Raw genomic sequence first — 72,089 nt, forward strand, 5'->3', positions numbered from 1 at the left:
TATATATAATAATACATTGTCTAATGATGGCACTGGGTTGGTTTTTTATTATTAAATAACTTGCATCAAGAGTGAAATTAAAAAATATCTGGATATAAATGAAAATGAAAACACATCATACCAAAACTTATGGGATGCAGTGAATGCAGCCCTCCAAGGAAAGTTTATAGCAATAAATGTTTACATTGAAAAAGGAGGATGATCACAAACATAATTTAACTCTACGGCTTGAGGAACTAGAAAAAGAAGGGCAAGCTAAACCTAAAATTACCAGAAAAAATGAAATAATAAAGAGGAGAGCAGAAATAAATGAAAGAGATAACAGGAAAACAGTAGACAGAATCAACAAATCCAGAAGTTGGTTCTTTGAAAAGTTAAATAAAATTGACAAACCACTTGTTAAACTGACAAAGAAAAAAAGAAGAGACACAAATAACCAAAATAAGAAATGAAAGTGGAGACATTACGACTGACTCAAATAAAGTAAAAAGGATCATAACAGAATACTATGAAAAAATGTATTCCAAAAATAATTCATAAGTTTGATGAAATGAACAAATTCCTAGAGGCACATAACCTACCTAAACTGACTCAAAAGGTGGTAGGAAACCTCATCTTGCCTATAACAAGCAAAGAGATTGAATTGGTAATAAAAAGCCTCCAAAGAAAAGTTCAGGGCCAGATTGCTTCACTGGGGAATTCTATCAAACATTTAGAGAATTGGCACCAACACTATTCAAACTCAACCAAAAAATAGAGGAAGGAAAAATATTCCCTAACACTCCCTGTGAAGCCTATATTATCCTGGTACCAAAACCAGGCAAAGATACCACAAGCAAAGAAGACTACAGACCAATATCCCTTATGAACATAGATTCTAAATTTTTCAACAAAATTCTAGCAAACAGAATCCAACAGAATTTTAAAAGAAGTATACATCATGATCAAGTGGGATTTACTGCAGAAATGTAAGGTTGGTTCAACATTAGAAAATCAGTGTAATACACCCATTAATAGGACAAAGGAAAAGAACCACAAGATCATCTCATTTGATGCAGAAAAGGCATTTGGTAAAATACAGTACCCTTTCTTGATCAAAAGACTTAAGATAGAAATAAAAGGAAAGTTCTTCAACATAATTAAGAGCATTTATGAAAAACCAACAGTCAGTATCATACTCAGTGAAGAAAGATTGAGAGCTTTCTCCTTAAAAATGGGAACTAAGCAAGGATACCCACTCTTACGACTCCTGTTCAGTATTCTAACAGAAGTTCTAGCCAATACAAAAAGGCAAGAAAAAGAAATAAAATGTATCCGAACTGGAAAGAGAGAGGTAAAACTATACCTATCAGTAGACGAAATGGTCCTGTATATAGAAAATCCCAAAGAACCTACTAAAAAACTTCTAGAACTAATAAAGGAATTTAGTAAAATTGTAGCATACAAGGTCAAAACCCAAAAAACAAAGAACTAAAAGAAATAAGGCAAACAATTCAAGAAATATATGAGGATCTAAAAAATGATATTGCAACTGAAAGGGACAATAACTGAAATAAACACAATATAAACACCAACAGATTTAGTCAGTAAGAAGGAAAAATCAGTGAATCAGAGCATAAAATAGTTAAAATTACACTGAAGAGCAACAAGAACAGAGACTCAAGAAGGCTGAGAACAGTTTAATGGGATTATGGAGAACAAGAAGAAAACTAATATACACCTCATGGGAATTCCAGAAGGACATGAAAGAGAGAATGGGACAGAAAGAGAGAAAGGGATAGAGAGAAAGGGACAGAAAGAATATTTGAAGAAATAATGACAGAAAATTTCTCCAATCTAATGACGGACATGAATCTATAAATCAAAGAAGCTCAAAGAACCCCAAGCAAAATAAACCCAAAGAGATCTACACCAAGACGCATCATAGTTCAGTACTCAAAAAGTAAAGATAAAGAGAGAATCCTGAAAGCAGTGAAAGACAAGCAAACAGTCACATACAAAGGATCCCCAATTAAGATCAAGAAATATTAAGATCAGAAATATTGGAGGCCAGAAGGCAATGGAATGATATATTTGAAGTGCTGGAAAAAAAAAAAAAGTCAACCAAGAATACTATACCCACAGAAACTGTCATTCAAGAATGAGGGTGAAATTCAAATTCCCCAGACAAACACACAGAAGCTGAGAGAGTTCATATCTACCAGACCGACCCTAAAAAAAATACTAATGGAAGATGGAAGGGAAAAGACACTAGAAAATAAATAAAAGCAATGTATTCTACTCTGTCCTACAGGGTCGCTATGAGTCAGAATGGACTCGACGGCAGTGGGTTTGATTTTTGGTTTTTTATACAAACAAATATCCCTAATGAAGGGAACGGCATGGACAAGTATAAGGGCTATTAATAAGGTATCCATGCTTGATAATTCTAATTGGCTTGTCCTTCATGTTTTTTTTTTAATAACAAATATATAAAAACAAGGTAGAAGAGGGGGGGCCAAGATGGCGGACTAGGTGGACGCTCCCGCGGATACCTCTTGCAACAAAGACTCGGAAAAACAAGGGAATCGATCACATACATAACAATCTATGAACTCTGAACAACAAGCACAGACTTAGAGACGGAGGACGAACAAATACGGGCAGACAGCGACTGTTTTCAGAACTAGGAGCCAGCGCACCAGGCAGGTGACCTTCGGAGCTCGATCTGGGGCAGAGCCCAGGGGGGCAGACGGCACAGAAAGGGGGCCCACCCCTTCCCCCCCGAACCCATCCCGGGAGGAAGCCTAGTAGGTTGGCGCGGGCGGCGTAGGGGCGCAGCCGGAGGGAGAAACACCCGGGAGGCAGTGACTGATCTGAGAGGGGGGAGAACAGCCTCCCAGCTGGGGTGCCGTCCCGCCGGGAGTTAGGCGAGAAGCCGACGGGGCGCGCGGGGGGGGGGTCAGCTGTGTTTCCCTGGAGTGACCCCAGGGCGGGGCCCACGCGTTCGTGCGGGAGGACGCGCACCCAGTCCGCGCGTGTGGCACGGCACACCAGAGGGAGAAATCCCCGGAGGTGTCTGGTCTCAAAACAGGGAAAGCAGCATCCCAGACGGGGAGTAATTCCGCTGCGATCTGGGCATGCGCGCGCGCGCGCGCGGGCGGGGCATGAGCGCGGGGTCCATTTTTATTACCCTGCATTGACCCAGGGGGCGGGACCACCTGGTCGTGCGAGTGACGCCCTCCCAGTTTGCGCGAGAGGTGTGGCACACCGGAAGGAGAAGTCCCCGGGAGGAACTAATTGGTCCCGAAGCGCAGAAAGTAGCGTCCCAGACAGGGTGCCGCCTTGCCGGGGCTTGGGCGTGCGCACGAGCGGGGCGTGAGCGCGGAGTCCATTTTTATTGCCCTGAATTGACCCAGGGGGCGGGCCCACCTGGCCGTGCAGGTGACGCCAACCCAGTTCGCACGAGAGGTGTGGTGCTCCAGAAGGAGAAGTCCCGGGGAGGAAGTGACAGGTTCCCGAACAGGGAAAGCAGCGTCTCAACCCGGAAGTCATCCCGCTGGGATTTGGGTGCGCGCACAGGCGGGGCGTGACCGCGGGATCTAATTATAATCGCCTGAATAGACCCTGGGGGCGGGCCCACCCGTTCGTGCGGGAAACGCCCACCCAGTGCCCACGAGCGGTGCCGCGCACCGGAGGAAGTCCCCAGGAGGAAGGGACTGGTTTCCGAGCAAGGAAAGCAGTGTCCTAGCCAGGGACCCGTCCAGCCCGGATTTTGGCGAACGGGGGCGGAGCGTGAACGTGGTGTTCAGCTCTATATTCTGTGGTGCTACACTCCTAGCTCTCAGATCCCTCCCCCACCCTCCCCAGGCGACCCCATTAACATCCGAATACCCGGAGCCAGAGAGAGAATTCAGATAGGGATCTGACTGCATTTTTTTTTAGCTGACTACTTGGAAAATCTAGTTTCCCAGTGATGGCTCGGAGACAGCAGTCCATATCAAACCACATAAAGAAACAGACCATGACAGCTTCTCCAACCCCCCAAACAAAAGAATCAAAATCTTTCCCAAATGAAGATACAATCCTGGAATTATCAGATACAGAATATAAAAAACTAATTTACAGAATGCTTAAAGATATCACAAATGAAATTAGGATAAATGCAGAAAAAGCCAAGGAACACACTGATAAAACTGTTGAAGAACTCAAAAAGATTATTCAAGAACATAGTGGAAAAATTAACAAGTTGCAAGAATCCATAGAGAGACAGCATGTAGAAATCCAAAAGATTAACAATAAAATTACAGAATTTGACAATGCAATAGAAAGTCAGAGGAGCAGACTCGAGCAATTAGAATGTAGACTGGGACTTCTGGAGGACCAGGGAAACAACACCAACATAGCTGGAAAAAAATCAGATAAAAGAATTAAAAAAAATGAAGAAACCCTAAGAATCATGTGGGACTCTATCAAGAAGGATAACTTACGAGTAATTGGAGTCCCAGAACAGGGAGGGGGGACAGAAAACACAGAGAAAATAGTTGAAGAACTCCTGACACAAAACTTCCCTGACATCATGAAAGAAGAAAGGATATCTATCCAAGATGCTCATCGAACCCCATTTAAGATTGATCCAAAAAGAAAAACACCAAGACATATCATCATCAAACTTGCCAAAACCAAAGACAAACAGAAAATTTTAAAAGCAGCCAGGGAGAAAAGAAAGGTTTCCTTCAAGGGAGAATCAATAAGAATAAGTTCAGACTACTCAGCAGAAACCATGCAGGCAAGAAGGGAATGGGATGACATATACAGAGCACTAAACGAGAAAAACTGCCAACCAAGGATCATATATCCAGCAAAACTCTCTCTGAAATATGAAGGAGAAATTAAGATATTTACAGATAAACACAAGTTTAGAGAATTTGCAAAAACTAAACCAAGACTGCAAGAAATGCTAAAGGAGATTGTTTGGCCTGATGACCAATAATATCAGGTACCAGCACAATACAATGTCACAAAACAGAACGTCCTGATATCAACGCAACTCAAACAGGGAAAGCACAAAAACAAACAAATTAAGACTAATTCTAAAAAATAAATAAATAAACAAAATAATACACACAACAGGAAAACATGGAAATCAATAGATAAACGATCACAATAATCAAAAAGAGGGACTAAATATAGGAGGCATTGAACTGCCAGATGGAGAGTGATACAAGGCGAAATAGAAGGATACAAGTTAGGTTTTTACTTAGAAAAATAGGGGTAAATAAAAAGGTAACCACAAAAAGGAATATCAATTCCATAACTCAAGAAAAACGTAACGACTCAATAAACACAAAGTTAAACATTATGAAAATGAGGATCTCACAAGCTACTAAGAAAAACGTCTCAGCACAAAAAAGCATGGGGAAAAATGAAATGGCCAACAACACACATGAAAAGGCATCAAAATGACAGCACTAAAAACTTACTTATCTATAATTACGCTGAATGTAAATGGACTAAATGCACCAATAAAGAGACAGAGAGTCACGGACTGGATAAAAAAACACGATCCATCTATATGCTGCCTACAAGAGACACACCTTAGACTTAGAGACACAAACAAACTAAAACTCAAAGGATGGAAAAAAATATATCAAGCAAACAATAAGCAAAAAAGAAGAGGAGTAGCAATATTAATTTCTGACAAAATAGACTTTAGACTTAAATCCGCCACAAAGGATAAAGAAGGACACTATATAATGATAAAAGGGACAATTGATCAGGAAGACATAACCATATTAAATATTTACGCACCTAATGACAGGGCTGCAAGATACATAAATCAAATTTTAACAGAATTGAAAAGTGAGATAGACACCTCCACATATATAGTAGGAGACTTCAACACACCACTTTCGGAGAAGGACAGGACATCCAGTAAGAAGCTCAATAGAGACACGGAAGACCTACTTACAACAATCAACCAACTTGACCTCATTGACTTATACAGAACACTCCACCCAACTGCTGCAAAATATCTTTTTTTTTCTAGCGCACATGGAACATTCTCTAGAATAGACCACATATTAGGGCATAAAACAAATCTTTCCAGAATCCAAAACATCGAAATATTACAAAGCATCTTCTCAGACCACAAGGCAATGAAGCTAGAAATCAATAACAGAAAAACTAGGGAAAAGAAATCAAATACTTGGAAAATGAACAATACCCTCCTGAAAAAAGACTGGGTTATAGAAGACATCAAGGAGGGAATAAGGAAATTCTTAGAAAGCAACGAGAATGAAAATACTTCCTATCAAAACCTCTGGGACACAGCAAAAGCAGTGCTCAGAGGCCAATTTATATCAATAAATGCACACATACAAAAAGAAGAAAGAGCCAAAATCAGAGAACTGTCCCGACAACTTGAGCAAATAGAAAGTGAGCAACAAAAGAATCCATCAGGCACCCGAAGAAAACAAATAATAAAAATTAGAGCTGAACTAAATGAATTAGAGAACAGAAAAACAATTGAAAGAATTAACAAAGCCAAAAGCTGGTTCTTTGAAAAAATTAACAAAATTGATAAACCATTGGCTAGACTGACTAAAGAAAAACAGGAAAGGAAACAAATAACCCGAATAAGAAACGAGAAGGACCACATCACAACAGAACCAAATGAAATCAAAAGAATCATATCAGATTACTACATAAAATTGTACTCTAACAAATTTGAAAACCTAGAAGAAATGGATAAATTCTTGGAACAACACTACTTACCTAAACTAACACATTCAGAAGTAGAACAACTAAATAGACCCATAACAAAAAAAGAGATTGAAACGGTAATCAAAAAACTCCCAACAAAAAAAAGTCCTGGCCCAGATGGCTTCACTGCAGAGTTCTACCAAACCTTCAGAGAAGACTTAACACCATTACTATTGAAGGTATTTCAAAGTATAGAAAAAGACGGAATACTACCCAACTCATTCTATGAAGCTACCATCTCCCTGATACCAAAACCAGGTAAAGACATTACAAAAAAAGAAAATTTTAGACCTATATCCCTCATGAACATAGATGCAAAAATCCTTAATAAAATTCTAGCCAATAGAATCCAACAACACATCAAAAAAATAATTCACCCTGATCAAGTGGGATTTATACCAGGTATGCAAGGCTGGTTTAATATCAGAAAAACCATTAATGTAATCCATCACATAAATAAAACAAAAGACAAAAACCACATGATCTTATCAATTGATGCAGAAAAGGCATTTGACAAAGTCCAACACCCATTTATGATAAAAACTCTCATCAAAATAGGAATTGAAGGAAAATTCCTCAACATAATAAAGGGCATATATGCAAAGCCAACGGCCAATATCACTCTAAATGGAGAGAACCTGAAAGCATTTCCCTTGAGAACGGGAACCAGACAAGGATGCCCTTTATCACCGCTCTTATTCAACATCGTACTTGAAGTCCTAGCCAGGGCAATTAGGCTAGACAAAGAAATAAAGGGTATCCAGATTGGTAAGGAGGAAGTAAAGCTATCACTATTTGCAGATGACATGATCGTATACATGGAAAACCCTAAGAAATCCTCCAGAAAACTACTGAAACTAATAGAAGAGTTTGGAAGAGTCTCAGGATATAAAATAAACATACAAAAATCACTTGGATTCCTCTACATCAACAAAAAGAACACCGAAGAGGAAATAACCAAATCAATACCATTCACAGTAGCCCCCAAGAAGATAAAATACTTAGGAATAAATCTTACCAAGGATGTAAAAGACCTATACAAAGAAAACTATAAAACTCTGCTACAAGAAATTCAAAAGGACATGCTTAAATGGAAAAACATACCCTGCTCATGGATAGGAAGACTCAACATAGTAAAAATGTCTATTCTACCAAAAGCCATTTATACATACAACGCACTTCCAATCCAAATACCAATGTCATACTTTAAGGGAATAGAGAAACAAATCACTAATTTCATATGGAAAGGAAAGAACCCCCGGATAAGCAAAACATTACTGAAAAAGAAGAAGAAAGTGGGAGGCCTCACCCTACCTGATTTCAGAACCTATTATATAGCTACAGTAGTCAAAACAGCCTGGTACTGGTACAACAACAGGCACATAGACCAATGGAACAGAATTGAGAATCCAGATATAAATCCATCCACGTATGAGCAGCTGATATTTGACAAAGGACCAGTGTCAGTCAATTGGGGAAATAATAGTCTTTTTAACAAATGGTGCTGGCATACCTGGATATCCATTTGCAAAAGAATGAAACAGGACCCATACCTCACACCATGCACAAAAACTAACTCCAAGTGGATCAAAGACCTAAACATAAAGACTAAAACGATAAAAATCTTGGAAGAAAAAATAGGATCTACCCTAGGAGCCCTAATACAGGGCATAAACAGAATACAAAACATTACCAAAAATGATGAAGAGAAACCCGATAACTGGGAGCTCCTAAAAATCAAACACCTATGCTCATCTAAAGACTTCACCAAAAGAGTAAAAAGACCACCTACAGACTGGGAAAGAATATTCAGCTATGACATCTCAGACCAGCGCCTGATCTCTAAAATCTACATGATTCTGTCAAAACTCAACCACAAAAAGACAAACAACCCAATCAAGAATTGGGCAAAGGATATGAACACACATTTCACTAAGGAAGATATTCAGGCAGCCAACAGATACATGAGAAAATGCTCTCGATCATTAGCCATTAGAGAAATGCAAATTAAAACTACGATGAGATTCCATCTGACACCAACTAGACTGGCATTAATTCAAAAATCACAAAATAATAAATGTTGGAGAGGCTGCGGAGAGACTGGAACTCTCATACACTGCTGGTGGGATTGTAAAATGGTACAACCACTTTGGAAATCCATCTGGCGTTATCTTAAACAGTTAGAAATAGAACTACCATACAACCCAGAAATCCCACTCCTCGGAATATACCCTAAAAATACAAGACCCTTCACACAAACAGATATATGCACACCCATGTTTATTGCAGCTCTGTTTACAATAGCAAAAAGCTGGAAGCAACCAAGATGTCCAGCAACGGACGAATGGGTAAATAAATTGTGGTATATTCACACAATGGAATACTACGCATCCATAAAGAACAGTGACGAATCTCTGAAACATTTCATAACATGGAGGAATCTGGAAGGCATTATGCTGAGCAAAATGAGTCAGTTGCAAAAGGACAAATATTGTATAAGACCACTATTATAAGATCTTGAGAAATAGAAAAAACGGAAAAGAACACATACTTTTGTGGTTACAAAGGGGGGAGGGAGGGAGGGAGGGAGGGAGGGAGGGAGAGGGCTTTTTATTGATCAATCTGTAGATGGGAACTGCTTTGGGTGAAGGGAAAGACAACACTCAAAACAAGGAAGGTCAGCCTAATTGGACAGGATTAAAAGTAAAGAGGTTTCCGAGATAAAATGAAAGCTTCAAAGGATAGCGAAGCAGGGGCTGGGGTCTGGGGAACTTGGTTTGAGAGGACTTCTAAATCAATGGGCAAAACAATTCTATTATGAAAACACTCTGCATCCCACTTTGAATTGTGGCACCTGGGGTCCTAAATGCCAACAAGCAGCCATCTAAAATACATTAATTGGTCTCAACCCACCGGGAGCAAAGGCAAAGGAAGAACACCAAGGTCACACGACAACTAAGAACCCAAGAGACAGAAAGGGCCACTTGAACCAGAGACCTACAATATCCTGAGACCAGAAGAACAAGTTGGTGCCCGGCCACAATCGATGTCTGCCCTGTCAGGGAACACAACAGACAACTCCTGAGGGAGCGGGAGACCAATGGGATGCAGACCCCAAATTCTCATTAAAAGACCACACCTAATGGTATGATTGCGACTAGAGGAATCCCAGAGACAATGCTCCCCAGAACTTCTGATGGCACAGGACAGGAACCATCCCCGAAGACAAATCATCAGGCATGAAAAGGACTGGTCAGTGGGGGGGAGAGAGATACTGATGAAGAGTGAGCTAATGAAATCAGGTGGACACGGGAGAGTGTGTTGGCAACTCTTGACTGGAGGGGGGATGGGAAGATAGAGAGAGATGGAAGAAGGTAAAATTGGCACGAAACGAGAGACTGTAAGGGCTGACTCAATAGGGGGAGAGCAAGTGGGAGAAGGGAGTAAGATGTATGTAAACCTACATGTGACAGACTGATTGGAATGGTAAATGTTCACTTGAAGCTTAATAAAAATTAAAAAAAAAAAAAAATCAGCCAATGAGGGGGAAAAAAAAAAAGTGTCTATTGCACAGGATTGCGGTGAGGATTAAATGGTTTCTCGTGCATAATAAACGATAGACAAGTAAAAAAAAAAAAAAAACAAGGTAGAGAGGTGGGGCAAGATGGCAGAGTAGCAGTCATTTCCATTTATCCTCCAGCAATTAACCCACTGCACAACAAATAAGAATAAGCACCGGCTGAGTTCTCAGAATTCTGGATGACAGTTGAAGTGTTGGAGAGCCAAGGTGAGTCCAGAAACAGGGGTAAGGAGGAATGGGGGCAGCACAGAAGCTGGGAGATCCTAGCTGCTGGCACCCGGAGGACTTGTCTCATTGCAGCCATTTTGGGTCAATGATGGGCAACACCCTGAAAAAAGAACATAAGATGTGAGGTAAACAGAGGAAGCTGTAACCTGATTTTTAAGGTGGCACAGATTTGCTGTAGGAGTTTGCAGGCCAGGCACTTGGGAGGAGACAAAGAGAGACTGAGGTGCTGTGAGTGTTGTTGAATCTCGCCAATACGCTAGTTGGACAGGCTCTAAAACCTAGACATACTGAAAAGCTGCACAATCCAGCCTTCAGCCAGGGTGAGAAAAATACTTCTAAGAGGCAACACAGAGGGAAACAGCTGACTCCCTGCCCACAGCAGGACACCGTGAGAGAACTGGTATGGGGTGCCCATCAGGAAACTGCATAAAGGGCTCCCCCCCCTTCACCTTGGGAAAACCAAGCCACATTGTTTAAGTCCGTGTCTGCAGCCAGCACAAAACCCCCATGCAAGTGCATTGAGCTGGAGAGCCCAGACCTTTCCAAACTCCACATAAGGGGTTAAAAAGACAACTCCAGGGATCACTCAAGGCTACAGTTAAAACCTCAAAAAAAGAGGGAGTTAAACACCCGCAAAGTCAGCCATCTCAGGGAGAACCAGCCGCAGTAAGCACCCAGAGACTGAAGCACCCACATAAAACCACACACAGAACTCCAGACTCAGCACTGAAAAACCTGTGGAAGAGTGCCCTCTAGTGGTTTGAAAAAATAAAAAAGCCTGTTGCCATCCAGTCAATTTTGACTCACTTTAACTCTATAGGACAGAGTATAGCTGCCTGATAGGGTTTCCAAGGCAGTAATCTTTAGGAGAGCAGACTGCCACATCTTCCTCCCATGGATCAGCTGGTAGTTTCAAACTGCTGACCTTTCAGTTACCAGCCCAGCACTTATCGACTGTGCCTCCAGGACCGCTTTAGGATAAGATAGTGGAACAAAATAAAACAAGTGTAATTCCCTTGAAAATCAGGAAAATTAGAATTTAAAATATAAAAAATATCAAAATGTCACAAGCTCAACAAAAGTTAATAAAACTCACAAAATCCAAGAAAAGAGGAACCAATCAAAAGGAAAACATGGAAAAGAGGAAATTTCTTCTATGAAGACAATGTTAATGGAAAAAATAGAAAATCTTCATACAATGGTGCTAAATATGTTTAATGAAAGCCAAAAGCACACATAAGATAAAGTAATATAGATCAGGAAACAAATTGGGAAACAAAATGAAAAACTCAATAAGGAAATTGAAAATATATATTAAAAAAAGGAGGGAGAGAGAGTTACTGGAACTGAAGAGTAAAGCAAATGAATTAGAAAATGCAAGAGAAACACTGAACAATAGAGCTGAATGGACAGTGACAGATTAAGTGAACTAGAAGATGAAGTAACTGAACATATCAAGTGTTGAGTAGAACAAGAAAAAAGAACAAAGAAAAGTGAACAAAGCCAAATGCAGATATGGAATTCAATTAAGAAATCTAACATTAGAATTATTGGAATTTTACATTATCATGACAATAATAAAGGCATACAAAGAATTTTCCAAAAGATAATCAGAGAGAATTTCCCAGACCTGCACAGAGAACCAAGGCTGCAAATATAGGAAGCTACATGAAATTTTAATTAGAAGAGACACAAAAAGATCAACCCCATTCCCCATTCTAATAAAATTCATGAAAACCAAAGACAAGGAGAGACTTCTGAAAGCAGCAAAAGAAAAACACCATTAACATACCATTAACATAAGAATCAGTGAAGATTTCTCCCTAGAAACTCAGAAGTCCAGAAGACAATGAAGCAACATATATAAAAATAAGGAATAAAAACAATTGCCAACCAAGAATCCTTTACTCAGAAGAAGGCAGAGTAGTCAGAAGCTTCCAGTGGTCCCTCTTACAACAAAGACCCAAAAAACAAGTGAAATGACTATTTATATAGGAGACCTGAACATCAAAGGCAAAGTTAAGAAACTGGACTGAGTGGCAGAGGGAGGGAGAGATGGTTCAGAAGCAACGAGGAGTTGTAGGACCTGACTCAGCAGGAACTGGCATCCCGCAGGCCCAATTTCCTGGCGCGACTGTGGTGGGGCTGAAGGTAGCATTCAGGGTAAAGTTTCTTTAGCGAGGGAGACCAAGCATCACAGAGCCTACTCATGCCTCCGGAATCAGTGAAGAACAGCACTTTCAGCAAAAGATAAGTACTTGCGTCTAATTTGGGCCAAAAAGCACCCCTTTCGAAAGAACTCTCTCCCATTCATCTGATCCCGCCTCCCTCTGCTTCAGCCCCTGAGTGGCTTCAGTGGTGGTCCCCTTCCCTGGGCCTGAGATAGGTCCTGCAGTGGGCCCTGAGCCATCCTCCCAGCCTTGGAGAAGGAACAAATTAACTAATGGGGAAAATATAATCTGCTGGCTCCACTAAGCTGGGAACTAAGGGCAGAGGTGGTTACTTTGCCTGGAAACAAAGACAAGTGGTCCACGAACTCTGAATGTCTTTCACCCCTGAATGGACCAGTGTGGGCCCATTTCAGCAGCTTAGACCCTCGTTGGAATGGTGCAAGGGTATATGTGCCTGAGGTCTCACTTCTGACTGTTTCACCTGTGTGGTGGAGAGGCGAGTTTTTGATGTTTGACACTGCTCTACCTATTAAGCAGGGTCCTCATCTACCCACATTAGGGGCGTGAGGACTCATGGCTCCACACACACCACCTAGGCACCTGCGACAGCGGTCCAAGAATAAGTGATGCCTCCCAGTCCTTACAACCAAATGCATCGGGTGCCCATGGTCTGGCTGCAGAGCCCACCTACCTGTGTGCTATAGGGAACAGGGATGTGCTTTCTTCACAGACACTTGGGGGACAGTTGTCAGCCCCTTGCCTTGCTCAGAGCATGACCCCCTGCTGAAGCCAGATACTTGTGCCTACAACAATCACTCCTCCTCCTCTAAGGCTGTAAGTGAGAGCCTGCACCACACACTTAGAGACCAACTACCTGGACACCTGAGCTGAATCAATACAAGAAAAAACTGAATGCACTCCGAGGCCCATATACCTGGTAACACCTATAGCCATCTGGTGACAGGACATTAGAGTTTCAAAGGCACCAATAATCAAACTAGTTCACTCGAGCAACCTATTTGAACATATCAAAACAAAACAAAGCAAGAAGCTAGGACACAGTAAGCAAACAAAATAAATTAATACAATAACTTTCAGATGGCTCGGACACATCAGTCAATATCAAATCATGAAAAGATGCAGACCATGATCGCTTCAAAAAGCTCCCAAAACAATCAAGAAATCTTCTGAATGAAGATATTTTCCTGGAATTACCAGAGTTAGAATACGAAAGATTAATATAAAGACCTCTTCAAAAGATCAAGAAGTAGATCAGGGAAAATGCAGAACAAGCCCAGGAACATACAGATAAAGCAGTTGAGGAAATTAAGAAGGTTATTCAACAGCATAATGACAAATTTAATAGGCTGCAAGAACCCATGGAGAGGTAGCAATCAGAAATTCAGAAGATTAACAATAAATTTCAAAATTGGACAATTCAATAGAAAGTCAGAGGAGCATAACTGAAGAAATGGAAGTCAGAATTAGGGAGACTGAAGAAAAAACACTTGAGACCAATATATTCAAAGAAAAACAGACAAAATAAAAAAATGGATAAACCCTAAGAATCATGTGAGACTCTAACAAGAGAAATAACCTGAGTGATTGGAGTACCAGAACAGGGAGGTAGAATGGAAAATACATAGTGAATGGTTGAAGATTTGTTGGGAGAAAAATTCCCTGATATTGTGAAACATGAGAAAGTATCTATCCAAGATGCTCATTGAACCCCACACAAAGTAGATCCCAAAAGAAAGTCACCAAGACATATTATAATCAAACTTGCCAAAACCGAAGATAAAGAGAGAATGTTAAAAGAGTTAGGGATAAAGGGAAAATCACCTACAAAAGAGAATCAATAAGAATAAGCTCGGACTACTCAACCATGAGGGAAGAAGGCAATGCGATGACATGTATAAAGTCTTGAAGGAAAAAAAATTGCCAGCTAAGAATCATATAGCCATCAAAACTGTCTCTCAAAAATTAAGACAAAATTAGGACATTTCCAGATAAAAAGTTTAGGGAATTTGCAAAAATCAAACCAAAACTACAAGAAATACTAAAGGGAGTCCTCTGGTTAGATAATTAATAACATCAGATAAGAACCCAAGACTAGAACACAGGACAGAGCAACCAGATATCAACCCAGATACAAAAATCACAAAAATAAATCAAGATTAAAGAAACGCTCAAAACAGGGAAACAGCAAAGTCATTATGTAAAAGATGACAGCATTAAATCAATAAAGAGGGACTCAAAATGTAGCCTTAGGTATTTCATATGAAGAGGAAGTCAAGGCGATATAAAGAGATAAAAGTTTGGTTTAAACTTAAACTTAGAAAAGTAGAGGTAAATATTAAGGTAACCAAAAAGGAGACTAACAATCCTACACATCAAAATAAAATACAAGAAAAACATAAAGACTGAGCAAAAACAACAATGAAAAAGAGGAAAAGATAACATATAAAGAAAAATTACTCAGCACAAAAAATGAAGTGGAAGAAAGAAACTGTCAACAACACACAAAAAAAAACATCAAAATGACTGCACTAAACTCATATCTATCCATAATTATGTTGAATGTAAATGGACTAAATGAACCAATAAGATAGAGAGTTGCAGAATGGGTTAGAAAAATATATGATCCACCTATATGGTGCCAACAAGAAACACATCTTAGATTTAGAGACACAAACTAAAACTCAAAGAATAGAAAAAAATATATATCAAGCAAACAACAATCAAAAAGAGCAGGAGGGCAATATTAATTTCTGACAAAATAGGCTAAAGTTAAATTCACCACAAAGGATAAGGAGGGACACTATATAATGATTAAAGGGACAATATACCACGAGGATATAACCATATAAAATATTTATGCACCCAATGACAGGGCTTTAAGATACATAAAACAAAATCTAACCACATTGAAAAGCGAGAGAGAAAGCTCCACAATAATAGTAGGAGACTTCAACACAGCACATTCGGTGAAAGACAGAACACCCAGAAAGAAGCTCAATAAAGACATGGAAGATCTAAATGCCACAATCAAACAACTTGACCTCATAGACATATACAGAACACTCCACCCAACAGCAGCCAAGTATACTTTCTTTTCCAAAGTACATGGAACATTCTCCAGAATAGACCACATATTAGGTCATAAAGCAAGCCTTAACAGAATCCAAAACATCAAAATATTAAAAAGCAACTTCGTTGAGCATAAAGCTATAAAAGTAGAAATCAATGACAGAAAAAGCAGGGTAAAGAAATCAAACATGTGGAAACTAAACAACACCTTACTCAAAAACCACTGGGTTATAGAAAAAACTAAGGTTGGAATAAAGAAATGCCTAGGATCCAGTGAAAATGAAAACACTTCCTAGGAACTTTGGGACACAGGTAAAGGAATGCTCAGAGGTCACTTCATAGCAATAAATGCACACATACAAAAAGAAGAAAGGGCTAAAATCAAAGAATTACCCCTACAACTTGAATAAATAAAAAGAGAGCAACAAAAGAAAACCTTGGGCACCAGAAGGAAGCAAATAATAAAAGTTAGAGCAGAATAAAATGGAATAGAGAACAGAAAAACAATTGAAACTGTTAATAGGACCAAAAGCTGGTACATTGAAAATATCAACAAAATTGATAAACCATTGGCCAAACTGACAAAAGAAAAACAGGAGAGGAAGCAAGTAACCTGAATAAGAAATGAGATGGAAAATATAACAAGAGATCCAAATGAAATTAAAAGAATCATATCAGATTACTATGAAAAATTGTACTCTAATAAATTTGAAAACCTAGAAGAAATGGACAAATTTCTAGAAACGCACTACCTACCTAAACTAACACAGAGGTAGAACAACTAAACAAATCTATAAAAAAAGAAGGGATTGAAAAGGTAATTAAAAAACTCCCAACAACAAAAAAAAAGCCCTGGCCCTGATGTCTTCGCTGGAGAATTCTACCAAGCTTTCAGAGAAGAGTTAACACTAGTACTGCTAAAGGTATTTCAGAGCATAGAAAGGGATGAAATACTCCCAAATTTATTCTATGAAGCCAGCATATCCCTGATACTGAAACCAGGTAAAGACACCACAAAAAAAGAAAATTACAGATGATATTCCCCATGAACTTAGATGCAAAAATCCTCAACAAAATTCTAACCAATAGAATTCAACAACATATCAAAAAAAGAACTCTCCATGACCATGTGGGATTCATACCAGGGATGCAGGAATGGTTTAATATTAGAAAAACAATCAAGGTAACCCATCACATAAATAAAACAAAAGACAAGAACCATGTAATCTTATCAATTGATGCACAAAAGGCATTTGACAAAGTCCAACACACATTCATGATAAAACTCTCAGCAAAATAGGAATAGAAGGAAATTCCTCAACATAACAAGGGGCATTTATACAAAGCCAAAAGCCAATGTCATCCTAAATGGAGAGAGACTGAAAGCAATCCCTTTGAGAATGGGAACCACGGAAGGATGCCCTTTATCACCACTCTTATTCAACATTGTGTTGCAGGTCCTAGCCAGAGCAGTTAGGCTAGATAAAGAAATAAGGGACATCCAAATTGGCAAGGAAGAAGTAAAGTATCTCGTTTTGCACGTGACATGATCTTATACACAGAAAACCCTAAAGAATCCAAAAAAAAAAACTACCGAAACTAATAGAACAGCTCAGCAAATTATCAGGATACAAGATAAACATACACAAATCAGTTGGATTCCTCTACACCAATAAAAGATCATCAAAGAGGAAATGACCAAATCAATACCATTTACAATAGTCCCAAAGAAGATAAAATACTTAGGAATAAATTTAACTGGAGACATAAAAGACCTATATAAAGAACACCAGAAGACACTACTGCAAGGAACCAAAAGAGACCTACATAAGTGGAAAAACATACCTTGTTCATGGATAGGAAGACTCCACATTGTAAAATGTCTATTCTACCAAAAGCCATATATAGATACAACGCGATTCCGATTCAAATTTGAATGACATCTGTAATGAGACAGAGAAACAAATCAGCAACTTCATATGGAAGGGGAAGAGGTCCATGATAAATAAAGTATTACTGAAAAAAGAAGAACAAAGTGGGAGGCCTCACTCTACCTGATTTTAGAACCTATTATACTGCCAGAGTAGTCAAAACAACCTGGTACTGGTACGACAGCAGATACATAGACCAATGGAACAGAATTGGGAATCCAGACATAAATCCATCCACATTTGAGCACCTGGCATTTGACAAAGGCCCAAAGTCTATTAAATGGGGAAAAGACAGTCTGTTTAACAAATGGTGCTGGCATAACTGGATATCCATCTGCAAAAAAATGAAACAAGACCCACACATCACACCATGCACAAAAGCTAACTCAAAATGGATCAAAGACCTAAATATAAAATCTAAAATGATAAAGATCATGGAAGAAAAATAGGGACAATGCTAGGAGCCCTAGTACATGGCATAAACAGTGTACGAACCATAAGAATGCACAAACACTAGAAGAGAAACTAGATAATTGGGAGCTCCTAAAAAATGAATACTTAATACTCGTCCAAAGGCTTCACCGAAAGAGTAAAAAGACTACCTAGAGACTGTGAAAAAGTTTTGGCTATGACAAATCTGATCAGTGTCTGAACTGTAAAATCTACATGATACTGCAAAAACCCAACAACAAAAAATGAATAACCCAATTAAAAATGGGCAAAGGATATGAACAGACACTTCACCAAAGAAGACATTCAGACAGCTATCAGATCAATGAGGTAATGCTCATGATCATTAGCCATAGGAGAAATTGAAATCAAACTACAAAAGGATGCCATCTCACTCCTGGAACCCTGGCATTAATCAAAAAAACACAAAATAATAAATGTTGGAGAGGTTGTGGAGAGACTGGAACACTTATACACTGCTGGTGGGGAGGTAAAATGATAAAACCAGTTTGGAAATCAATTTGGCTATTCCTTAAAAACCTGGAGATGAAACTATCATACGATCCAGCAATCCCACTCCTTGGAATATATCCTAGAGAAATAAGATCCTTGACATGAATAGATATATGCACACCCATGTTCTTTAAAGCACTGTTTACAATAAAAAAGACGGAAACAACCAAGGTGCCCATCGACTGATGAATGGATAAACAAATTATGGTGTACTCACATAATGGAATACTAAGCAATGATTAAGAACCATGGTAAATCAGTGAAACATCTCATAATATGGAGGAATCTGGAAGGCATTATGCTGAGTGAAATTAGTCAGTCGCAAAAGGACATATATTGTATGAGACCACTATTATAAGAACTCAAGAAAAAGGTTAAAACACAGAAGAAAATATTCTTTGACGGTTATGAGGGTGGGGAGGGAGGGAGGGAGGGAGATGGGTATTCTCTAATTAGATAGGAGACAAGAACTATTGTAAGTGAAGGGAAAGACAACACACAATACAGGGGAGGTCAATACAACTGGGCTAAACCAAAAGCAAAGAAATTTCCTGAATACAACCAAACACTTCAAAGTCCAGAGTAGCAGGGATGGGAATCTGGGGACCATGGTTTCAGGGGACATCTAGGTCACCTGGCATAACAAAATGTATTAAGAAAATGTCCTGCATACTACTTTGGCGAGCAGCATCTGGGGTCTTAAAAGCTGGCAAGCGGCCATCTAAAATGCATTAATTGTTGTCAACCTACCTGCAGCAAAGGAGTATGAGGAACACCAAAGACACAAGGTAACTATAAGCCTAAGAGACAGAAAGGGTCACATAACTCAGAGTCTACAACAGCCTAAGACTGGAAGAAGTAGTTGGTGACTAGCTACCATTGATGACTGCCCTGACAGGAAACACAACAGAGAATCCCTGACGAAGCAGGAGAACAGTGGGATGCAGACCTCAAATTCTCATAAAAAGACCAGACTTAATGGTCTGACTGAGATTATAGGGACCTCAGAGGTCATGGCCCCTGGATCCTCTGTTAGCCCAAGACTGGAACCATTCCCGAAGCCAACTCTTTGGACTGGAATTGGACTGGAGTATAAGACAGAAAATGATACTGATGAGAATTGAGCTTGTTGGCTCAAGTAGACACACGAGACTATGTGGGCCACTCCTGTGTGGATGCGAGATGAGAAGGCAGAAGGGGACAGGAATTGGTTGAATGGACACGGATAATCAGGGTGGAGAGGAGGAGTGTGCTGTCACATTAGGGCAAGAGCAGCTACAGTTACACAGCAAGGTGTGTATAAGTTTTTGTATGAGACACTAACTTGATTTGTAAATTTCACTTAAAGCACAATAAAAAAGAAAACCCTTTACTCAGCAAAGCTGCCATTCAAAAACCAGGGAGAAACAAGGCATTCCCAAATCAAAAGATGCTCTGGGAATTTGCCACTACCAAACCAACTCTGCAAGTATTATTCAAGGAAGTTCTTCAAATGGGAAGGCAAGAGCATTAAATACTTGAATCTGTGCATGGGAATAAAAAATGAGAGAGAATGAGATCTCAAAATAAATAAATAGAACAACATTGGAAAATTAAGGACCAAGTACATGATATTTTTCAGGGAATAAACTCAATAATTTAATTCCACAAGAAATACAACACTGAGTTTGCAAGAAATAAGCATGAAGTAAACTACTGGATATAGAGTGTATAATGATGCTAATGGGTATTCACTAAAAGAAATAGTAGAGAGAGGAAGAAATCAGAAATAGATTTAATACATTAATGTTGTATGTTACCTGTTGTTCACACATTAAATGTTGCCACAATTGCAAGTTGTGTAATGTAGTATGTGAGGTAACCACTAAGAAATAACCTAGAAAAATGTATAGAAGAAACGAAGAAATAAAAACACTCACCCAAAGAAAGCAGCCAAACACAAATAGTAAAAGAAAAATGAGAATAAAACAACAAAGAAGATACGAGACACTCAAACATCCAATGGCAAAATGAATGGGGTAATAATCTTAAATACAAATGGTCTAAACTCCCCAAGCAAAATCAGAGAGTGGCAGAATGGATAAGAAATCATGATCCATCATTCCGCTGTCTACAAGAAACACACCATAGACATAGGGACATGGACAGACTGAAAGTAAATGATGAGAAAAAACTATTGCACACAACCGGTAAACAAAAAAGTAGCAGGGGTGGCCATACTGATATCAGATAAAATCGACTTTCAATCAAAATCTGTAATAGAAGTAAAGAAATTCATTACATAATAATAAAAGGATAAACCTAGAAAGAAGACATAACAATTATAAATATATATGCACCTAACATCAATGCTCCAAGATACCTGAAATACTGACTAAGATGAAAGGCAAACCCACAATGATAGTTGAGGAATTGAACACACCACTTTCAATTCTATACAGAATATGTAAAAAGAAGATCACTAATGACATTGAGATCTTAAATAAACCATAAGCCAATTTGACCTAACAGACATGTATAGAACACTCCACCCTTCATCAGAACAATACACATTTTTCTCCAGCACACATGGATCCTTCTGCAGAATAGGCTATATGCTAGGACACAAAACAAACCTCAACAAAACAAAAAAAGATTGAAATAATAAAAAGCATCTTCTCTGATCATAATGGTATGAATATAGAAATCAACAACAGGAAAAATAAGGAAAAACGTATGAAAACTAACAAAAAAATAGTACACTACTTAAAAACCATTGGTTCATTGAAGAAATCAAATGTGAAATTTGAAAATTCCTAGAATCAAATGAAAATGCAAACACAACATATCAAAATCTTTGGGACTCAGCAAAAGCAGTACTCAGAGGGAAATTCATGGCAATAAATGCCTACATTAAAAAAAAAAAAAAAGAAAATCCAAAATAAACAACTTAAACCAAAAACTTGAAGAAATAGAAAAGGAAGAGCAAAAGAAGTCTAAAGCTACCAGAAAAAAGGAAATAAAGACAAACCACTGGCTCAACTGACAAAAGAAAACAAAAAAATCAAGAAGAGGCAAATAACCAAAATAAGAAATGAAACTGGAGACATTACAACAGATTCAACTGAAATAAAGAGGATCATAAAAGATTACTATGAAAAATTGTGCTCCAACAAATATCAAAACCTAGATGAAATGGATAAATTCCTGGAAACACACTACCTACCTAAACTAACACAAACAGAGGTAGAAAATCTAAAGATACTCATTATAAAATAAGAGGTTGACGATGTCATAAAAAAAAATTGCCAAAAAAGAAAAAAAAAAAACCCAGGACCAGATGGCTTCACTGGGGAATTTTACCAAACATTCAGAGAAGAGCTGACACCAATTCTAATCAAGCTCTTTAAAAACATAGAAGAGGAAAGAATACTTCCAAACTCATTCTATAAAGCCAGCATCCCCCTGATACCAAAACCAGGAAAAGACATGAAAAAAAAAAAAGAAAGAAAATTGAAGACCAATATACCTTATGAATATAGATTTAAAATTTTCAACAAAATTCTAGCCAACAGAATTCTACAACGCTCAAAACAATCACACACTGGCTGGGATTAACCAATAAGCAAAGTATTCACCAGTTTACTTCTGCTTACTTACTACTCTGTGGTGCACAATTTCACCTGTTTTTCACCCCATCTTTGATGTGGTGAAACCCATGTGAAATTGTGTACTACAGACTAGTAAATAAATACAAATAAACCAGTGTGTACCTTTATTAACATAAGCCCATGCATACCTTGCTTACTGGTTAATCCACCCCTATTCATACACCATCATCAAGTGGAATTCATATCAGGAATGCCAGGATGGATCAACATTAGAAAATCAATCAGTGTAATTCCCCACATAAATAAAACAAAAGAAACAAATCTTTATATCAACTGATGCAGAAAGGGCATTGGATTAAAAAATCAACACACTTTCCTGATAAAAACTCTCAGCAAAATAGAAACAGAAGGGAACTTTCTGAACATAATTAAGGGCATATATGCAAAACCGACAGCCAACATTATACTCAATGGAGAAAGACTGAGAGCCTTCCCCTTCAGAACAGCAGCAAGGCAAAGATGCCCATTTTCACCACTCTTATTCAATATTGTACTGGAAGTCCTAGACAGAGCAATAAGGCAAGAAAGAGAAATAAAAGGTATCCAAATTGGAAAGGAAGAAGTAAAACTTCTCTATTTGCAAATGACATTATCCTACATGTAGAAGACCCTAAAGATTCCACAAGAAAACTGTTGGGACTAATGAAAGAATTCGGCAACTTTGCAGGGTACAAGATCAACATATAAAAATTAGTTGGGTTCTTTACATTAACAAGGAGTATTCCGAAAAAGAACTCAAGAAAACATTATTATTTACAGTGGCCCCCAAAACAATAAAATACCTAGAAATTAACTTAACCAGGAACATGAAAGGCTTATACAATGAAAACTATAAAACACTACTACAAGAGACTAAAAGAGATCTACATAAATGAAAGCACATTCTGTGCTCATGGATTAGAAGATTTAATACAGTGAAAATGTCAATTCTATTTAAAGCAATCTATAGATATATTGTTATCCTGGTACAAATCCCAACAACATTCTTTATGGAAATAGAATAACTAATGATCAATTTGATATGGAAAGGGCAGAAACCCTGAATACCCAAAGTAATATTGAGGAAGAACAAAGTAGGAGGCCTCACACTCCCCAATATCAAAGCAAACTATACAGCCACTGTAATCAAAACAGACTGGTGGCTGTTCAACAATACACACATAGACCAGTGAAATACAACTGAGAACCCAGAAATAAATCCAGCTATCTATGGACAACTGATTTTACCAGGGGTCAGAGTCCATTCAATGGGCAGAAACAGCCTCTTTCATAAATGGTGCTGGCAAAACTGGATATCCCCTTGCAGAAAACTGAAACAGGATCCATACTTCACACTACACAGAAAAAATAACTCAAAACTGATCAAAGACCTAAATGTCTAGCCTAAAACTCTAAAATTCCTGGAAGAAAACATAGGGAGAAAACTATGGGACCTAATCTTTTGTAAAAATAGCATAAAAAAGTATAACAACAAAAGCACAAATGGAAAAAAACAAAATAGATAAATGGGACCTCATAAAAGTTGAAAACTTATGCCCATCAAAAGACTTTCTCAAAAGTGTAATAAAAACAACCTACAGACTGGGAAAAAAATCTTTGGAAATGACTTATCCGATAAGGCTCTAACCCCTAATATTTATAGAAAATTGCAACAGCTCAAACACAAAAAGACACAGAACCCAATTATAAAATGGGGAAAGGACATGAACAGAACCTTCACCAAAGAGGACATCCAAGCAGCCAACAAAAATGTGACAAGATGCTCACAATCATTAGCCATTAGAGAGAGGCAAATGAAAAGTGCAATGAGATATCATCTCACCCTGGCTAAAACTGCACTGATATAAATAAATAACAACAAATGTTAACAAGAATATGGGAAGATTGGAACTCTTATCCATTGCTGGTTTGACTACAAAATGGTACAACCACTATGGAAAATAATTTGGCACTTTCTCAAAAAGCTAGAAATATAACTACCCTATGATCCAGGTGCTCCTTGGAAACTTCTGTGAGGCAGCTCTACTCTGTCCTATAGGGTTGCTACGAGTCAGAATAGAATCGACGGCACTGGGTTTTTTTTTTTTTTTTATGATCCAGCAGTCCCACTCCTAAGTATATACCCTAAAGACCTAAAAGAAGTGACACGAGCAGACATATGCATACATATGTTCATTGCAGCTTTATTAACAATAACAAAAATATGGAAACAACCAAAGTACCCATCAACAGATGAATGGATAAGCAAAATTTTGTATATACACGTAATGGAATACTACACAACCATAAAGAATGATGAGTCTGTGAAACATAACATGGATGGACCTGGAGGGCATAATGTTACATGAAATAAGTCAAACACTTAAGGACGAATATTGTATGATCCCTCTTTTATAAGAAGCCAAGACTAGATATATAAAGAGACCAATGTTCATTGGTGGTTGCTAGAGAGAGGAGGGGGGAAGGGGAAACATGCTTTAAATCATAGATACTTTCTATTTTTTGGTGATGGGAAAAGTGGCACTGAATGTGAATGCAGTGAGAACAGCATGACCAACGTAAATGACGTCACTGAAAAGCATACAAGAGAAAAGGATGCCTGTACTGAAGAATTTGACATATATAAGATGGAAACAATGAGGCCTGTTTGGGCAGTGGTTAAGGGCTTGGCTGCTAACCAAAAGGTTGAACCCACCAGCCACTCTGCAGGAGAAAGATGTGGCAGTCTACTTCTGTAAAGGTTTACAGCCTTGAAAACCTATGGCGAAGTTCTAAAATGTCCTATAGGGTTGATATATGTAGGAATTGACTCAACAGCAATGTTTTTTTTTTTTTTTTTTTTTAAGATGGTCACAACTCCAACAAAGACAACAAAAGGAATGTATTGTCACATATGGATGAGTATGGGCATGCAGCTATAACGGTAGGTACAGGTGTATATATATGTGAGAACAGATATGTGTGTGCAGGCACATGTATTCAGTGAAGACACAACTACAGATACTCTTCAGACATAACCAAATACCTTCTGAGACTGGTTTTCTAGGTTTGCAGGCTTAGGACCATAGTCTCATGATATAACTCAGTCAATTGACATAGTTCACAAAGTTGATGTTCTTCATCCTAGTGAAGTGAGTAGTGTCTGGGATCTTAAAATCTTGGGAGTGGCCAACTAAGATACAACTATTGGTCTCTACCTATCAGGAGCAAATGTACAAGAAAGTAACCAAAATCCCAAAGAAACCTGTCTACAAGGCTGATAGCTTACACAAGCCATGGCCTCATCAACCCTGAGACCAGAAAACTAGATGGTGCCTGGCCCCCATCACTGACCATACTGACCTGGCTCACGATTAATGGTCCTGGATAGAATGGGAGAAAAATGCAGAACAAAATTCAATTTCTTAAAAAAGTCTAGACTAACTGGACCAGTTGTGACCAGAGAATTCCCTGAGATTATTGCTTTGAGGCACTCTTTAAATCTTGAAACAAAATTATTACCAGGGACCACTTTTTTTTTTTGAATGCAAAAACCATATATTTATTAAACATCTGATTAACTTAAAAACACCAGATTAGTTTGTTTTAAAGTGCTCCTCATCCAAGACTGAAAAAAACCATCATCCCAAAGTGAATTAAAAAACAATTTACAAAGCAAACACTGACAACAGATAAGGGCAGGCACTAATCAAAAAATACTATTTGTTTTTTAGCTAAATAATACCATTCTAAAGTGATGTAGAGCAATCACCTTGACAGAATTCCTTTTTTGTATAAATATTCATAAGTAAAAAATACCTCTAGGTATTCTAAAGAGCTGCAGTCATTAATACCTTACAACAGCAGCTTAATGTCTATTTTAGGGAAAAAAAACACTAAAACCTTTTTCCATTGAAAGTCATTTATCTCTCTGGTGTAAGTGAGCAAAGTCACTACCATATTAAGCTTCTTTTCTAGAACAACATAAATAACAATGTGTACACACATTAAATTTGGTAGGTCACAGAAGTTAGAATTCATTTTCTGATGCAACAGAAAAATAAATAAAAATTAAATAGTTTAATTCAACATTTGGTATTGACAAATCAGTAATGTCAGCTTCACATATGAAGGACAACAAAGGCCGCTTTTAAAAAATCTTCAATGTATTATAGTATTTGAGCTAAAAATATTTAGAATATTAAGTGTTCCCTTTTTGCTTAAAGGAATACAATACAATCACCATCAAGATGCTGTCGGAACTCGTTTTTAGCTGGGGTAAAGTGGCCATTTGGTCCATGGCACAAGTTACATATATCACACTTCTGTCAAACTTAAATCTTATGTTTATAAAATTTCATCTTTATAAGTTACAATGCATGCTGACTAAGCTATCAGTCCCTCACAGTGTTTTAGAAAAATATCTACTCTATATTTGTTCTTATGGATACCAAAATGTTACATCATCATTTGTTTTTTTTTTAAAAAAAGAAGATGCACATTCATACTGTGAAGTTATTAGAAAATTATTCTTGCAAATAAACTATATAAAGATAAAATGCACTTCAAATGTATGTGTTTTTTTTTTTCTTACAATATTTTATAAAGTCAGAGAAATCCTAAGGGAAAAAACTACTCCCTGTAACAATAGTTGGAAACCCTGGTGGGTAGTGGATAAGAGCTACAGCTGCTAACCGGCAGTTGGAACATGCCAGGTGCTCCTTGGAAACCCTATGGGGCAGTTCTACTCTGTCCTATAGGGTCACTATGAGTCCGAATTGGCTCCACGGCAACAGATTTTTGGTTTTATAGCAATAGTTAATTACAGCAGCTTTTGCATATCAATACTTAGAGGATGCTGGACACTTCAATTTTTTTCAGGAAGAGGAGGATGGAAGAGGATCTTCCGATTCAGATTTTTTTGGCTATAAATTTGTTTTCTTCAGGAATGGCTACTGATGCCAAATCTCCATTAAGTGTATTTCTTGAACAGTGAACAAGGCTCTCTGGGTCTTCAAGGGGAATATCATTACAAGAGTCTGTATCCGAGTATGTTCTTTGGCTTTGCTGGGAGAGTCAGTGAAGTGTAGGCACTGGTTCTTTTACAGAGTGGCTACTCCGAACTGCAAGTACCAGGGTGGCTGACAGAGCTCTTCATCTCTACACTGGGAGTGAGTCTCATCATGGTGAACAAATTCCTGGATGGTGTGAACTTGCCGCATTAGGAGGTCACAGTAGAGTCGAAGTTCAGACATTTTGGCTTTAAGAGATTCACTGGTTTCATTTATTTCTTTTTCTTTTTAAGTCCTAGTATCAGTCAAAGAGGCTTTGGAGCTCCCCAGAGCAATTAGCCACCTTTGCCTTTCAGCTGCATTCACTGCTTTCATGTAGAAATGCTGTTGTCCTGGAATGATTAATTCCATTCTTTTGTTATCTGCTTAATGGACTTTAATTTCACAAACAGCCACCTTTATACTTCCTTTACTCCTTTGGCAAACATCATCCTGTGGATCAATGTAGGACAAGATTCCACCACCTAAAACAAACCTACGAGTCTGCCAACTTGCGAGATAATTGGTCCACTTGTGCAGAACTCCCTCCGTCCTTTAAAGTTCCTCGCTGTGTGTCCTCCTGGCCTGGCACCAGCTGCAGAGATGTGGAAGGTGCAGAGCATGGGACAGGTCCTCCCGAGAGCTCCCCCCGCCAGCACCAAGCTGCCCTCAGTTGGAGCGTGGTCAGAATATGGCGGCCCTTAGAGGCCTGGCTGGCAGGAGTGAGGGGGGCAGAGCTCTGGGGAGGAGAGGCTTGGCTGCGGCGGTAAGAATACAGCCACTGCAGGAATCCTGCTCCTGATACCATGGCTGGATGCTCCCTCTCGTGCCCAGGTGCTCTGTCCTCCTCCACCTTCCTCCCCCCCGCCATTTGTTTTCATTGACCAGAGACCACATTTTAATGAAATAGCCCAGTGGCACACAAAATAAAGACGATTTCCTGTAAGAATGGTGTTCTATTAATAAACCAAAAGGTCAATATTGACTCTAAAGCAAATAAGCAGAGATAAGAGGGCAGGGAAGCTAGAGTACTGAAAATGAAACAACCAAAACACAAAGAGAATGTTGACACATTGTGAAAAATGTAACTAATATCACTGAACAATCTATGTGGAAATTATCAAATGGGAACCCATCTTGCTGTGTATACTTTCACCAAAAGCACAATAAAATGCTATTTAAAAAAAAAAACCCTTTGGAGCACACACAAGAAAAAACAAGTATAAAATTATGTTACAGGACACATGAAATATAAAGACATAATTAGGAATAACAACAACAAAAGTGGGAGAGGAACAGTACAGATACAGAACTTCTTGTATGCTACTGAAGTTCATTTGGTACAACCTAACCTAAGAAGGGTGTTATAAATACAAGCTGTTAAATGTAATATTCATGATAACCAGTAAGAAAATGTCTAAAAAACATACACAAAAGGAAATGAGAAGGGGATCAAAATGGCTCACTACAATAAAACAAAACAACACAAAAGCAAGCAGTGGTAAAGGGCAAAGACAAAGAAGGATTAAGCCACACACACACAAAAATAATCTAATGGCAGAAGTAAGTCACTCTTTATTGGTAATTGCAGTGAATGTAAAGGGACTAAATGCTCCAATAAAAAGGCAGAGAGTGGCAAAATGGATTAAAAAAATGATCCAACTATCTGCTGTTTACAACAGGCAGACTTTAGACCCAAGGACACAAATAGGTTGAAAATGAAATGATGGAAAAAAATACTCCACACAAACAGTAATCAAAAGAGAGTTCAGTTGGCAATCTTAATAGCAGACAAAGTAGACTTTAAGTCAAAATCTGTTAGAAGAGGTGAAGATGAACATTATATAGTGATAGAATGGTCAATTAATCAAGAAGATTTAACAATCAAAAATAAATATACAGGAGGTGGGGCCAAGATGGCAGAGTAGTCAGATGCTTCAGGGGTCCCTCTTACAAGAAAGACCTGAAAAAACAAGTGAATCAATTATGTATATGACAAGCTATGAACCCTGAGCATCAAAGGCAAAGTTAAGAATTCAGACTGAGTGATAGGGGAGGGAGAGATGGTGCAGAAGCAGCAAAGAGTTGCTGAATAGGCAGCAATACCTCAGTCCCTATTCCCCCACAGTGAGGCTGATGGTAGTGTTCTGGGACATGGCTGCTTCAGCAAAAGAAGGCAATCAAGGTGCCGCAACCCCACCCCCCAGCGTGACCACGGAGCCAGGGCACACGGTATACACAAAAAAAAAAAAAAAAAAAAGCCTCCAGAATCTGAGACAAAACAGAGCTCTCAGCACAAAATAAGTGATTTTGTCTAATTTACTGTGTGGATCTAATAGCTTGTCTTTTTGAAAGACTCTCTCCTGTATAACTGATCCCTTCTCCCTCTGCCCCAGCCGGCTCCACTACTAGTTATTTCCCTGGGCCTGAGATAGGTCCTGCTGCACTCCCTGTGCCATTCCCCTGACTTTGGAGAAGGAACAAATTAACAAATGCGGGAAAATACTCTGCCGACTCCCTTAATCTGCAAACTTAGAGCAGAAGTGGCTCTGGTCCAGGCACAAATGGTTCACAGACTTTGTCTTCACCCCTGCATAGATCCAGGTGGCCCCGTTACAGCAGATAGGATCTGGCTGTTATAGTGCAAGGTCGAATCTGTTTGAGGTCTGACTGTAACTATTTCAGCTATGTGGCAGAGAGGCAGGTTTTTGACATTTGATACCACTCTGCCTATTAAACAGGACCCTCACCTACCCACAGCAGGGGCCTGAAGACTGGAGGCTCCACCCATGCCACCTAGCTACCTGCAACAGGGCTCCAAGGATAAGAAGTACTTACCAGTCCTTACAGTTAAAAGCACTGGATACCTATGGTATGGCTGCAGAGCCTATGCAACAGAGCTCTCTAGAGAACAGGGATGGGTTTTCCTCACCGACATTTGGGGGAAGGTTGTCAGTCCCCTGCCTTCCTCAGAATGTGACCTCCAGCTGCTACCAGAAACCTGTGCTTACATCAATCACCACTGCTCCTCTAGGATTGTAGGTGAGAGCTTGCACCACACACTAGGTGACCGACTACTGGAATACCTGAGCTGAATCTATACAAGAATAGCAAATGGACTCCTAGACTCATATACCTGGTATAGCTCTAGCCATCTGGTAACAGGACATAAGTGCTTCAAGGGCTCCAATAACCAAGTTTGCTCACTCTAGTAGCCTGTTTGGCTATATCAAAACAAAACAAAGCAAGAAGCTTTGTGAGCAAACACAAATAAATTAATAAAATAACATACATGGCTTGGAGATGACAGTCAATATCAAATCACATAAAGAAGCAGACCATGATTGCTTCAACAAACTCCCAAAACAAAGAATCAAGGACTGTTCTGGAGGAAGATGTATTCCTGACCAGACATAGAATACAAAAGAATAATATACAGAACTCTTCAAGACATCAGGAAGGAGATCAGGCAAAACACAGAACAATCCAAGGAGCCCACAGATAAAGCAGTCAAGGAAATTACGAAGATTATTCAAGAATATAAGGAAAAAAATTAACAGGCTGCAAGAATCCATAGAGAGACAGCATTCAGAAATTCAGAAGATAAACAAATAAGTTTCAGAATTAGAAAACTCAGTAGAAAGTCAGAGGAACAGAATTGAGGAGATGGGAGTCAGAATTAGCAATAATGAAGATAAAACACTTGGCAAAAATATATTCGAAGAAAAATCAGATAAAAGGATTTAAAAAATGATGAAACCGTAAGAATCATGTGGGACTGTATCAAGCATAACCTACAAGTGATTGGAGTACCAGGATAGGGAGGGATAACAGAAATTACAGAGAGAATTGTTGAAGATTTGCTCACAGAAAACTTCCCTGACATCGTGAAAATTGAAAGGATATCTACCCAAGGTGCTCATTGAACACCAAACAAGGTAGATCCAAAAGAAAGTCACCAAGACATGTTATAATCAAACTTGCCAAAACCAAAGATAAGGAGAAAATTTTAAGCGTGACCAGGGATAAGGAGAATCAAGAAGAATAAGCTTGAACCACTCAGCAGAAACCATGCAGGCAAGAAGGTAATGGGATGACATATATAAAGGATTGAAGGAGAAAAATTGCCAGCCAAGAATCATATATCCAGCAAAACTGTCTCTCAAAAAATTAAGACGAAATTAGGACAATTCCAGATAAACAGAAGCTTAGGGAATTTGCAAAAACCAAACCAAAACTAAAAGGAATGCTAAAGGGAATTCTCTGGCTAGAAAATCAATAATATCAGATATCAACCCAACAGTAGAACTCAGGACAGAGCAACCACATATCAACACAGATAGGGAACTCACAAAAATAAATCAAGATAGAAAAACACTTAAAACAGGGAATCACCAATATCATTACATAAAAGATGACAACATTAAATTAATAAAGACAGACAAAATAAAGTAGTCATAGATCTTCCATATGGAGAGGAAATCAAGGCAATATTGGGAGATACAAGTTAGGTTTGAACTTAGAAATACAGGGGTAAATATTAAGGTAACCCCAAAGAGACTAACTATCCTACACATCAAAATAAAAAAACAAGAAACACACATACACTCAGCAAAAACAAAATCAACAACAATGAAAATGGGGAACAAACAATTTACAAAGAAAAACTACTCAGCACAAAAAAAATAAGTGGAAAAATGAAACTGTCAACAACACACAAAAAAAGACATCAAAAAGACAGCACTAAACTCACACCTGTCTATAATTACGCTAAATGTAAATGGACGAAATGCACCAATAAAGAGACAGAGAGTGGCAGAATGGACAAAAAAACACGATCTGGCTATATGCTGTCTACAAGAGACACATCTTAGCCTTAAAGAAACAAACAAACTAAAAATCAAAGGACAGAAAAAATATACCAAGCAAACAACAATCAAAAAAGAGCAGGAGTGGCTATACTAAATATTTCTGACAAAACAGACTTCATATTTAAATCTACCACAAAAGATAAGGAAGGACACTATATAATGATTAAAGGGACAATATACTAGGAGGATGTTACCACATTAAATATTTATGCACCCAACAACAGGGCTTCAAGATGCATAAAACAAACTCTGAGAGCATTGAAAAGTGAGATAGACAGTTTCACAATAAATGTAGGAGACTTCAACACACCACTTTCAATGAGGGACAGAATATCCAAAAAGAAGCTCAGCAAAGACACAGAAGAGCTAAATGCCACAATCAACCAACTTAGCCTCATAGACTTATACAGAACACTCCACCCAACAGCATCCAAGTGTACTTTCTTTTCCAATGCACATGGGACATTCTCTAGAATAGAGCACATATTAGGCCTTAAAGCAAGCTTTAACAGAATGCAAAATATCAAAATATTACAAAGCATCTTCTCTGACCATAAGCCATAAAATAAGAAATCAGTAACAGAAAAACCAGGGTAAAGAAATCAAATACATGGAAACTGAACAACACTTTGCTCAAAAACAATTCTATTACAGAACAAACTAAGGATGGAATAAAGAAATTAATTGAATCCAATGAAAATAAAACACTTCCTATCAGAATCTTTGGGACACAGCTAAAGCAGCAATTTATGTCAATAAATACACACATACGAAAAGAAGAAAAGGTCAAAATACAAAAATTATCACTACAACTAGAGCAAATAGAAAGAGAGCAAAAAAAAGAAACCCTCAGGCACAGGAAGAAAGAAAATTATAAATATTAGAGCAGAATTAAATGAAATGGAGAACAGAAAAACAATCGAAAGGCTTAACAAGGCCAAAATCTGGTTCTTTGAAAAGATTAACAAAATCGATAAACCACTGGCCAGACTGACAAAAGAAAAACAGGAGAGGAAGCAAATAACCCGAATAAGAAATAAGATGGGCAATATCAAAACAGACCCAACTGAAATTAAAAGCATCATACCAGAATACTATGAAAAATTGTACTCTAACAAATTTGAAAAAATAGAGGATATGAACAAATTTCTAGAAACACACTACCTACCTAAGAGACTGAACATTTAAATAAACCCATAACAAAAGAAGAGATTGAAAAGTAATTTAAAATAACTCCCGAGAAAGAAAATCCTAGTCTTGATGGCTTCACTGGAGAATTCTACCAAATATTCAGAGAAGAGTTAACACCACTACTACTAAAGGTATTTCAGAGCATAGAAAAGGATGGAAAACTCCCAAACTCATTCTATGAAGCCAGCATATCCCTGATACCAAAACCAGGTAAAGACACTATAAAAAAGAAAAAATTACAGACAAATATCCCTCATGAACTTAGACTCAAAAATCCTCAACAAAAAGCTAGCTAATAAAACTCAACAACATATCAAAAAAATAATTCACTGTGACTAAGTGGAATTCATACCAGGTACGCAGGGATGGTTCAACATCAGAAAAACAATCAAAGTAATCCACCACATAAATAAAAGGCAAGAATCACATGATCTTATCAACTGATACAGAAAAGGCATTTGACAAAGTCCAACACCCATTCATGATAAAAACTCTCAGCAAAACAGGAATAGAAGGAAAATTCCTAAACATTATAAAGGGCATTTATACAAAGCCGAGAGCCAACATCATCCTAGATGGAGATAAACTGAAAGCATTCCCCCGGAGAATGGGAACCAGACAAGGATGCTCTTTATCACCATTCTCATTCAATATTGTGCTGGAGGTCCTAGCCAGAGCAGTTCAGCTAGATAAAGAAAGAAAAGGTATCCAAATTGGCAAAGAAGAAGTGAAAGTGTCTCTGTTTGCAGATGATAGGATCTTATACACAGAAAAACCTAAAGAATCCTCAAGAAAACTACTGAAACTAATGGAAGAGTTTAGCAGAGTATCAGGATACAAGATAAACATTCATAAATCAGTTGGATTCCTCTACACCAACAAAGAGAAAGTCAAAGAAGAAATCACCAAATCAATACCATCTACGATAGCCCCTAAGGAGATAAAATACTTAGGAATAAATCTAACCAGAGACGTAAAAGTCCTATACAAAGAAAACTGCAAGGCTCTACTGCAAGACCTATGTAAGTGGAAAACATAACTTGCTCGTGAATAGGAAGACTCAATATTGTAAAACTGTCTATTCTACACAAAGCAATCTACAGATACAATGTAATCCAGATCCAAATACCAGTGACATTTTTCAATGAGATGGAGAAACAAATCACCAACTTCATATGGAAAGGAAAGAGGCACCAGATAAGTAAAGCATTGCTGAAAAAGAACAAAGTAGGATGTCTCATTCTACGTGATTATAGAATCTTTTATACTCCCACAGTAGTCAAAACAGCCTTTTACTGGTACAACAACAGTTACATAGATCAACGGAACAGAATTGAGAATCCAGACATAAATCCATCCACATATCAGCAGCTGATATTTAACAAAGGTCCAAAGTCTGTGAAATGGGGAAAGGACAGCCTGTTCAATAAATGGTGCTGGCATAACTGGATATCTACCTGCAAAAAAAAAAAAAAAATGAAACAAGACCCATACCTCACACCATGCACAAAAACCATTACTCAAAATGGAACAAAGGCCTAAATATAAAATCTGAAATGACAAAGAATCATGGAAGAAAAAAGAGGAACAATGCTAGGAGCCCTAATACATGGCATAAACAGTATACAAAACATAACTAACATTGCACAAACACCAGAAGAGGAATTAGATAACTGGGAGCTCCTAAAAGTCAAACACCTGTGCTCATCCAAAGACTTCACCAAAAGAGTAAAAGCACTACCTATCATTTGGGAAAATGTTTTTGTGTATGACATCTCTGATCAGCATCTGATCAACATCGGATCTCTAAAGTTTGCATGCAAAAACTCAACAACAAAAAGACAAATAACCCAATTAAAAAATGGGCAAAGGATATGAACAGGTACTTTACCGAAGAAGACATTCAGGCTGCTAACAGATACATGAGAAAATGCTCATTATCATTGCCATTAGAGAAATGTAAATCAAAACTACAATGAGAATCCATCTCATCCCAACAAAGCTGGCATTAATGCAAAAAACACAAAATACTAAATGTTGGAGAGGTTGTGGAGATACAGAAACACTTATACACTGCTGGTGGGAATGTAAAATGGTATAGCAACTTTGGAAATCAATTTAGCTCTTCCTCAAAAAGCTAGAAATGGAACTACCATACCACCCAGCAATTCCACTCCTTGGAATATACCCTAAAGAAATAAGAGCCTTCACATGAACAGATATATGCACCCCCATATTCATTGCAGCACTGTTTAAAATAGGAAAGAGTTGGAAGTAACCAAGGTGCCCATCAAGGAATGAATGGATAAATTAATCAGGAGAATAGGCCCTTGTTGGCAGGCTGCAACCATTTCAGCTCTGTGGTGAAGAGGTGGGTGTTTGATATTTGAAAACACTTTGCCTATTAAATAGGGCCCTCACCTACTAACATCAGGGGCATAGGAACTTGCAGCTCCACTCAGGTCACCCAGCCACCCACAACAGAGTTCCAAGGATAATTGGTACCTCCCAGTCCTTACAAGTAAAAGACTTGGGTGACTGTTGTCCGTCTGCAGAACCTGCCCAATTGTACACTCTAGGGAACAGGGACGCGTTTTCCTCACAGACATTTGGGGGACAGTTCTCAGCCCCCTGCCTGTTCAAAGCACAACTCTTGCTGCAACCAGATACCGGTACCTACATCAATCGCCCGTGTCCCTCTAAGACTGTAGGACAGAGCCTGTAACACACACTTGATGATCAGCTACCTGGACACCTGAGCTGAATTCATACAAGAAAGGTGAATCGACTCCTAGACTGGTATACCTGATAACAGCTCTAGCCATCTGATGACAGGACGTCAGAGCTTAAAAGTTCAAAATAATCAAGCTAGCTCACTCAAGCAACCCATTTGGGCATAACAAAACAAAACAAAAAGCAAGAAGCTAGGATACAGTAAGCAAACATAAAATTAATACAAAAACTTATAGATGGCTCGGAGACAACATAAAGAAACAGATCATGATCACATCAACAAGTTCTCAAAACAAAGAATCAAGGGATCTTCTGGATGGAAGTGCATTCCTGGAATTGTTGAATGCAGAATTCAAAAGATTAATATACAGAACTCTTCAAGACATCAGGAATGAAATTAGGAAGGAGATCAGGCAATACACAGAACAATCCAAGGAACACATGGATAAAGCAGTTGAAGAAATTAAAAAGGTTATTCAAGACTATAATGAAAATTTTAATAAGCTACAAGAATCCATAGAGAGACAGCAGTCAGAAATTCAGAAGATTAATAATCAAATTATGGAATTAGACAACTCAATAGACAGAGGAGCAGAATTGAGCAAGTGGAAGGCAGAATTGGTGATCTTGAAGGTAAACACTTGGCACCAATATATCTGAAGAAAAATCAGATTAAAAAAATTGAAAAAAATTAAAAAACCTGAAGAACCATGTGGGACTCTATCAAGAGAAATAACCTACAAGTGACTGGAGTACCAGAACAAAGAGGGACAATGGAAAATACAGAGAGAATTGCTGAAGATTTGTTGGCAGAAAACTTCCCTGATATCACGAAAGATGAGAAGATATCTATCCAATATGCTCATTGAAATCCACATAAGATAGATCTTAAAAGAAAGTAACCAAGACATATAATCAAACTTGCCAAAACCAAAGATAATGAAGAATTTTAAGAGCAGCTAACAATAAATGAAAAGTCACCTACAAAGGAGAGTCAATAAGAACAAGCTGGAACTACACAGAAGAAACCATGCAGCAAGAAGTCAATGGAATAACTTATATAAATCAGTGAAGGGAAAAAAAATTCCCAGCCAAGAATCATATACCCAGCAAAACTGTCTCACAAATGTGAAGGTGAAATTAGCACATTTCCAGATAAACAGAAGTTTAGGAAATTCATAAAAACCAAACCAAAACTACCAGACATATAAAGGGAGTTCTTTGGTTAGAACATCAATAATATCAGGTATCATGCCAAGACTAGAACACTAGACAGAGCAATCAGATGTCAACCTAGACAGGGAAAACACAAAAATAAATCAGGATACAAAAAAAAAAAGCGCACAACAGGGAAACACCGATGTTATTATGTAAAAGAAAACGACTGTAAAACAATTAAGAGGGACTAAGAAATGTAGTCATAGATCTTTCATATGGAGAAGAAGACATGGCGATGTAAAGAAATAAAAGTTAGGTTTAACCTTAGAAAAATAGGGGTAAATAGTAAGGCAACCACAAGGGAGACTATCTATCCTACTCATCAAAATAAAATACAAGAAAAAAATAGAGACTCAGCAGAAACAAAATCAACAACAACGAATAAGAGGAAAAGACAATATATAAAGATAAACTACCCAGCACAAAAAATTAAGTGGGAAAAAGAAACTGTTAACAACACACACACAAAAAAGACATCAAAACGATAGCACTAAACTCATACCTGTCCATAAATATGCTGAATGTAAATGGACTAAATGCACGAATAAAAAGACATAGACTGGAAGAATGGATGAAAAAACATGATCCATCTATATGCTGCCTACAAGAGACACACCTTAGACTTAGAGACACAAACTAAAACTCAAAGAATGGAAATATATATATATATCAAGCACACAACAATCAAAAAAGAGCAGAAGTGTCAGTATTAATTTCCAACAAAATACACTTTAAAGTTAAATCCACCACAAAGGACAAGGAAGGTCACTATATAATGATTAAAGGGACAATATACCAAGAAGATATAACCATATTAAATATTTATGCACCAATGACAGAGCTGCAAGACATAAAACAAACTCTAACAGCATTGAAAAGTGAAAATAGACAGCTCCACAATTATAGTAGGAGACTTCAACACACCACTTTCAGTGAAGGACGGGACATCCAGAAAGAAGTTCAGTAAAGACATGGAAGATCTAAATGCCACAATCAAACAACTTGACCTCATAGACATGTACAGAGCACTCCACCCAACAGCAGCCAAGTGTACTTTCTTTTCCAGTGCACATGGAAAATTCCCTAGAATAGACCACTTATTAGATCATAAAGCAAGCCTTAGCAGAATCCAAAACAGTGAAATAGTACAAAGCATCTTCTCTGACCATAAGGCCATAAAAGTAGATATCAATAACAGAAAGAGCAGGGAAAAGAAATCAAACATTTGGAAACTGAACACTACCCTGCTCAAAAACGACTGGGTCATAGAAGACATTAAGGATGGAATAAAGAAATTCATAGAAACCAATGAGAATGAAAACACTTCCTATCAGAACCTTTGGGTCACAACGAAAGCAGTGCTCAGAGGTCAATTTATATCAATAAACGCACACGTACAAACAGAATAAAGGGCCAAAATCAAAGAATTATCCCTACAACTTGAACAGAGAGCAATAAAAGAAACCCTAAGGCACCAGAAGAAAGCAAATAATAAAAATTAGAGCAGAATTAAATGAAATAGAAAAACAGAAAAACAATTGAAAGAGTTAAGAAGACCAAAAGCTGGTTCTTTGAAAAAATTTACAAAATTGATAAACTATTGGGCAAACTTATGAAAGAAAAACAGGTGAGGAAGCAAATAACCTGAATAAGAAATGAGATGGGCAATATTACAACAAACTCAAATGAAATTAAAAGAATCATATCAGATTACTATAAAAAATTATACTATAACGAACTTGAAAATCTAGAGGAAATGGATGAATTCCTAGAAACACAATACCTACCTAAACTAACACAAACAGACGTAGAACAACTAAATAGACCTATAACCAAAGAAGAGATTGAAAAAAGTAATCAAAAAACTCCCCACCAAAAAAAAAAAAAGAAAAAAAAAAAGCCCTGGCCTGGTTGGCTTCACTGCAGAGTTCTACCAAACTTTCAGAGAAGAGTTAACACTATGACTATTAAAGGTATTTCAGAGCATAGAAAAGGAGAGAATACTCCCAAACTCATTCTGTGAAGCCAGCATATCCCTGATTCCAAAACCAGTTAAAGACATCACAAAAAAAATAAAATTACAGACTTATATTCCTCATGGACTTAGGTGCAAAAATCGTCAACAAAATTCTTGCCAACAAAATTCAACAACATATCAAAAAAAATAATTCACCATGACCAACTGGGATTCATATCAGGTTTGCAGGGATGGTTCAACATTAGAAAAACAATTAATGTAATCCATCATATAAATAAAACAAAAGACAAGAACCACGTGACTTTCTCAATTGATGCAGAAAAGGCATTTGACAAATTTCAACACGAATTCATAATAAAAACTCTCAGAAAATAGGAATAGAAGAAAAATTCTGTAACAAAATAAAGGGTATTTATACAAAGCCAACCGCCAGAATCATCCTAAATAGAGTCTGAAAGCATTCCCCTTGAGACTGGGAACCAGACAAAGATGCCCTTTATCACCAGTCTTCTTCAACATTGTGCTGAAGGTCCTAGCCAGAGTTATGAGGCTAGATAAAGAAAGTGAGGGCATCCAGATCGGTAAGGAAGAAGTAAAAGTATCCCTTTTTGCAGATGACATTATTTATACAAAGAGAACCCTAAACAATCCTCAAGAAAACTACTGAAACTAATAGAAGAGTTCAGCAGAGCATCAGGATACAAGATAAACATACAAAAATCATTTGGATTCCTCTACACCAACAAAAAGAACATTGAGGAGGAAATCACCAAATCAATACCATTTACAGTAGCCCCCGAGAAGATAAAAATACTTAGGAATAAATCTTTGCAGAGATGTAAATAACCCATACAAAGAAAACTACAAGGCACTACAGCAGGAAACCAAGAGACCTACGAATTGGGAAAACCTACCTTGCTCATGGATAGGAAGACTTAACATTGTAAAAATGTCTATTCTACCAAAAGCTGTATATCGATACAATGCAATTCCGATTCAAATTCCAAAGGCATTTTTTAATGAGATGGATAAACTAATCACCAACTTCATATGGAAGGGAAGAGGCCCCGGATAAGAAAAAAGTAAAGCATCACTGAAAAAGAACAAAGCGGGATGCCTCACTCTACCTGATTTTAGAACCTATTATACTGCCACTGTGGTCAAACAGCCTGGTACTGGTAAAAGAACAGATACATCGTCCAATGGAACTGAATTGAGAATCCAGACATAAATCTATCCACATATGAGCAGTTGGTATTTGACAAAGGCCCAAAGTCGGTTAAATGAGGAAAGGATAGTCTTTTTTAACAAGTGGTGGTCGCGTAACTGGATATCCATCTGCCAAAAAAAAAGAAACAAGACCCATACCTCACACCATGCACAAAACCTAACTTAAAATGGGTGAAAGACCTAAATATAAAATCGAAAAAGATAAAGATCATGGAAAAAAAAATAGAGGCAACACTAGGAGCCCTAATACATGGCATAAACAGTACACAAAACATTACTAACAATGGACAAACACCAGAAGAGAAACTAGATAACTGGGAGCTCCTAAAAATCAAAGACCGATGCTCATCCAAAGTCTTCATCAAGAGAGTAAAACGATTACCTACAGACTGGGAAAGGGTTTATAGCTATGACATTTCAGACAGTGCCTGATCTCTAAAATCTACATGACACTGCAAAAACTCAACTACAAAAAGACAAATAACCCAGTTAAAAAATGGGCAAAGTATATAAATAGGCACTTCACTGAAGAAGACATTCAGGTAGCTAACAGATACATGAGAAAATGCCATTATATCCTTAGCCAATAGAGAAACGCAAATCAAAACTACAATGAGTTTCCATCTCACTCCAACCACGCAAGCATTAATGCAAAAAACACAAAATAATAAATGTTGCAGAGGTTGTGGAGAGACTGGATCACTTATACACTGCTGGTGGGAATGTAAAATAGTGCAACCACTTTGGAAATCGATTTGGTGCTTCTTTAAAAAACTAGAAATATAGGCGGAGCCAAGATGGCGGAATAGACGCTTCCGGCGAGCCCTCTTTACAACAAAGACCCAAAAAAACAAGTGAAACGAGTATATTTGTGACAGCTGGGAACCCTGAGCATCAAAGGCAAGCTTAGACAACGATCTGAGGGGCAGGGGGAGGAAGAGGCCATTCAGAAATGGAGAGGAGTTACTGGACCTGAATCGTGGGGAGCCCTCAGGCACCATTCCCGGAGTGGCTGCAGCAGCGGCGGCAGCGGGCTGGTCCTAGCATTTGGCTGCAGTTTCCTCAGGAAGAAGTAGCCAGCCACACAGCCCACTCACACCTCCAGAACCTGAGGAGAAGGGCGCTTTCGGCAAAAGCTAAGTACTTGCATATATTTTATTGTGCCCCACTCCCCCCCACCCCCAAGCTGGCTTTGGCGGCTGAATCCCTGGGCCTGAGATAGACCCTGGTGAGCTCCTAGAGCCATCCTCCCAGCCTTGGGGAAGGAAAAAATTTGCAACTGGGGGGAAAAGATATTTTACTAGCTCCATTAACTGTGGGAGCTCAGGCAGAAGTGGCTCCTGTCCAGGCATAAACCATCCATGGACCTTAATCAACTTTCCCTTCTGCTTGGACCTGTGTGGGCCTATTTCAGAAGAATAGGCCCTTGTTGGCAAACTCCAACCATTTCAGCTGTGTGGTGGAAAGGTGGGTGTTTGATATTTGACATTGCTTGCCTACTAAACAAGATCCTCACCTACCCAAATCAGGGACCTAAGGACTGGTAGCTCCACTCAGGTCACCCAGCAACCCACGACAGGAGTCCAAAGATAACTGGTACCTCCCAGTCCTTACAACCAAAAACTTTGGGTGTCCATGGTCCCTCTGTAGAACCAACCCACCAGCACATTCTAGGGAACAGAGATGCGCTTTCCTCACAGTCACTCGGGGGTTGGTACTCAGCCCCCTGCCTTGTTCAGAGCATGACCCCCTGCTGCAATCAGATGCCGGTATATACGCCAATTACCCCTGCCCCTCTAAGACTGTAGGACAGAGCCTGTACCACACACTTGATATCAGCTACCTGGACACCTGAGCTGAACTCATACAAGAAAACTGAATGGACTCCTAGACTGATATACGTAATAACAGCTCTAGCCAGCTGGGGACAGGACACCAGAGCTCCAAAGGCAAAAATAATCAAGCTAGCTCACTCAAGCGACCCATAGAGGTATACCAAAACAAAACAAAGCAAGAAGCTACGACACAGTAAGCAAGCATTAAAAAATACAATAACTTATAGATGGCTCGGAGACAACAGTCAATATCAAGTCACATAAAGAAACAGACCATGATCAACTCAACAGGCTCTCAAAACAAAGAATCCAGGGATCTTCTAGGTGAAAGTGCATTCCTGGAATTACCAGATGCAGAATACAAAAGTTTAATATACAGGACCCTTCAAGACATCAGGAAGGAAATGAGGCAATACGCAGAACAAGCCAAGGAACACACAGATAAAGCAAATGAAGAAATTAGAAAGATTATTCAGGAACATAATGAAAAGTTTAATAAGCTGGAAGAATCCTTAGGCAGGCAATAATCAGAAATTCAGAAGATGAACAATAAAATTACAGAATTAGATAACTCCATAGAAAGTCAGAGGAGCAGAATTGAGCAAGTAGAAGTTAGAATTTCTGAACTCGAAGATAAATCACTTGGCACTAATATATTTGAAGAAAAATCAGATAAAAGAATTTAAAAAATGAAGAAACCTTAAGAATAGTGTGGGTCTCTACAAAGAGAAATAACCTACGAGTGATTGGAGTACCAGAACAGGGAGGGATAACAGAAAATACAGAGAGAATTGTTGAAGATTTGTTGGCAGAAACCTTCCCTGATATTGTGAAAGATGAGAAGATATCTATTGAAGATGCTCATCGAACTCCACATAAGGTAGATCTTAAAGGAAAGCCACCAAGACATATTACAATCAAGCTTGCCAAAACCAAAGATAAACAGAGAATTATAAGAGCAGCGAGAGCTAAACGAAAAGTCACCTAAAAAGGAGAGCCAATAAGAATAAGCTCAGAGTACTTGGCAGAAACCATGCAGGCAAGAAGGCAATGGGGTGACATATTTAAAAAAATTGAAGGAAAAAATTGCCTGTCAAGAATCATATATCCATCAAAACTGTCTCTTAAATATGAAGGAGAAATTAAGACATTTTCAGATAAACACAAGTTGAGGGAATTTGTAAAAATCAAACCAAAACTACAAGAAATACTAAAGGGAGTTCTTTGATTATAAAATCAATAATATTAGGATTCAGTGCAAGACTAGAGAGCTGGGCAAAGCAATCAGAAGTCAAAGCAGGTAGGGAAATAAAAAAAAAAGCCCATTACTGGGTAACGGTGATGTTATTATATAAAAGACTACATTAAAATAATAGAGAGACTAAGAAATGTAATCATACACCTTCCATGTGGAGAGGAATATAGTGCAATACAAAGAAATAAAAGTTAGTTTTAAATTTAGAAAAATAGGGGTAAATAATAAGGTAACCACAAAGGAGACAAACTATCCTACTCATCAAAATAAAATACAAGGGAAAAATACAGACTCAGCAGAAACAAAATCAACAACAACAAATATGAGGAAAGGACTATATGTAAAGAAAATCTACTCAGCACATAAAATCAAGTGGGAAAAAGAAACTGTCAACACACAAAAAAAGACATCAAAATTATAGCACTAAAACCTATCCATAATTACCCTGAATGTAATCGGAGTAAATGCACCAATAAAGAGACAGAGAGTGGCAGAATGGATTAAAAAACAAGGTCCATCTATATGCTGCCTAGAAGAGACACGCCTTACACTTGGAGACACAAACAAACTAAAACTCAAAGGATGGAAAAAATATATTAAGCAAACAACAATCAAAAAAGAGCAGGAGTGGCAATATCAATTTCTGACAAAATAGACTTTAAAGTTAAATCCATCAGAAAGGATAAGAAAGGACACTATATAATGATTAAAGGGACAATACACCAAGAAGATATAACCATATTAAGTATGCACCCAATGACAGGTCTGCAAGATACATAAAACAAACTCTATCAGCATTGAAAAGTGAAATAGACAGCTCCACAATAATAGTAGGAGACTTCAACACACCGCTTTTGGTGAAGGACAGGAGATCCAGAAAAAAGCTCAATAAAGACACGGAAGATCTAAATGCCACAATCAACCAACTTGACCTCGTAGACATATACAGAACACTCCTCCCAACAGCAACCAAGTATACTTTCTTTTCTAGTGCACATGGAACCTTCTCTAGAATAGACCATGTATTACGTCAGAAAGCAAGCCTTAGCAGAATCCAAACATTGAAATATTACAAAGCATCTTCTCTTACCATAAGGCCATAAAAGTGGAACTCAATAACAGGAAAAGCAGGGAAAAGAAATCAAACACTTGGAAATGGAACAATATCCTGCTCAAAAAAGACTGGATTCTAGAAGACATTAAGGATGGAATAAAGAAATTCACAGAATCCAATGAGAATGAAAACACTACCTATCATAACTTTTGGGACACAGCAAAAGCGGTGCTCAGATGGCAATTTATATCAATAAATGCACACATCCAAAAAGAAGAAAGGGCCAAAATCAGAGAACTATCCCTACAACTTGAACAAATAGAAAGAGAGCAACAAAAGAAACCCACAGGCACCAGAAGAAAACAAATAATAAAAATTAGAGCTGAACTAAATGAAATAGAAAACAGAAAAACAATTGAAAGAATTAACAAGACCGATAGCTGGCTTTTTGAAAAAAATCAACAAAATTGCTAAACCACTGTCTAAACTGACAAAAGAAAAACAGGAGAGGAAACAAATAACCCGAATAAGAAATGAGATGGGTGAGATATGAGACCCAACTGAAATTAAAAGAATCATATCAGATTACTATGAAAAACTATACTCAAATTTGAAAACCTAGAAGAAATGGATGAATTCCTAGAAACACACTACCTACCTAAACTAACACAAACAGAAGTAGAACAACTAAATAGACCCATAAAAAAAAGAAGAGATTGAAAAGGGAATCAAAAAACTCCACCACCCACCCCTGCCGCCAGCAAAAAAAAAAGCCCTGGTCTGGACGGCTTCACTGCAGAATTCTACCAAACTTTCACAGAAGAGTTAACACCACGACTACTAAAGGTATTTCAGCGCATAGAAAAAAGACAGAATACTACCAAACTTATTCTATGAAGCCACCATATCCCTGATGCCAAAAGCAGGTAAAGACACCACAAGAAAAGAAAATTATAGACCTATATCCCTCATGAATGTAGATGCAAAAATCCTCAACAAAATTCTAGCCAATAGAATTCAACAGCATATCAAAAAAATAATTCACCATGACCAAGTGGGATTCATACCAGGTATGCAGGGATGGTTCAACATTAGAAAAACAATTAATGTAATCCACCACATAAATAAAACACAAGACAAGAATCACATGATTTTATCAATTGATGCAGAAAAGGTATTTAACAAAGTTCAGCATTCATTCATGATAAAAACTCTCAGCAAAATAGCAATAGAAGGAAAATTTCTCAAGATAATAAAGGGCATTTATACAAAGCCAACAGCCAACATCACCCTGAATGCAGAGAGCCTGAAAACATTCCCATTGAGATCCGGAACCATGCAAGGATGCCCTGTATCACCACTCTTATTCAATATTGTGCTGGAGGTCTTAGCCAGAGCAATTAGGATAGATAAAGAAATAAAGGGCAACCAGATTGGCAAGGAAGAAGTCAAAGTATCTCTTTTTGCTGATGACATGATCTTATACACAGAAAACCCTAAGGAATCCTCCAGAAAACTACAGAAACTAATGAAAGAGTTCAGCAGAGTATCAGGATACAAGATTAACATACAAAAATCAGTTGGATTCCTCTACAACAATAAAAAGAACATCGAAGAGGAAATCACCTAATCAATGCCATTTACAATAGCCCCAAAGAAGATCAAATACTTAGGAATAAATCTTACCAGAGATGTAAAAGACTTAAACAAAGAAAACTACAGTACGCTTCTGCAAGAAACCAAAAGAGACTTATATAAGTGGAAGAACATAACTTGCTCGTGGATAGGAAGACTTAACATTATATAAATGTCTATTCTACCGAAAGCGACCCAAATTCTTATAAGACCAGACTTAATGGTCTGACTGAGACTAGAAGGACCCTGGTGGTCATGGCCCCCAGGCCTTCTGTTGGCCCAGGACAGGAACCATTCCTGCAGCCAACTCTTCAGACATGGATTGGACTGTACAATGGGTTGGAGAGGGATGCTAGTAAGGAGTGAGCTTCTTAGATCAGGTGGACACTTGAGACTATGTTGGCATCTCCTGCCTGGAGGGGAGATGAGAGGGTGGAGGGGGTTAGAAGCTGGCGAAATGGACATGAAAAGAGAGAGTGGAGGGAGAGAGCTAGCTGTCTCATTAGGGGGAGAGTAATTGGGAGCGTGTAGCAAGGTGTATAAGGTTTTTTTTTTTGTGAGAAACTGACTTGATATGTAAACTTTCACTTAAAGTGAAATAAAAATTATTAAAAAAAAACCTAGAAATAGAATTAGGGTAGGATCCAGCAATCCCACACCTTGGAATATATCCTAGAGAAATAAGAGCTTTACACCAACAGATACATGCACACCCATGTTCATTGCAGCACTGTTTACAATAGTGTAATGGTGGAAGCAACCAAGGTGCCCATCAGTGGATGAATGGATTAAAAAACTTATGGCATATTAACACAATGTAATACTACCCATCGATGAAGAACAATGATGAATCTATGAAACATTTCATAACATGGAGGAATCTGGAAGGCATTATGCTGAGTGAAATTATTAGTCAGTTGCAAAATGACAAATACTGTATAAGAGCACTATTATAAGAACTTGAGAAATAATGTAAACAGAGCAGAAAATATTCTTTTATTGTTATGAGAAGGGGGAGGGAGGGAGGGAAGGAGGGAGGGATTTTCACTAATTAGTAGATAAGAATTATTTTAGGTGAAGAGAAAACACACAATACAGGAGAGGTCAGCACAAAGATGTTTCCTGAAGAAACTGAATGCTTCAAAGGCCAGGGTAGCAGGGGCAGGGGCAGGGGTTTGAGGAACGTGATTTCAGGGAACATCTAAGTCAATTGGCATAATAAAATTTATTAAGAAAACATTCTGCATCCCACTTTGGAGAGTGGCTTCTGGAGTCCTAAAGGCTAGCAAGCGGTCATCTAAGATGCATTAATTGGTCTCAACCCACCTGGAGCAAAGGAGAATGAAGAACACCAAGGACACAAGTTAATCATGAGCCCAAGAGACAGGGAGTACCACAGAAATGAGAGACTACATCAGCCTGAGACCAGAAGAACTAGATGGTTCCTGGCTACACCAGATGACTGCCCTGACAGGGAACACAACAGAAAGAACTCCTGAGGGAGCAGGAGAGCAGTAAGATGCAGACCCCAAATTCTCGTAAAAAGACCACACTTAATGGTCTGATTGAGACAAGAAAAACCCCGGAGTTCATGGTCCTCAGACTTACTGTTAGCCCAAGACAGGAACTATTCCCAAAGCCAAGTCTTCAGAGAAGGATTGGACTGGACTATGGGATAGAAAATGATACTGGTGAAGAGTGAGCTTTTTGGATCAAGTAGACACATGAGACTATGTTGATGTTTCCTGTCTGGAGTGGAGATGAGAAGGTAGAGGGGGTCAGAAGGTGGTCAAATGGAGACGAAAATAGAGTGGAGGGAATTTGTGTGCTGTCTCATTAAAATCTCATTGGGGGGAGCAATTAGGAGTATATAGCAAGGTGTGTATAAATTTTCATAGGAGTGACTCAGTCATTTTGTAAACTTTCACTTAAAGCACAATAAAAATAATAAAAAATAGTATCTAAGAGAATAAAATATCTAGGAATAAGTTTACCCAGGGATGTGAAAAGACTTACAAAATGAAAATTATAAAGCTCTGTTGAAAGACACTAAAAAGACCTTAATAGAAAGACGTTCCATACTCGTGGCTTAGAAGACTTAATATAGTCAAGAAGTCAATATTACCAAAGCACTGTATGATCAAGATTCCAAAAGCATTCTTCAGAGAAATGGAAAAACTAATCCTTAACTTTATATGGAAAGACAAAGAGATTCCGAATAGCCAAAGCAATTTTGAAGAACAAAGTAGGAGGCTTTACACTTGCTAACTTTAAAACCTATTACACAGCTACAGTAATCAAAATAGCCTGGTACTGGTTTAATGATAGCCACATAGACCAATGGAATCGAATTGAAAATCCAGAAACAAGCCCAAACATCTAAGGTCAATTGATTTTTAATTAGGGAGCCAAACACATTCAACGGGGGAGGGAACAGTCTCTTCAACAAACGCTGCTGGCAAAACCGAAATTTCCACATGCAGAAAAATGAAACAAGATTCATACCTCACACCATACCCAAAACCTAATTCTAAATGGATCAAGGACCTAAATGTTGAATCTAAAACCATAAAGTTCTTAAGAAAATTTAGGAGCAAAACTTTGGGACCTAATTATTTTCAGTGACAGTTTATCAAAGACAACAATGAATGTGTGAGCAACAGAAAACAAAATAGATAATTGAAACCTCAAAGAAGTTAAATATGTATGTTCGTCAAAAGGCTTTACCAAAACAGTAAAGAGGCAACATACACATACTGAGAAAAATCTTTCAGAACTATATAAGTGGTAAGGGTTTTGTATCTAAAATATATAGAAAACTTCTACAACTTAACATCAAAAAGACAAATAATCCAATCAAAAACTGGGCAAAAAGACATGAACAGACACTTCACCAAAGAGGATTTTCAAATGGCTAACAGACACATGAAGAAATGCTCAACATAATTAGCCACCAGAGAAATGCGAACAGAAAGTCACAAGGATGGCTATGATAAAAAAAGAGAATTCAATGAAAAATAACAAATATTGGAGCGGATGTGAAGAAATTGGAATCCTCGTCCATTGCTGGTGAGAATGCAAAATGGTATAGCCATTGTGGAAAACAGTCTCATGATTCTTCAAAAGACTGTAGGTAGAGCTGCCATCTCAGCCAGTAATTCCACTCCTTGGTATATACCCCAGGGATCTAATGGAAGTGACAGAAAGAGACATATGCATACCTACGTTCATTACAACACTATTTACAATAGCAAAAAAATGGAAACTACCTAAGTGCCCATCAATCAACGAAAAAAAATTTTTTTTTGAGTGGGTAAGTAAAATGTGGTACACACATAGAATGGAATACTACTCAGCAATAAAGAAAAATGAGTTCCTGAAACATCTTGGAATATGGATGAACCTGGAGAACATTATGTTGAGATAAATAAGTTAACCACAAAAAAGCACTTTTATGAAATATGAACAGGTAAATATGCAAGCACTAATGTTCATTTAGTGATACCAGGGATGGGGGCAGGGTGGAGTGGGATTCTCTTTCTAGATAGTAGACACTTGTTATTTTAGGTGATGGGAAAGGTAACACCTAATGAGGGTGAAGTGAGCACAGCTTGATGAAGGTAAAGGATGTTGCTAAATTGTACACAAGAAAAAAGGACCTATTGATAATTTCTATGGCATATATGGAAACCCTGGTGCCGTAGTGGTTAAGAGCTTGGTGGCTAACAAAAAAAGTCACCAGTTTGAATCCACCAGGCACTCCTTGGAAACTCTATGGGGCAGTTCTACTCTGTCCTATAGGGTCGCTATGAGTTGGAATCAACTCAACGGCAGCGTGTTTACAGCATATATAATTTTGAAACAGCAGCAAAAACAACCAAAAAATGTATTGCAGATATATATGTATGTATGATAAAACCCAAAAACAAACCCTTTGCCATTGAGTCAATTCTGACTCATAATGACCCTACAGGACAGAGTAGCACTGCCCCATATGGTTTCCCAGGAGCAGCTGGTGGATTTGAACTGCTGATCTTTTGGTTAGCAGCCAAGTTCTTAACCACTGTGCCACCAGAGCTCCATATATATGTATACCAAAACCAAACCTGTTGCTGTCAAGTTGATTCCGACTCATAGCAACCCTATAGGACAGAGTAGAACAGCCCCATAGGATTTCCAAGGAGTGCCTGGTGGATTCGAATTGCCAACCTTCTGGATAGCAGCCGAATTCTTAACCACTACACCACCAGGATTTCCTATATATGTATAGGTACGTATACTCTGTCTTGGAAGAAGTACAGCCAGGATGCTCCTTAGAAACGAGGATGGCGAGACTTTTCCTCACATACTTTGGACCTATTATCAGGAAGGTCCAGTCCCTGGAGAAGAATGTTATGCTCGGTGAAGTAGAGGGTCAGCAAAAGAGAAGAAGAACCTCAATGAGATGGATCGACATGGTGACTGCAAGGATAGGTTTAAGCATAGCAATGATTGTGAGGATGGTGCAGGACCAGGCAGTGTTTGACCTGTTGTACGCAGGGTAGCTATGAGTCAAAACCAACTCAACGGCACCTAACAACATGTGTATGTGAGTATATATGTATGTGCCCATAGACGCGTGTGTATGTATATGCATCTATGTGACTGTATACACATATATTCATATATATAATAAAGCACATAGGGGGAACAGTTACGGGTAATTCTTAGATATAACCAAACACCTGGTGGGATTGGTTTTCTGGAGTTTAAAGGATTAGAACTATAGTCTTGTGGAACATTCTTGGTCAATCGGCATAATATAATTCATAAAGTTATATTCTACATCCTAATTTGGTGAGTAGAGTCTGGGGTCTTAAAATCTTGTGAGTGCCCATCTAAGATTACAACTTTTGGTTTCTACTCATCTGGAGCAAAAGAAAAAGAAGGAAACCATATACTCAAAGAAGAAGCTATTCTACAGGACAAATATTCTATACACACCCTGGCCTCATCTACCCTTAGATCAGAACTAGGTGATGTCCGGCTACCATTGCTGATTATCCTAATCAGAGCCACAATAGATGAACCCTGACAGAATGGGAGAAAAATGTGGAACAAACCTCAAGTTCCTAGAAAAAAGAACGAAAAACTTGCTGGAATGGTTTAGGTTGGAGGACTCCCTGAAAGTATTACCCTGAGATACTCTTCAAATTTTGAACCAAAACTACCCCCTGAGGTCATCTTGTAGCTAAATAACAATTTGGCTAAAAAAATAATGAACATCACCTGTTTTAAGTACTGTGTTCCTTTAAAAATGACCTATATGAGACCAAATAATCACCAATTACTTTAACACAAAGATAAGAATGTAAGAGGGCAGGGAAACTAGACTAAAGGAAAGGGAACAACTAGAACAGAAAAAACGAGAATGTTCTCGCATTGCGAAGAATGTAATCAATGTCACTGAAAAATTTGTGTAGAAATTGTTGAATGGGAACCCAAACTGCTGTGTAAACCTTCGCCAAAAGCACAATAAAATATTAGTTAAAAAAAAAGCAATGAACTCCTGTACTACATTGAAATGTAAAAATTCAAAAAATAGAAAAAAAAAAGTCTTCTCAATGTTTTATAATTTGATGCCAAAATTATCTTGTTACACATTGGCAGTTCTTGAGCACATTTTTTTTTTTTTGGTTTAGACTTTATTATTTTAAAGGCATTCTTTTTAAAACAGACTTTTAAATTTGAATAAGTATTTTTAATAAAACCCCCTCTTTAGCTTGTGGCCAGATTGCAAGGGAAAACCAGAAACTTTGGCTCTGTGAACTTGACAGCATAATTTTAAGGTTACACACAGCACATTAACACAATCATGACCAATAACTGCACCATCTTTATTATTCTCCTATGAACTGAAATTAAAATGAAGTGGAAGTTTTATTCCGTAAATGGTGCTGCAATGCTTTAAACAGATATTAAAAGCTAAGAGTTTATTTGAAAGTAAAAAGAAGTTCCTCATTCAACCAAACTGAGGGGTAACCTAATGCCAAGCTTGTACAAATAGGCAGAGACAGCTGGCCATCCTGTCAAGAAGACTCAAATACATATCTTCATTAGGGGGGATTATTTCCATCTTGGAATTCCCAGGTGCCATGAGAAATGAAGCTTTGTTTCACATGTCAAGTTGAGTTACCCCTTTTCAACTGGTAATGTTTATATGAAGAAAGCTTTTCCTCATGGGACATTTTTGATAAGGCTATTTTGGTTTTTGTTTGCCTCTCTTTTGAAATTCCCCTGGAGCCTGTTTAGAAGCTGCATGTTAATTCTTTGGTCGGGCTAATGGCATTTTTCCTCCCCTAAAAAAACAGACCTATCACATTTAATTGTCTCAACTCAATATCGTTTTGGCTTGTTTGTAGCAATCGATAAGTTGAACCAAATCAAATTATTGAAGGTTTCTAATTCTGAAGCAGATAAGTGCTTTATTCCAACATGTGCACCTGACAAGTATTTTGTTTGAAATAAGATACTTCTTCTTCAATAGACACACGCCAATCAACAGGGCTGCATGAGGAAATGCCATAACTGCATAAGGATGATTTGCTGACATGGGCTTGCAAATTGATCTTCAAGATGTTCAATGTCTTTGGGGGTGGGGGAAGGGCCACCATATGGGGAATCAAGAACTGCAAGAGCTCAAAGTGTTTTTAATTTGCTTTCCAGTTTCATTCACATTTAAATATGTCATCACACAAAGTGCTACTGACTAGAAATGGTACAGAAACTAAAAAAAGCTGACACAACTTGTCGTGTACTCTTTAGGTTACTAAAACTATGGGAACCCATCCTAAGCTATCCTGGACAGCATTTCTGAGATTTAGCAGAATGCAGAATTGTTGGATACGGAATACTCAAGGAATCCTACGAGAGGTCAGAGAGACTGTTAAAAAGCTGAATAACCTCTGCAGCTTGTGCTGTATCTTGTTACATTCAAAACAAGATTACAAATATTTCAGCATGCCATTGTGTGTTTTAGAAAGAGGAGGGCTGCAGAGTTCGGGACTGATTATCCCTGAAGATGGTCCTAGGATCTCATGAATTGAGAATACCAAGACAGACTTTACTGGCCCTCTGGGGCTGGCAGTAAGACAAATAAGGCAAAAAGAGGTGGGTATTCCTAACATGCTAAAAGCTAACTGAAGTGCATTGATACATTGGGTCATTTCATAATACCACCCTCCTCTACTTTGATGGTCAAAGTGTGGGAATACCCTTTGTGAAGTCTCTTTCCTCATGCTGCCCCTTTGTGACACTTTCTGCTTGCCAAATAAAGGGGACTTTTATTTTCATTTCAACCCTATATTATGGGGATTCAAATTTTGAGGCTCAGAAAGGTGTAGAGAAAGATTTGTCCCCAGCCCTAGACACCTCTCTAGACAGTCCCAGGCCCTGTCCTACACTAAAGGATCACACTGCTTCAACACACACTCTTCTACCAAACACCATCCCACTGCAACTGTATACCAACAAAAGTCCCTTCATAGTTAGCTACACTTTATCACTTGGTATGTTTCTTACCACATTCTGACAATCAGGTATCATCATCAATACTTCATGCTGACTAAAATTAGCTCTTTTCCAACATACCTTGCTCATGGATAGGAAGATTCAACATTGTGAAAATGTCTACTCTACCCAAAGCGATCTATAGATAAAATGCAATCCTAATCCAAATTCCAATTACATTTTTTAATGACATGGAGAAAAAAATCACAAACTTCATATGGAAAGGGAAGAGGCCCCAGATAAGTAAAGCATTACTGAAAAAGAAAAACAAAGTGGGAGGCCTCATACTACCTGATTTTAGAACCTATTATACTGCCAGGGGAGTCAAAATAGCCTGGTACTGCTACGACAGCAGATACATAGACCAATGGAACAGAATTGAGAATCCAGAAGTAAATTCATCCACTTGTGATCAGTTGATATTTCACAAAGACCCAAAGTCCATTAATTGGGGGAAGGAAATTCTCTTCAGGAAATGGTGCTGGCATAACTGGATATCCATCTGCAAAAACATGAAACAAGACCCATACCTTACATGAGGCACAAAAACTAACTCAAAATGGATCAAAGACCTAAATATAAAATCTAAAACAATAAAGGTCATGGAAGAAAAAATAGGGACAATGCTAGGAGCCCTAATGTATGGTATATACAGTATATAAAACATTACTAACGATGCACAAACACCAGAAGAGAAACTAGATAACTGGGAGTTCCTAAAAATCAAACACTTATGCTCATCCAAAGATTTCATCAAAACAGTAAAAAGACAACCTACAGACTGGGACAAAATTTTTGGCCATGACAAATCTGATCAGCATCTAATCTCCAAAATCTACAAGATACTGCAAAGTCTCAACAACAAAAAGACAAATAACCCAATTAAAAAGGGGCAAAGGATATGAACAGGCACTTCAACAAAGAAGACATTCAGGCAGCTACCAGATACATGAGGAAATTCTCCCGATCATTAGCCATTAGAGAAATGCAAATCAAAACTACAATGAGATACCATTTCACACAAAAAGGCTAGCATCAATCCAAAAAACACAAAATAATAAATGTTGGAGAGGTTGTGGAGAGACTGGAACACTTATACACTGCTGGAGGGAATGTAAAATGGTACAAACACTTTGGAAATCGATTTGGCGCTTCCTTGGGAAGCTAGATATAGAACTACCATACGATCCAGCAATCCTACTCCATGGAATATATCCTAGAGAAACAAGAGCCCTCACGTGAATAGATATATGGACACCCATGTTCATTGCAGCACAGTTCACAATGGCAAAAAAATGGAAACAACCATCAACAGATAAATGGAAAAACAAATTATGGTATATTCACACAATGGAATACTACTCAACGATAAAGAAAAATGATGAGTCCATGAAACATCTCGTAACATGGATGAATCTGAAGCCGTTACGCTGAGTGAAATTAGTCAGTAGCAAAAGAACAAATACTGTATGAGACCATTATTATAAGAATTCAAGAAAAGGTTTAAACACAGAAAAAAACATTCTTTGATGGTTAGAAATGTGGGGAGGGAGGGAGAGGGGTATTCACTAACTAGATAGTAGACAAGAATTATTTTAGGTGAAGGGAAGGACCACACACAATACAGGGGAAGTCAGCAGAGCTGGACTAAACCAAAAGCTAAAAAGTTTTCTGAATACAACCACTTTGAGGGACAGAGTAGCAGGGGCAGGGGTCTGGGGACCATGGGTTCAGGGGACATCTGGGTCAATTGGCATAACAAAGTTTATTAAGTAAATGTTCTGCATCCCACTTCGGTGAGTGGCGTCTGGGGTCTTAAAAGCTAGCGAGCAGCCATCTAAGATGCATCAATTGGCCCCAACCCACTTGGAGCAATGGAGAATGAAGAACACCAAAGACACAAGGAAAATATGAGCCCAAGAGACAGAAAGGGCCACGTAAACCAGAGACTTCATCAGTCTGAGACCAGAAGAACTAGTTGGTCTCCAGCTACCACCAATGACTGCCCTGACAGGGAACACAAGGGAGAGTCCCTGATGGAGCAGGATAAAAGTGGGGGTGCAGAACTTAAATTCTAGTAAAAAGACCAGATTTAATGATCTGACCAAGACTAGAGGGATCCCGGAAGACATGGTCCCTGGATTCTCTGTTATCCCAAAACTCAAACCATTCCTGAAGCCAACTCTTCAAAGATTATACTGGACTGCTGGACTATAAGACATAAAAGGATACTGATGAGGAGTGTTCTTCTTAGTTCAAGTAGATACATGAGACTAAGTGGGCAGATCCTGTCTGGAGGTGAGATGAGAGGGCAGAGGGGGCCAGGAGCAGTTGAATGGACATGGGAAATACAGGGTGGAGAGAGTGTGCTGTCACATTGTAGGAAGAGCAACTAGGGTCACATAATAATGTGTGTATAAATTTTCGTATGAGAAACTCAACTGAATTTTAGACTTTCATTTAAATCACAATTTTAAAAAGGAAGAAAGAAAAGCCCCCCACCACACACACACAATAGCTCTTTTCCATTTGGCAAACATTATTTCTTCCCTCCTTTCCCCTCTTTGGCACCAAACACACCCTAAATTTGTTTGCATTTTCTTTAACAGTTTTCTTTAGCTTGCTTCAGCTCAGGGATTGATAATTATTTAGCAAATAATACTGAGGATAGGCCAAAGCAAAAGAAAGAATTGCTGATGGCTTGTGAATTCCCTTTTAGTAAAGGATGAAGTGAGTTCCAAGTATTTTTAAGATCCAGAAATTTGATTCAGATGACTGTAGTCATGAAACGTCTGTGATTGCAGTTCCAGAAAATATTTAATACATTTAAGGTATAGTGAGCCCCTCTACATTCCCAGTGTGTTTAAAGCATTGTGTAAGATGCATGACATATAAAACATGAGCTCTGGTCTCGTGTATTTACAATATAAGGAGAAAAAGATGGCAACTACTTTTAGAACTATTAATGCAGATGTTAATTACTATGAGAATTCAGAAGAGAATGAAAGCAGTTCCTCTGAACTGCATTATTCAGAGTAGGTTTATATTCAGATGGAATAGAACTGAGGTAGGTCTTGAAGGCTGAGTAAGAGTTGAAAAGATGAAGGGGCAGTAACATCCTGAGCAAAAACACAGAGATGGAAAGCACAAGGACCACCTACTGAGGTTGAGCAAAGTAATAATGATTGAGAAAATATTTCATTAAAAACCTACCGTGTAAAAAGGTACTACTGATTGATCTCACATGTTCAGGTTCTTAGCAAAATCAAGCTGTGATCTAAAACAAACTCTACCATGTTTTTTTTTTAAAGTGTTATACTAATAAGTGAATCAGGTAAAGAATCCCTTATACAATTTGAAAATGTTAAATTTAATCTTTTTTTTATTAAATACTTAATCTGCATCAGTGATTCTGAAACTTTAGCATGCATCAAAATCATCTAGTGAGCTTGTTAAAACACAGATTTCTAGGCCTTACCCTCAAAATTTTTGATTCAGTTGGTCTGTGATCGGGCTAGGGAATTTGCATATCAAACAAATTTCCAGGTGACACTGATGCTGCTGGTCTGGAGACCACGCTCTGAGAGAAGAGTGTTGTAGTCAAGAGGAAAGAACCAGTATATAGATTCTGAGACTCAAATTAACAACGAGGTGGCCTCTGTAGCTGGAACATACTCAACAATGAGGACAGTATGAGAAGATGTCAGAGAGGTAACAGGAACCAGAACAAAGGCCATGAAGGTCATTATCAGGATTTGAGATTTTACTCTGAAATTGAAAGTCATCTGACTCCAATTTTTTAACAAATCTGTCTGGCTGCTGTGTTAAGACTATACTGAAGGAGAGTAAGATGTGAGGCAGGGAAACCAGTCAGGAAAATACTGTAGTAATCCAGACCTGAGATGATTTTTTGCTTGGACTAGGGTAGTAGTAATGGAAGTGGTGAAAAGTGTTGAATTCTGGACATATTTTGAAGAGCCATGGTTTCCTGACAGATAGGGTGTTCCTCTTAGATATGCTCTTAGGGGTTATAAGATAGAAAACAATCAAAGAAAATTCAGAGGTTTTGTTCTGAGCACATGAAAGGATGGAGGTGCCATAATCTAAGACAGGGAAGACTGTGGGTAAGGTAAATTTGGAGGTGGAAGACCAAAAGTTAAGTTTGTAGCCCTTAAATTTTCAGATTTATAGACTCATGAAATATTATAGCTGGAAAGGGTATAGAGATTATCTTTCATATTCCCCCATTATACTATTGTGAGGGGAAAAAAAATCCACAGAGGGTTAAAGACTTGACCAAGGTCACATAGTTAGACAGTAACAGAGTTAAGATTGCTACTGTTGTTGTTAGGTGCCAGGTTGTTTTCTGAAACACTATGGTCCTGTCTGTTCTGACCATAGTGACCTCATGTACAACAGAACAAAATGCTGCCCAGTCCTGCACCATCCTCACAATTGTTGCTATGTTTGAGCCCATTATCGCAGCCACTATGCCAATCCAGCTCGTTGAGGGCCTTTCTCTTTCTTCTCTGACCTCTTTCACCAAGCATGATGTTCTTCACCAGGGACTGGTCCCTCCCGGTAACATATCCAAAGTATGTGAGATGAACTCTCATCATCCTTGCTTCCAAGGAGTACTCTGGAGGTATTTCTTCCAAGACAGACTTGTTCGTTCTTCTGGAAGTACATGATATATTCAATAATCTTTGCCAACACCATAATTCAAAGGCATCAATTCTTTTTAGGTCTTCCTTATTCATTGTCCAGCTTTCGCATGCATATGAGGCAATTAAAAATGCCATGGCTTGGGTCAGGTGCACCTTCATCCTCAAAGTGACATCTTTGCTTTTTAACACTTTAAAGAGGTCGTTTGCAGCAGATTTGCCCAATGCAATACATCATTTTATTTCTTGGCTGCTGCTTCCATCAGCGTTGATCGTGGATCCAAGTAAAATGAAATTCTTGACAACTTCAATATTTTTCTCTGTTCATCATGATGTTACTTATTGGCCCAGTTGTAAGGATTTTTATTTTCTTTATGTTGTTTTTATGTTGAGGTGTAATTCATATTGTAATCCCTACTGAAAGCTATAGTTTTTGATCCTCATCAGTAAGTGCTTCAAGTCCTCTTCTCTCCCAGCAAACAAGGTTGTGCCATCTGCATATTGCAGGTTGTTAATGAGTCTTCCTCCAATCCTGATGCTACGTTCTTCTTCATATGGTCTAGCTTCTTGGATTATTTGCTTAGCATACAGATTGGCGAAAGGATACAGTATATAGTAACAGCTAGGCTTAAGACTTTATATTCCTCTTACATCTCCCAGGGTGTTCAGTATTATGCTAGGTATGCAGAAAGAATTCTATAAATACTTGTTGAACGCTCTCCATAAGGGCTACTTAGTTTAGTATCTTTAACCAATATAAGTCTTGGGAAAAAATCAAGTCAGACTCTTTCAGCAGTAATTTAAACAGGGTGGCATCTGTTATGATTTTTAGGTTCTAAATTTGAAAAAAATATGTTGGTGCTAAAAAGATCCTCCTTGTCCTCAGCATCACGCAGTCAACTAACTTCCTTTATCAGGGTTTGGTATCTTGAAACACCATCTATTGACCAGCAATAGAAATAACACCAATGAATGCTGAAACCTGGATAGATAATCAGGTTATTCTTCATGACAGTTGAGCAGGTACAATCTGGGAACTCAGAAGAAACTGCATTCTGTCCCAGTTGTGCTACCCTCTCCCTGAGTGTTTTGGGGTAGTCATTTTCCCTCTCTAAGATACAGTTTCCTCATCTTTAAAACTAAGGTGTTGGCCTACATGACCTCCATATTTACTTACAGCTCTTGAAATTAATTTGTAATTTTAATTTTTCAGAAAGAACCCATGATTTTTTTTTTCTGTTCCTCTGAGTTCCTTTTGTGTCCTGAAATGCATTTACCTAAACAGCCAGAAATGAAATCTGAGTTTGGCACACTTTATTGAGAAGGATAAGACTAAGGAGAACAACAAAGTAGTAAGTATACTGAATTTTGAAATCAGAATCCTGGGTCCTTTCTCTCCCTCCACCAATAATCCACTCCACCACTTGACCTTGTGTAAGTCACTTAACCTCATACTTTTCCTTTTGCTCAAAAAGGGCTGCTGTATGCTCCCTTGACATAATAGGTATTTTTTTATAATCTAATTGGAAAATAGATGTAAAAGAGCTTTGAAAAAGATAGTTTTTTTAACTGTAAATAATTGTGCCATATGACAATAATAGTTAGCATTTATTATTTACTATGTGTTCTCAGCATATCAAGCCCTCGCTCCCTCGTTTTGATGAATATCATGTTCAAAATGAGGTCCTCTCTGATCACTCTGTTTATAATTACATACTGCCACTCATATTCCTGTCCTCCTTATCCTGCTTTATTTACCATGGCAATTATCACTTGTTGACATCCTATATACCTTAATTATGTTATTGTCTTCTCTCACTAGCATGTATGCTCTTTAAGGGAAAGGATATTATCTGTTTTGTTCATTCCTATGTACCCAACACCTAAAACTGTGACTGGTACATAGTAACACCCAATAAATACTTGTTAAATAAGTGAATTCTGCCAGATATCCCTGCTGTATTCCATCCAAGCAAAGTAGTACCTATGTGAAATAAACATCTTCACTATTCATCCAGTAGAAGTCAGTCTTTGTACAGGTATCCAGTTGGCAATCCTGTTATCTTAGAGGTATTGAGGTAAGACAGGTTTTTCTTTTTATAAAATCAGTCTTTTGAGACCACTTACCTACAAAGTTAGCCTTCTGGTTAGGTGGGATAAGTAGTTACTATCTTCTGTGGGAAGATGCCTAATGTAACATTTTGCCTTGGGTTCTAATGCCATCTCTACCATGTATTAACTATATGACCTTGGTCATGGTACTTGAATCTCTTCAGGGTTCAGTTTTCTCATCTGTGAAATGGGGATCACAGTATGCCTACCTCCTAAAGAAGTTAAATGATCAAATAAGACATTGCTTATAAAGCTCTTAATGTATCTGGCACATCCTAAAAGCCAATGAAACAGTAGCCTTATTTAAGTCATGTCATTTGAGGATGGGGGTTCAAGAAATACTCCAAGTCTGTTCCTCATTGTTGGAAGTATACCTAACCTTCTAAAATACCCTCCCATCCCACCAAATGCAAAAGCTTATAAGACATTATCTAGGGACCTGATCACCTTTCTTTGGAATGAGTACAAATTTGGATCTCTTCCAGTCCGTGGGCCAGGTAGCTGTCTTCCAAATTTCTTGGCATAGGCGAGTGAGCATTTCCAGCACTGCATCTGTTTGTTGAAGCATCTCAATTGGTATTCCCTCAATTCCTGGAGCCTTGTTTTTTGCCAATGCCTTTAGTGTGGCTTGGACTTCTTCCTTCAGTACCATCGGTTCTTGATCATATGCTACCTCCTGAAATGATTGAAAGTTGACAAGTTCTTTTTGGTACAGTGACTCTGTGTATTCCTTCCATCTTTTGAATGTTTTCTGCATCATTTAATATTTTCCCTGTAGAAACCTTCAATATTGCAACTTGAGGCTTGAAATTTTTCTTCAGTTCCTACAGCTTGAGAAAGGCTGAGTGTGTTCTTCCCTTTCGGTTTTATATCTCCAGGTCTCGCAAATGTCATTATAATACTTTGCTTTGTCTTCTCGAGCCACCCTTTGAAATCTGCTGTGCCTCTCCTTTACTTCATCATTTCTTCCTTTTTCTTTAGCTACTCTACATTCAACAGAAAGTTTCAGGGTTTCTTCTGACATTTATTTTGGCCTTTTCTTTCTTTCCTGTCTTTTTAATGACCTCTTGCTTTCTTCATGTATGAAGTCCTTGACATTATCCCACAACTCATCTGGTCTTCTGTCATTAGTGTTCAATGAGTCAAATCTATTCATGAGGTAGTCTCTAAATTCAGGTGGGGCATACTCAAGGTCATACATTGGCTCTCCCAGACATGTCCTAGTTTTCTGCAGTTTCACCTTGAACTTGCATATGAGTAATTGATGGTCTGATCTGCAGTCTGTCCCTGGCCTTGTTCTGACTGATGATATTGAGATTTTCCATCACCTCTTTCCACAGATGTAGTCAATGTGATTTCTCTGTTTTCCATTTGGTGAGATCCACGTGTATAGTCACCGTTTATGTTGTTGAAGAAAGGTATTTGCAATTAAGAAGTCATTGGTCTTGCAAAATTCTGTCGTGCAATCTCTGGCATCATTTCTATCACCAAGGCCATATTTTCCAACTACCAGTCCTTCTTTGTTTCCAACTTTCACATTCCAATCACCAGTAATTATCAACGAATCTTGATTGCATGTTTGATCAATTTCAGACTGCAGAAGTTCATAAAAATCTTCAATTTCTTCACCTTTGGCCTTAGTAAAATTTTGCTGAAGATTATTCAAAAGCAGTTGCAGCAGTACTTTGACAATGAATTGCCAGAAATTCAAGTCAGATTCAGAAGAGAACGTGGAACCAGGGATATCATTGCTGATGTCAGATGGATTATGGCTGAAAGCAGAGAATACCAGAAAGATGTTTACCTGTGTTTTATTGACTATGCAAAGATATTCAACTGTGTGGGTTATAATAAATTATGGATAACATTGTGAAGAACAGGAATTTTAGAACACTTACCTGTGCTCATGAGGAACCTGTACTTAGACCAAGAGGCAGTGGTTCAAATAGGACTAGGGGATACTGCGTGGTTTCAAGTTATGGAGGGTGTGCATCATGGTAGTATCTTTTCATCACAGCATTCAGTATGGATTACGCTTCAACATAAAGAAAACAAAATCCTCACAACTGGACCAATAAGCAACATCATGGTAATTGGGGAAAAGATTGAAGTTGTCAAGGATTTCATTTTACTAGAATTCGCAATCAACACCCATGGAAGCAGCAGTCAAGAAATCAAAAGACGCATTGCATTGAGCAAATCTGCTGCAAAAGACCTCTTTAAAATGTTGAAAAGTAAAGACATTGCCTTGAAGACTAAGGTGCCCCTGACCCAAGCCATGGTGCTTTCAATTGCCTCTTATGCATATGAAAGCTGGATAATGAATAAGGAAGAACGAAAAAGTATTGATGCCTTTAAAATGTGATCTCGGGGAAGAATATTGAATATATCAGGGACTGCCAAAAGAACTAACAAATCTGTCTTGGAAGAAGTACAACCAGAATGCTCCTTAGAAGCAAGCATGGCAAGACTACGTCTCACATACTTTGGACATGTTGTCAGGACGGGTCAATGCCTGGAGAAGGACACCATGCTTCATCAAATAGGGTCAGCAAAAAAGAGGAAGACCCTCAATGAGATGGATTGACACAGTGGCTGCAACAACAGGCTTAAGCATAACAATAATTATGAAGATTGTGCAGGATTGGGCAGTGTTTCATTCTGTTGTACATAGGGTCCCTATGAGTCAGAACTGACTCAATGGCATGTAACAACGACAACAACAATCTTGCCTCAAAAATCCTGGTTGTCTAGTGGTTATGAGCGATGACAGCTAACCAAAAGGTCAGCAGTTCAAATCTACCAGGCGCTTTGGAAACTGTATGGGGTAGCTCTACTCTGTCCTATAGGGTCCTATGAGTCAGAATCAGCTCGATGGCAATGGGTTTTTTTTCCCCCTTTTGGTTTAATCTTGCCTTATTAACCACAGGCAGAGATTAGGATTTACAACAGATAGGAAAATCACATCAGATCACAAAATAGTGGACAAACACACAATGCTTGGAATTATGGCCTAGCCAAGTTGATACATATTTTGGGGGGGGCACATTTTAATCCATAACACTGTGCAACTGTCACCACTATCCATTTCCAAAAGTTCTCTCTCTCTCTCTTTTAAATTATGATTACAAATGACAAGTTGAAGGGGAAAAACAAAAATATAGAGAAAAATTGGTTTCTGTTAAAAAGTAGATGTGACAGATTGAAAATGTTCCTGTGTTATGAGATATAGACAGAAAAGACAAAAAAATAATGAAGGCCCACCCATACTATATTTGAAAATCATTTGAGTTACAACATTAGCAAATCATGCCTCTTTTATAGAACAGCCTCTATAGAGTCTTTCTTGACGTGCAGGCTTATCCAAGGGGACGTAACTCTCAATGGGAAGAGTGTCAAAAATTTGGGGGGCCATGTTTTAAAATTAGTCCCTGGGTGGTGCAAATGGCTAAGCACTCAGTTATTAACTGAAAGGTTAGAAGTTCAAACCTCCCAGAGCAGCCTTGGAAGAATAGCCTGGTGATCTGCTTCTGAAAGGTCAGAGCTATGAGAATCCTATGGGGCACAGTTCTACTCTGTAACACATGGGTTGCCTCGAGTCAGAATCAACTCAATAGCAACTGGTGTTTGGTTTGGCTTTAAAATTGTCCCTGAATGTATCAAGCATTTAGTATGCAGAAGTTACTCTGCTGGTTAGTGCAGCAGCTAAATAAATAAATAAATGAGACATGGATCTTGATCTCAGGGAAGATATATTCTAATGGCATCTACTGCTACCTTGCTGGGGAGGTTATGCGTGCCAATTAACCTCTTTGAGTCTTTTTCCTTATCTAAAAAATAAGAATAATAATTTTTATTTTCCAACATCCAACCATTACAGAGTCAGGAAAATAAAATAATTGTGGTAGCCAACCTCCAAGATAACCTGTTCCCATCTCGTCAGTTCTGGCTCATAGCGACCCTATAGTATAGAGTAGAACTGCCCCAATAGGGTTTCCAAGGAGCAGGTGGTGGATTTGAACTGCTGACTTTTTTGTTAGCAGCTGAGCTCTTAACCACTGTGCCACCAGGCTCCGCCTGGGGTCGCTATGAGTCAGAACAGACTAGAGTGAGACGGGTCTCCAAGATAAAAAAAGGTCTCCAAGATAGCACCCTGTTATTTCCACCTTCTCATACCTTTGTGTAGCCTCCTCCCACATTATACCAGAGTTAGTCTATATAACCAATAACATACAGCATAAGGGATGGTATATCACTTCTAAGATGAGACTATAAAGGTCTTAGTTTTGGGCAATCTCTTCTTTCCTGAGTTTCTTTCTCTGTTTTTCTTGAATCACTTGACTAGAGGGGGGAATTGTTTTAAGCAACCCTACTGAGCAGTTCACATAACAAGGAAATGAAGCCTCCTGCCTACAACCATGTAAATGCACTGGCAACCTCATGAGAGACCTGGAACCTGAAATACCCAGTTAAGCTACTCCCAGATTCCTGACCCACAGAAACTGTATAATAATGCACCCACTCCTCACTTATTGATATGGTTAGGCTCCAAAGACTGGGTTGTTATGTGAAAATAGATTTTTTTTTCTGTTTTCAGATCATCCATTTGCCTGATTTTTTTTTAATATGATCATATAAATAATAACAGCTAGAGCTTACTGATATGATCATCACCGTGCTGAGTCCAGTTATGGGTTATTCCTCTGAGGAGAAGAAGTCTTGGAGGAGATAAAGCTGAATAAATCTGGGCTGTGTGACTGGAAGGCCCACAGCTTAACCACTTCATCTTCCTCCTGTGCTGGGTCAGAGCTTCCCTTAGGAGGAACCTCCAGGGTTCCACTCCCACCCCTGCAAGCCCTGAATTCACAATCTGGGAGACTTCTCCACCCCCTAGGCCTGGTGAGTCATCAAGGCTTGGGGTTTCCTGTGAGGGCACTGGGAGCCTGGCCATGCACACGGTCCAAATGAGGCAGAGGCTTCAGGCCCCATTCTGCCCACTTTGGGATGTCATTAAACTAACACATATTTCTTTCAAACATCTTCTCCAATGCCTCTTTATTTCCTCCCTTCTCACACCTCAGCAATTTTGAGGTGCAGGGCCTCAGGCCACATAAGAGCTGGGAATCCAGAACAGGGGCTTGTTTGTGGCTGTGCATTCCCCTGAGCAGCAGCTGGATGCAGAGTCCCTGCCAGCAGGAGGGAGTGGAGGGTTAGGGGCAGCTCAGCCCAGCTTCCTGGAAGCTGCCCAAAGACTCTCCTTGAGGGAGGAGACACTCCCATAGCCATTGCCGCCATGCCCACCACCCCCTTTATGTACAAAATAGACAGATAGTAGATTTTTTATTATTGCTGTAAATGCAAAATAACAGACAAGATAATCGATAAGTGAGGAGTAGGTGTAAATGTTTGCCTGTTTTAAACTGCTAGGTTTGAGAGTAATATGTTACAAAGCTATACATAACTAATACAATCTTGTAGGAGTACTTCACAGAACTGTAAAGGAAATTTCTTAAGCTGACGTAGATGAACAGGGGTATTTGGATACCCAGCCCAATTATGTGCATTTTCTTTGTGTGCATATAAGTATCAACTTTGGTTTGAAGTGGAATAAGGTGATACGGAATCTCACTCCTAATAAACATGGACTCATAATAAAAAAGAGTCTTCGTGTGTCAGTGCTTTCCCTTAAATTTTGTCTGTAAGCGTTCTATGTTGGTGAGTAGCGTCTGGGGTCTTAAAAGCCTGTGAGTGGCCACCTAAGATAGAACACTGGTCTCACCCCTTCGGTAGCAAGGGAGAATGAAGAAAACTAAAGATACAAGGGAAAGGTTAGTCCAAAGAACTAATAGATCCCTTTTTTTTTTTACCACGGCTTCCACCAGACTGGATACAGTACAACTATATGGTACCCGGCTACCACCACCGACTGCTCTGACAGGGATCACAATAGAGGGTGCCACACAGAGCTGGAGGAAAATGTAGAACAAAATTCTAACTCACAAAAAAAGACCAGACTTACTGGTCTGACAGACATTGGAGAAACTCCTAGATTATGGCCCCCAGAAACCCTTTTAGCTCAGTAATTAAGTCACTCCTGAGGTTTACCCTTTAGCCAAAGATTAGACAAGCCCATAAAACAAAATAAGACTAAAAGGGCACACCAGCCCAGGCAGGGGCAAAGACTAGAAGACAGAAGGGAACAGGAAAGCTGGTAAAAGGGAACCCAAGTTCGAGAAGGGAGAGTGTTGACATGTCATGGGGTTGTTAACCAATGTCATAAAACAATATGTGTACAAACTATTTAATGAGAAGTTAATTTGTTTTGTAAACCATCATCTAAAGTACAGAAAAAAAAAAAAGCCCTGGATGGAAGGGAGTCAACAGATCTGAATCCTAAATTTACTTGCTACCAACCATTTGCGTGAATCTGGGCAAGAGACTGCCTCCCACTGAACTCAATTTCCTCATCATTAAAAAAGAGCAGACAACTGTATTATGGGCTTTCTATACTTTTTCACCATGACTCACAATATGAAACATATTTTATATTAAAACACAGTGTATATATATTTATGGATTTAAACATATGTTTCCTGATAGAACACTTTATCCTTTCTTCATGAAATGCACTTTAATATTATTTTCTATTCTATTTACTTCCATTACAATTTCACTACTGAATCGAATTCATTGTCCTTAAAGAACCCTGTGTGGAATTTCGTGATTCAAAGTAAAGAACAAATGTCGTTGAGGGCAACAAACCTAGCCAAACACTAAGCATAGCCTACTAAGAAGAAGAGTTAAGAAAGAAAGGAAATTAATGTATTCGGGGCAAAATTACATAGTGATGACAGAGGAAGGTCATTAAAACAGGTACTCAACTTTATAGATTTATATGTTTAATTTTTTCATTACTGTCAGGGTAGACCAGAATCAGGGGTACTAAGAACTCTAATCAAATTCATAAGGTGCAACCCAGAATAGGAATTTAAGAATTTAGAGTTAAATACAGTAATGTAATCTTTGTTCTGCCACTCAGTAGCTGGCTGAACTTGGACAAATTACATTTGTAACTTTTACCCCATTTTCTTCATAAGCATACAAGGAAGGTCAAAAGAGAGAATATAAATTTAAAAAGCTTGGAAAACTAAAATTTTTGTAATTGCCAAGTAATACATACAAATTATAACAACAGCTTCCATTTATTTCAGCAGTTATTACATTCTAGCCACTGGGTTAAGCACTTACATGTATTATTTCGTCTAATCTTCACAACAACCCTATGAGATGTGTACTATTTTTATGCATAGTTTATAGATAAGAAAACTGAAGAAATAATAAATCATGTAGCTTGCCCAAAAGCCACCTAGCTAATAAGAGGTTAATAAATAAAATTCTAACATCCATACTCTTAGCTTCTATACTATCTTGTCTCTGATTCAAAAATTCTCACCTCTGTAGGAAAGCTAGTTAGAATATCCTTTATTCCTGCCCACACACACATGCACACACACACACAATCCTACTCCTCTGTCAATATTCCCCATCTTAGTAGATTGTATCACAGTTCATTCAGTCACTCAGGCCAAAAACCTAGAAGTTATCCTTGACTCCTCTCTTTTCCTCACATCCACGTCCAATCCATCAGCAAGTCCTATCATTGCTCTATATCCGAAATATAACCAGAATCCAACCACTTCCAACCACCTCCACTGCTACGTCACTAGTCCAAGCCAGCATCACCTCGTTGTTCTTGTTAGGTGCCATCAGGACGACTCGACTCATAGAAATCCTATGTACAACAGAATAAACACTGCACAGTCCTGTGCCATCCTCATAATCGTTGCTATGTTTGAGCCCATCTTTACAGCTACTGTGTCAATCCATCTCCTTGAGGGTATTCCTCATTTTTGCTGATTTTACTAAACATGATGTCCTTCTCCAGGGATTGGGCTCTCCTGATAACATGTCCAGACTACATGAGAAGAAGTCTCATCATCCTCACTTCTAAGGAGCATTATGGCTGTGCTTCTTCCGAGACAGATTTGCTCATTCTTCTGGCAATCCATGGTATATTCAATATTCGTCACCAACAAAATAGTTCAAAAGCATCAATTCTTCTTAGGTCTTCCTCATTCATTGTCCAGCTTTAACATGCATATGTGGCAATTGAAAATACCATGGCTTAGGTCAGATGCACCTTACTCCTCAAAGTGACTGCTTTGAAACACTTTAAAGAGATCTTTTGCAGCAGATTTGCTCAACACAATACGTCATTTGATTTCTTCACTGCTGCTTCTATGGTCATTGGTTGTGGATACAAGTAAAATGAAATGCTTGACAATGTCAATATTTCCTCCGTTTATCATGATGTTTCCTATTGGTTCAGTTGTGAGGATTTTTGTTTTCTATATTTTGAGGTGTAATTCATACTGAAGGCTGAGGTCTTTGATCTTCGGTAAGTGCTTCAATTCCTCTTTGCTTTCTGTGAGCAAGGTGATGTTATCTGTATAATGCAGGTTGTTAATGTGTCTTGATGGCCCGCTCTTCTTCATACAGTCCAGCTTCTCGGATTATTTGCTCAGCATACACATAAAATATGTATGGCGAAAGGATACAACCCTGGCGCACACCTTTCCTGATTTTAACCAATATTCCCTTGTTCTGTTCAAATGATCTATGTACAGGTTCCTCGTGAACACAATTAAGTGTCCTGAAATTTCCATTCTTCACAACGTTATCCATATTTTGTTATGATCTATGCAGTCAATAAAGCACAGGTCAACATCTTTCTGGTAGTCTCTGCTTTCATCCAGGATCTCTCTGACATCAGCAATGATACCTCTTATTCAACATCCTCTTCTGAATCCAGCTTGAATTTCTGGCAGTTCCCTGTTGATGTACTGCTGAAACCACTTTTGAATTATCTTCAGCAAAATTTTACTTCCATATGATATTAATGATATTGTTCAATAGTTTCCACATTTTATTGGATCAACTTTATTTGGAATGGCACAAATATGAATCCCTTCCAGTCAGTTTGCCAGGTAGCTGTCTTCCAAGTTTCTTGGCATAGACGAATGAGCACATCCAGCACTGCATTCGTTTGCTGAAACATCTCAATTGGTATTCCACCTTATGCGTATATTATAGCAAGCTTTTACTCTTTCTTCCCCCCCTCACCAATTCACTCTCTACAGATAAGCTGGTGATCTTTTTAAAGCATGAATAATGACATTCCGCTTAAAATCTTCTGATGTTTTTCCATTACAGTTAAGATAAATTCCAAATTACTCATCCACAAAACTCAACAACATCAGGCTCTTACCTACCTCTCACACCTCACATCATACAGTATTCCCCCATGCTCTTACATTGATCTTTATGTTCCTCTAAAACTTTAAGCTGTTTGCTACCTCAGATTCTTTGCATATGCTGTCCCCTCTTCCCGGAGTACTCTTTATTCATGTCTTACATGGCTTGCTTCTCATCACTTGTATCTCAGCTCAAATACCATCTCCTCAGAGACCTGTACTCATCTCCTCCATAATCTCCCTCTTCCTCATCCAGTTACTGTCTATCACATTACTTGATTTTATTGTCTTCGTAGCATTCATCACTGATTTTTCTTGTTTAATTTTCATTTTTTGTCTTTTTCTGTAATGTAAATGTCTTTAGGGCAGAGGATTTTATTATCCTGTTTAATGTTGTATTCCTAGCCCCTGTTGTCAAATACCTTTGCACAGTCAATAAAACACAGGTAAACATCCTTCTGGTATTCTCTGCTTTCAGCCAGGATCCATCTGACAGCAGCAATGATATCCCTGGTTCCACGTCCCCTTCTGAAACCAGCCTGAATTTCTGGCAGTTCCCTGTCGAAATACTGCTGCAGCCGTTTTTGAATGATCTTCAGCAAAATTTTGCTTGCGTGTGATATTAATGATATTGTTCTCTAATTTCCACATTTGGTTGGATCACCTTTCTTGGAAATAGGCATAAATATGGATCTCTTCCAGTCAGTTGGCCAGGAAGCTGTCTTCCATATTTCTCGGCATAGACGAGTGAGCACCTCCAATGCTGCATTTGTTTGTTGAAACATCTCAATTGATATTCCATCAGTTCCTGGAACCTTGTTTTTTGCCAATGCCTTCAGAGCAGCTTGGACTTCTTCCTTCAGTACCATTGGTTCCTGATCATATGCCACCTCTTGAAATGGTTGAACATTGATTCTTTTGGTATAATGACTCTGTATATTCCTTCCATTTTCTTTTGATGTTTCCTGTGTCGTTTAATATTTTCCCCATGGAATCCTTCACTATTGCAACTCGAGGCTTAAATTTTTTCTTCAGTTCTTTCAGCTTGAGAAACGCTGAGCGTGTTCTTCCCTTTTGGTTTTCCATCTCCAGCTCCTTGCGCATGTCATTATAATACTTTACTTTGTCTTCTCGAGAGGCCCTTTAAAATCTTCTGTTCAGTTCTTTTACTTCATCAATTCTTCCTTTTGCTTTAGCTGCTCGATGTTCGAGACAAAGTTTCAGAGTCTCCTCTGACATCCATCTTGGTCTTTTCTTTCCTTCCTGTCTTTTCAATGACCTCTTGCTTTCTTCATGGATGATGTTCCTGATGTCTTTCCACAACTTGTCTGGTCTTTGGCCACTAGTGTTCAGTGTGTCAAATCTATTCTTCAGATGGTCTCTAAATTCAGGTGGGGTATACTCATGGTCATATTTTGGCTCTTATGGACTTGCTCTGATTTTCTTCAGTTTCAGCTTGAGCTTGCATATAACAATTGATGTTCTGTTCCACAGTCGGCCCCTGGCCTTGTTCTGACTGATGATATTGAGCTTTTCCATCGTCTCTTTCCACAGATGTAGTCAATTTGGTTTCTGTGTGCTCCATCTGGCGAGGTCCAGGTGTATAGTCACTGTTTACATTGGTGAAAGAAGGTATTTGCAATGAAGAAGTCTCTGGTCTTGCAAAATTCTATCATGCAATCTCCGGCATTGTTTCTATCACCAAAGCCATATTTTCCAACTACTGATCCTTCTTTGTTTCCAACTTTCGCATTCCAATCACCAGTAATTATCCGTACAACTTGATTGCATGTTCGATCAATTTCAGACTGCAGCAGGTGATTAAAATTTTCTATTTTTTCGTCTTTGGCCCTAGTGGTTGGTGCGTATTCTTGAATAATAGTCGTATTAACTGGTCTTCCTTGTAGGAGTATGGATATTATCCTATCACTGACAGCATCATACTTCAGGATAGATCTTGAAATGTTCTTTTTGATGATGAATGCAACACCATTCCTCTTCAAGCTGTCAGTTCCAGCATAGTAAACTATATGATTGTCCAATTCAAAATGGTCAATACCAGTC

At 38.4% G+C, this 72,089-nt stretch overlaps 1 pseudogene; it reads right to left on the reverse strand.

The window, feature by feature from the left end:
• Positions 1-27,213: 27,213 nt before the first annotated feature.
• LOC111751382 (pleckstrin homology domain-containing family A member 3-like) lies at positions 27,214-28,021 on the reverse strand (annotated as a pseudogene).
• Positions 28,022-72,089: the final 44,068 nt, after the last annotated feature.

The sequence above is a fragment of the Loxodonta africana genome, chromosome X (assembly GCF_030014295.1).
Source record: "Loxodonta africana isolate mLoxAfr1 chromosome X, mLoxAfr1.hap2, whole genome shotgun sequence".
In the NCBI taxonomy this organism is placed as follows: domain Eukaryota; kingdom Metazoa; phylum Chordata; class Mammalia; order Proboscidea; family Elephantidae; genus Loxodonta; species Loxodonta africana.